Source organism: Oncorhynchus tshawytscha, linkage group LG07 (genome assembly GCF_018296145.1).
Source record: "Oncorhynchus tshawytscha isolate Ot180627B linkage group LG07, Otsh_v2.0, whole genome shotgun sequence".
In the NCBI taxonomy this organism is placed as follows: Eukaryota; Metazoa; Chordata; class Actinopteri; order Salmoniformes; family Salmonidae; genus Oncorhynchus; species Oncorhynchus tshawytscha.
This window is the reverse complement of record NC_056435.1, coordinates 68,507,885-68,579,973: the sequence shown is the minus strand read 5'-3', so window position 1 is coordinate 68,579,973 and position 72,089 is coordinate 68,507,885.

Sequence of the window (72,089 nt, the reverse complement as noted above, 5' to 3'; positions counted from 1 at the left end):
CACCTACAGCACCTGATGTCACAGGAAGGCCAAAAAGATCATCAAGGACATCGACCACCCGAACCACGGCCAGTTCACCCCGCTATCATCCAGAAGGCGAGATCAGTACAGGTGCATCAAAGCTGGGGCCGAGAGACTGAAAAAAGCTTTGATTTTAAGGCCATAAAACTGTTCAATAGCCATCATTAGCCGGCTACCACCCTGCTGCTCAACCCTGAACCTTAAAGGCTGCTGCCCTGTATACATAGAAAAGGAATCACTGGTCACTTTAACCTCTCTTGGGTAGGGGGCAGTATATTGAATTTTGGATGAAGGTGGTGCCCAATGTAAACTGCCTGTTACTCAGGCCCAGAAGCTAGGATATGCATATTGGTATATTTGGATAGAAAACACCCTAAAGTTTCAAAAACTGTTAAAATAATGTCTGTGAGTATAACAGAACTGATATGGCAGGTGAAAACCTGAGGAAAATCCATCCAGGGTTCTTTTGAATTGAGTGTTTTTCCATTGAAAGCCTATCCACCATATAAACGGATGGGGCCTAGATTGCAGTTCCTATGGCTTCCACTAGATGTCAACAGTCTTTAGATATTGTTTCAGGCTTTTATTCTGAAAAATTTGGAATAATGACAACATTTTCTGAGTGGTCGGCCGAATAAACCAGAGCTTTTTGCGCGCATGACTGGGAGCGCACCCTCCATTCTTTTTCCTTTGTATTGAATACGCTATTGAAATATTTTTGATTATAAAGACAATAGACAACCTTAGGATTAATAAAAAACATTGTTTGACATGTTTCGACGTACTTTACCGGTACTGTTTGGCTGTATTCGTCTGCCTGTCATGACCGCATTTGAGCCAGTGGATTACTGAACAAAACGCGCCAACAAAACAGACGTTTTTGGATATAAAGAGGGACTTTATCAAACAAAACAAACAATCAAAGGTAAGTGATTAATTTTATCACTATTTATGACTTTTGTAATTCCTTTACTTGTTTATATGCTTTTGTAAGCGGGGCGCTGTCCTAAAGATTTTCGCATGGTCTGCTTTCGCCGTAAAGCCTTTCTGAAATCTGGCACTGTGGCTGGATTAACAAGAAGTTAACTTCACTAGGGTAGGGGGCAGCATTCGGAATTTTGGATGAAAAGTGTGCCCATATTAAACTGCCTGCTACTCAGGCCCAGAAGCTAGGACATGCATATAATTGGTAGATTTTGATAGAAAACACTAAAGTTTCCAAAACTAAAGTTTCCAAAACTGGCAGGCGAAAACCTGAGGAAAATCCATCCAGGAAGTGGGAAATCTGAGGTTTGTAGTTTTTCAAGTGATTGCCTATCCAATATATTGTGTCTATGGGGTCAGATTGCACTTCCTAAGGCTTGTTTCAGGCTTCTACTGTGAAGGGGGAGAGAATAAGGGCTGTTTGAACCAGTGGTCTGGTTGAAAGCCTTTAGTTTAGTCACACGCGTGGCCATGAGCACGAGCTCAGATCCCTTTCATTTCCAATGACAAAGGAATTGTCCGGTTGGGCATATTTTTGAAGATTTATGATAAAAACATCCTAAAGATGGATTCTATACATCGTTTGACATGTTTCTACAAACTGTAATGGAACTATTTTGACTTTTCGTCGGGACTTAGTGCCCGCTCATTGTGCATTTGGATTACAGGAATAAACTCGCGAACAAAAAGGAGGTATTCGGACGTAAAGACAAACTTTATCGAACAAAACAAACATTTGTTGTCTAACATGGACACCTGGGAGTGCCGTCTGATGAAGATCATCAAAGTTTAGTGATTCATTTAATCGCTATTTCTGACTTTTGTGAGCCCTCTCCTTGGCTGGAAAATGGCTGTATGGTTTTCTGTGACTAGGTGCTGACCTAACATAATCGCATGGTGCGCTTTCGCAGTGAAGCCTTTTTGAAATCGGACAATGTGGTTGGATTTACAAGAAGTTTATCATTAAAATGGTGGATAATACTTGTATGTTTGAGGAATTTAAATTATGAGATTTCTGTTGTTTTGAATTTGGCGCCCTGCAATTTCACTGGGTGTTGTCAAGGTGGGACGCTACCGTCCCACTTGTACCAGAGAGGTTCAGCAGTATTTTGATGTATAACACTTCTATTGTTATGAATGTTTCATTTGACTATTTCTGTTTTTGAATTTCGTGCGCTGCAATTACACTGGATGTTGTCAAATCAATCCCGTTTACGGGATCCGAGTGGGAATGGGGGTGAAGGGATCCCTAAGAGGTTAGTAAAAATAAGCTACTTGGTGTTCGCCAAAAGGCATGTGGGAGACTCCCCAAACATATGGAAGAAGGTACTCTGGTAAGATGAGACTAAAATGTAGCTTTTTGACCACCAAGGAAAACTCTATGTCTGACGTAAACCCAATACCTCTCATCACCAAGAGAACACCACCCCCACAGTGAAGCATGGTGGTGGCCGCATCATGCTGTGGGGATTTTCTTCATCGGCAGGGAGTGGGAAACGGGTCAGAATTAAAGGAGTGATGGATGGAGCTAAATACAGGGAAACCTGTTTCAATCTTCCAGAGAATTGAAACTGGGACAGAGTTTCACCTTCCAGCAGGACAATGGCCATAAGCATACTGCCTCAAGCAACACTTGAGTGGTTTAAGAGGGAAACATTTGCATGGCCTAGTCAAAGCTCAGACTTCAATCCAATTTGAGAATCTGTGGTATGACTTAAAAATGCTGTACATCAGCGGAACCCATCCAACTTGAAGCAGCTGGAGCAGTTTTGCCTTGAAGAATGTACAAAAATCCCAGTGGCTAGATGTGCCAAGCTTATAGAGACATACCCCAAGAGACTTACAGCTGTAATTGCTGCAAAAGGTGGCTCTACAAAGTATTTGTCTTTGGGGGGTGAATAGTTATGCATGTTTAAGTTCTCTGTTTTTTGTCTTTATTCTTGTTTGTTTCACAATAAAAAATATTTTGCATCTTCAAAGTGGTAGGCATGTCGTGTAAATCAAACAATACAAACCCCCAAAAAATATACTTTAGTTCCAGGCTGTAAGGAAACAAAATAGAAAAAATGCCAAGGGGGGTGAAGACTTTCACAGTGAACAGCATTCTGACATAAGTATTCCTCTTTTCCAGATGGGATAGGGCAGTGCGCAGTGCGATGGCGATTGCATCGTCTGTGGATCTATTGGCGAGGTAAGCAAATCGAAGTTGGTCTAGGGTGTCAGGTAAGATGGATCTTTATCTAGCCTCTCAAAGCACTTCATGATGACATAAGTGAGTGATACGAGACAAAAATAAATTATTTAATGTACCTTTGCTTTCTTGGGGACAGGAACAATGGTGGACATCTTGAAGCAAGTGGGGACAACAGACTGGGATAGCGAGAGATTGAATATGTCCAGCCAGCTGGTCTGCACATGCTCTAAGGACGCTGCTAGGGCCGGAAGCCTTGCGAGGGTTAAAATGTCTTACTCACGTCAGCCACGGAGAACGAGAGTCCACAGTCCTTGGGAGCGGGCCACGTCGGTACCACTGTGTTATCTTCAAAGCAAGCGAAGAAGGTGTCTAGCTTGTCTGGCTGGATTTCCCTTTGTAATCCGTGATTGTCTGTAGACCTACACATACATCTCACATCTGAGTCATTGAATTGCGACTTCAATTTGTCTCTGTCCTGACGTTTTGCCTGTTTGATTTCCTTACAGAGGGAATAACTGTACCAGGTGTTCCAAACCTTCTTTGACGTGAGATATACTTTTTCATTTGCCAGCATGATGAGATCTACCAGTCTCTAAATCTAAATCAACCAACAAAATGTACGAAATGCAAAACACCAGTTAGTATGGACCTGCTGCTATGATACCTACAGTTGAAGTCGGAAGTTTGCATACACCTTAGCCAAATACATGTAGTTCAGTTTTTCACAATTCCTGACATTTTATCCTAGTAAAAATTCCCTGTCTTAGGTCAGTTAGGATCACCACTTTATTTTAAGAATGTGAAATGTAAGAATAATAGTAGAGAGAATGATTTATTTCAGATTTTATTTCTTTCATCACATCCCCAGTGGGACAGAAGTTTGAAGTTTACATGCACTCAATTAGTATTTGATAGCATTTCCTTTAAATTGTTTAACTTGGGTGAAACGTTTTGGGTAGCCTTCCACAAGCTTCCCACAATAAGTTGGGTGAATTTTGACCCATTCCTCCTAACAGAGCTGATGAAACTGATTCAGGTTTGTAGGCGTCCTTCCTCGCACACACTTGTTCAGTTCTGCCCACATATGTTCTATAGGATTGAGATCAGGGCTTTGTGATGGTCACTCCAATACCTTGACTTTGTTATCCTTAGGCCATTTTGCCACAACTTTGGAAGTATGCTTGGGGTCATTGTCCATTTGGAAGACCCATTTGCGAACAAGCTTTATTAACTGATGTCTTGAGATGTTGCTTCAATATACAGTGCCTTGCGAAAGTATTCGGCCCCCTTGAACTTTGCGACCTTTTGCCACATTTCAGGCTTCAAACATAAAGATATAAAACTGTATTTTTTTGTGAAGAATCAACAACAAGTGGGACACAATCATGAAGTGGAACGACATTTATTGGATATTTCAAACTTTTTTAACAAATCAAAAACTGAAAAATTGGGCGTGCAAAATTATTCAGCCCCTTTACTTTCAGTGCAGCAAACTCTCTCCAGAAGTTCAGTGAGGATCTCTGAATGATCCAATGTTGACCTAAATGACTAATGATGATAAATACAATCCACCTGTGTGGACAAACAACATCCCTTATACACTTCCTGATGAACTCAGTCACCGTGTCCATGACTATTTCATGGGCATATCCCAGCCTGTGTGATCAAAACAGTCTTGAAGCATGGATTTCAATTGGTCAGACCAGTGTTGAGTAGACCTTAGCAGGGGTACATCCTGTTTGAGTTTCTGCCTATAGGAAGGGAGGAGCAAAATGGAGTCGTGATCTGATTTACCGAGGGGAGGGTGGGGGAGGGGCTTGTAAACATCTCAAAAAGGTGAGTAGCAGTGATCTAGTCTTTTTCCTAGGCGAGTGCTACAGTCAATGTGTTGTTAGAACTTTGGTAACATTTTCCTTATATTTTCTTTGTTAAAATCCTCACTTACAATAAATGCAGCCTCGGGATATGTGGTTTCCAGTTTGCATAATGTCCAGTGTAGTTCCTTGAGGGCCGTCGTGATATCGCCTTGAGGGGGAATATACACGGCTTTGACTATAACCGAACAGAGAGGTAATATGGTCGGCATTTGATTGTGCGGTATTCTAGGTCAGGTGAACAAAAGGACTTGAGATTCTGTATGTTATCACAATCACACCATGAGTAACTTCTTGGATATAGGGGGCGCTCTTTTAATTTATGGATAAAAAACGTTCCCGTTTTAAACAAGATATTTTGTCACAAAAAGATGCTCGACTATGCATATAATTGACAGCTTTGGAAAGAAAACACTCTGACATTTCCAAAACTGCAAAGATATTGTCTGTGAGTGCCACAGAACTAATGCTACAGGCAAAACCAAGATTACATTTCATACAGGAAGTGCCCCAGATTTTGAATGCGCTGTGTTCCAATGTCTCCTTATATGGCTGTGTATGGTTCATGAATGAGCTTAGACTTTCTGTCGTTTCCCCAAGGTGTCGACAGCATTGTGACGTATTTGTAGGCAAATCATTGGAAGATTGACCTTAAGAGACTACATCTACCAGGTGGCCACTTGGTGTCCTCCGTTGCAATTATTGCGTAATCTCCAGCTGCGTGTATTTTTCGTTTGCTTCGAGGAGAAACACAGCTGCCGAAGGGCTATATAAATACATTTGATTTGATTTGATAATGTAAGAAATAACACACCCTCAAAAAATTCCGCAAAGTTGCGTAGGAGCTAGAAGCAGAGCTGCCAGGTCTGTCGGGCATCATCTTATTCCGAATTTCTGCGCTGGAACAAGATTCACTGACATCTCTGTAGATGGGATACTCATGCAGTGGTGTTTTAAAGGTGGTCGTATCATGGAGTGATTTCAGATGTAATGTGCTGAGACGGGGGTGTACTGTGCTGCCGACTGTGTCAATGTTCATCACATGCAAATATACAGACGCCTGACTGCTTCACAGAACAGGAAAATATAATAATGAGTCAAGAGGAAATGTATCCGGCAGTGTGTGTGTGTGTGTGTGTGTGTGTGTGTTACAGAGTCAGAGGAGAATCTCCTGTGATAGTCCCTGTCAAAACAAGATCTCAAACAAGCAGGCCAGAAAAGAAGTCGTGAAGGCAGTGAGATACTTCCTTGAGTAAGGAGCAGACCGACAGCAGCCATCCCTCCAAATGTTCCAATAAATCCTTGAATGGCCGACTGATTCCCCATACCTCTGGCCCTCATAAAACAAGTAAGCTGACCAGCCAGACTCTCTCTCTCTCTCTCTCTCTCTCTCTCTCCCTCTCCCTCTCTCTCTCTCTCTCTCTCTCTCTCTCTCTCTCTCTCCATCCCATATCTCCCTCTATCTCTCTCAGGTCAATGGCATCATTTTTATCACTCTTCCAGTGTAGTGTTTAAATTGTAGCATCCAAACGGTTCGGCCTATAAACTAATATGACCCTTCTATGGAAAGGTGGGAGTTTCATAAATAAGTACCTACTATAGGATGCCCAAAAGCCTCAGAGGAGTCATCTGAAGGTAGCCTGGTACCAGTTTAAATAATCAATGGAAGTTTATACAGAAGTATACTGAGCAAAAATATAAATACAACAAGCAACGAAGTTACAGTTCATATATGGAAGTCATTTAATTTAAATAAATAAATGATGCCCTAATTTATGGATTTCACATGACTGGGCAAGGGTGCGGCCATGGGTGGGACTGAGAGGGCATAAGCCCACCCACTTGGGAGCCAGGCCCACCCACTGGGGAGCCAGGCCCACCCACTGGGGAGCCAGGCCCACCCACTGGGGAGCCAGGCCCACCCACTTGGGAGCCAGGTCTAGCCAATCAGAATACATTTTTCACCACAAAACACCACAGACAGAAATACTTCTCAGTTTTATCAGCTGTCCAGGTGGCTGGTCTCAGACTATCTTATCTTATTTTATAGACTACATGAAGTAGCCGGATGTGGAGGACCTGGGCTGGCGTGGTTAAATGTGGTCTGTGGTTGTAAGGCCGGTTGGACATACTGCTGTTCTCTAAAACGATGTTGGAGGCGGCTTATGGTACAGAAATTAACATTCCATTCTCTGTCAACAGTTCTGGTGGACATTCCAGCAGTCAGCATGCCAATTACACGCTCCCTCTAAACTTCAGACATCTGTGGTATTGTGGTGTGTCAAAACAGCATCGTCTTTGTGGCCTTTCATCACCCCAAGTACAAGGTGCACTTGTGTAATGACCATGGTGTTTAATCAGCTTCTTGATATTCCACACCTGTTAGGTGGATGGATTGTCTAGGCGAAGGAGAAATGCTCACTAACAGGGATGTAAACAAATTTGTGCAGAAACATTTGAGAGAAATAAGCTTTTGTGCGTATGGAACATTTCTGTGATATTTTATTTCAGCTCATGAAACATGGGACAAATAATTTACATGTTGTGTTTATATTTTTGTCCATACAGTACCAGTCAAAAGTTTGGACACACCTCCTCAGGGTTTTTCTTTATTTGAGCTATTTTCTACATCAGAACTATGAAATAACACATATCGAAACATAAAGTAACCAAAAAAGTGTTTTATATTTATATTTTGTACAGAATATTGCCCCTACCATCTCTTATGACCAAAAATAACTTCTGGACATCAGGACTGCGATTACTCACCACGGACTGGCAGAATCTTTTTTTTGCTTTAAAACTTGTTTGGGACTTGGTCCCTGTGGCGGGATCAAATCAGCGGAAAGTTTAGAGCGCCACCTATAGTTTTCGATAAAACTCAAACTTTCATTAAAACACACATGCAAGGTACTGAATTAAAGCTACACTTGTTGTGAATCTAGCCACCAAGTCAGATTTGTAAAATGCTTTTCGGCGAAAGCATGAGAAGCTATTATCTGATAGCATGCACCCCCCAGAATACCAGACCGTCAACAAAACAACAGATTTTGCGGTAGCCGGCGCTACCCAAAACGCAGAAATAAAATATAAAACATTCATTACCTTTGACTAGCTTCTTTGTTGGCACTCCTAGATGTCCCATAAACATCACTATTGGGTCTTTTTTTCGATTAAATCGGTCCATATATAGCCTAGATATCGATCTATGAAGACTGTGTGATCAAGGAAAAAACTGTGTTTTATAACGCAACGTCATTTTTTTAAATTAAAAAAGTCGACGATAAACTTTCACAAAACACTTCGAAATACTTTTGTAATGCAACTTTAGGTATTAGTAAACGTTAATAATCTATCAAATTGATCACGGGGCGATGTATATTCAATAGCTTCACGTCTTCAAATCATGTTCAGAAATTTCTACTCCAAAACATCCGGTCGGAGACCGGAAGAAATGGGCTGTCTCTTGTTCGTTTGACCAAGAAACAAAGCCTAGGCAATTGACAAGACTGGTGACATCGTGTTGAAGCTGTAGGAATTGCAATCTCGGCTTCATGTAATTTGGTTTCCCATCAACAATACATTTAACTGGCGCATTGATATATTTTCCAGTTTTCAGTGATCAGATTTTCCTGCGCTTTTCGATGAAACGCACGTTCTGTTATAGTCACAGCCGTGATTTAACCAGTTTAAGAAAAGTCAGAGTGTTTTCTATCCACACATACTAATCATATGCATATACTATATTCCTGGCATGAGTAGCAGGACGCTGAAATGTTGCGCGATTTTTAACAAAAAGCTGCGAAAATGCGCATGATCCATAACAGGTTTTAACGAGTCTGACTAGCCCGACACGAATGATGTACTGCTTTCATGGGAACAGGCCCAGACCCCCGTGATACGCTTGAAGAGGAGGTAGAGAAAAAGGGTCCAGAAGGCTGCCTTCTGAAATTTTGTTGGCGATCTAATTAACCTGAACAACGACAATATCAACATTCAGCTGGCTGGTTATAATTAACCACTTCATTCCATTCCACTAGCTAACATGCAGTATTTGAGAATAAAATAGATGACCTACGCGGAAGATTAAACTACCAACGGGACATTGAAAACTGTAACATCTTATGCTTCAGTCGTGGCTGAACAACCACAATATCAACATACAGCTGGCTGGTTATACGCTGTACGGCAGGATAGAACAGTGGCGGCTGGTAAGACAAGGGGAGGTGGACTATGTATTTTTGTAAATAACAGCTAGTGCACGATATCTAAGGAAGTCTCGAGCTGTTGCTTGTCTGAGGTAGAGTATCTCATGATAAGCTGTAGACCAGACTATCTATCTATCTATCTATCTATCTATCTATCTATCTATCTATCTATCTATCTATCTATCTATCTATCTATCTATCTATCTATCTATCTATCTATCTATCTATCTATCTATCTATCTATCTATCTATCTATCTATCTATCTATCTATCTATCTATCTGTCTGTCTGTCTGTCTGTCTGTCTGTCTGTCTGTCTGTCTGTCTGTCTGTCTGTCTGTCTGTCTGTCTGTCTGTCTGTCTGTCTGTCTGTCTGTCTGTCTGTCTAGAGTTTTCATCTGTTTTTTGCGTAGCTGTTTTCATAACACCACAGTCAGAGGCTGGCACTAAGACAGCATTGAATGAGCTGTATTCCGCCATAAGCAAACAAGAAAATGCTCACCCAGAGGATTTAAGTTTCCCTGCATTATAGTCCCTGGTCCTACTCCTAGTAGCCAGGGACTATAATGCAGGGAAACTTAAATACATTGTACCAAATTTCTATCAGCATGTTAAATGTGCAACCAGAGGGGGAAAAATCTGGACCAACTTTACTCCACACACGGTGCTATCCCTCGCCCTCCATTTGGCAAATCTGGCCATAATTCTATCCTCCTGATTCCTGCTGACAAGCAAAAATTTAAGCAGGAAGCACCAGTGACTATATCAATAAAAAAGTGGTCAGATGAAGCAGATGCTAATCTACAGGACTGTTTTGCTAGCACAGACAAGAATATGTTCCGGGATTCCTCCGATGGCATTGAGCAGTGCACCACATCAGTCATTGGCTTCATCAACAATTGCATCAATCGGAAGCCATGTATTACAGACAACATCCGCACTGCCACTTTCAAGGAGCGGGACTCTAACCCGGAAGCTTATAAGAAATCCCACTATGCCCTCCGAAGAACCATCAAACAGGCAAAGCATCAATACAGGACTAAGATCGAATCGTACTTCACCGACCGTCTCTGACGCTCGTCGGATGTGGCAGGGCTTGCATACCATTACAGACTACAAACGGAAGCACATTTGAGAGCTGCCCAGTAGCACGAGCCTACCAGATGAGCTAAATTACTTCTATGCTCGCTTTGAGGCAAATAACACTGAAACATGCATGAGAGCACCAGCTGTTCCGGAAGACTGTGTGATCACGCTCTTCCCAGCCGATGTGAGTAAGAACTTTAAACACATCAACATTCACAAGGCCGCGGTGCAAGACAGATTACCAGGATGTGTACTCCGAGCATGCGCTGACCAACCGGCAGTTCTCATTTTCACCTGCGACCTGGCCAAGATAAAGCATAGCAGTTCGACACATACAACAACACAGAGTTACACATGGAATGAACAAAACATACAGTCAATAATACAGTAAGAAAAAAGAAAACAAAGTCTATATACAGTGAGTGCAAATAAGGTCAAATAAGGGAGTTAACTTCTTGGATATAGGGGGCGCTCTATTAATTTATGGATAAAAAAACGTTCCCATTTTAAACTAGATATTTTGTCACGAAAAGATGCTCGACTATGCATATAATTGACAGCTTTGGAAAGAAAACACTCTGACGTTTCCAAAACTGCAAAGATATTGTCTGTGAGTGCCACAGAACTAATGCTACAGGCGAAACCAAGATGAAACTTCAAACAGGAAGTGAGCCAGATTTTTGAGGCGCTGTTTTCGAATGTCTCCTTATATGGCTGTGAATGCGCCAGGAACGAGCCTACACTTTCTGTCGTTTCCCCAAGGTGTCTGCAGCATTGTGACGTATTTGTAGGCATATCATTGGAAGATTGACCATAAGAGACTACATTTACCAGGTGTCCGCCTGGTGTCCTCCGTCGAAATTGGTGCGTAATCTCCATCTGCATGTATTTTCCCATGTGATTCAGAGGAGAAACCAAACGGCCACCAATGACTTATCATCGAATAGATATATGAAAAACACCTTTAGGATTGATTCTAAACAACCTTTGCCATGTTTCTGTTGATATTATGGAGTTAATTTGGAAAAAAGTTCGCCGTTTTAATGACTGAATTTTCGGGGGTTTTTCTCAGCCAAACGTGATGAACAAAACGGAGCGATTTCTCCTACACAAATAATATTTTTGGAAAAACTTGCTATCTAACTGAGTCTCCTCATTGAAAACATCCGAAGTTCTTCAAAGGTAAATGATTTTATTTGAATGCTTTTCTTGTTTTTGTGAAAATGTTGCCTGCTGAATGCTAGGCTTAATGCTATGCTAGCTATCAATACTCTTACACAGATGCTTGTTTTGCTATGGTTGAAAAGCATATTTGGAAAATCTGAGATGACAGTGTTGTTAACAAAAGGCTAAGCTTGAGAGGCAATATATTTATTTCATTTCATTTGCGATTTTCATGAATAGTTAACGTTGCGTTATGGTAATGAGCTTGAGGCTATAATTACGATCCCAGATACGGGATTGCTCGTCGCAACAGGCTAAAGCTATAAACAGGCCATAGTGGCAAAGTAATTACAATATGGAAATTAAACACTGGAATGGTAGATGTGCAAAAGATGGATGTGCAAGTAGAGATACTGTGGTGCAAAAGGAGCAAAATAAATAAATACAGTATGGGAATGAGGTAGATAGATGGGCTGTATACAGACGGGCTAAGAACAGGTGCAGTGATCTGTGAGCTGCTCTGACAGCTGGTTCTTAAAGCTAGTGAGGGAGATGGGAATCTCCAGCTTCAGTGATTTTTGCAGTTCGTTCCAGTCAGTGGCAGCAGAGAACTGGATGGAAAGGCGACCAAAGGAGGAATTGGCTTTGGGGGTGACCAGTGAGATATACCTGCTGGAGTGTGTGCTACGAGTGGGTGCTGCTATGGTGACCAGCGAGCTGAGATAGGGCGGGGCTTTACCTAGCAGAGACTTGTAGATAACCTGTTTTACGAGGGTATGTTTGGCAGCATGAGTAAAGGATGCTTTGTTGCGATATAGGAAGCCGATTCTAGATTTAATTTTGGATTTAATTTTGGATTGGAGATGCTTAATGTGAGTCTGGAAGGAGAGTTTACAGTCTAACCAGACACCCAGGTATTTGTAGTTGTCCACGTATTCTAAGTCAGAGCCTATGGGCTATGGATCATTTGATTGAGACTACACAAAATAGCCTATAGGCTATTGGTATTGTGCGCCCAGCAGAGATTCAGAGATGAGGTGTGGCATCGGGCACACATCCATATATAGCCTAATAAGCAACTAATTCTAAAACACAGAAAATGTCACGCCCTGGCCTTAGTATTCTGTGTTTTCGTTAGTATTTTGGTGAGGCCAGGGTGTGACATGGGGATTTATGTGGTTTGTTTTGTCTGGGGTTGTTTGTAGTTATGGGATTGTGGTTAGAGTAGTACTCTAGGTAAGTCTATGGTTGCCTAGAGTGGTTCTCAATCAGAGGCAGGTGTTTATCGTTGTCTCTGATTGGGAACCATATTTAGGCAAGCCATATTCTTTAGGTCTCTTGTGGGTGATTGTTCCTGTCTTTGTGTTTGTGGCACCAGATAGGACTGTTTTGGTTTTTTTCACGTTTCTTGTTTTGTAGATTGTTGTACTTTCATCTTTATTAAAGATGCACAAAACTAACCACGCTGCATCACTTTCCCCAGAAGAAAACTGTTACAGAAAAATATTGAAATGTAATAAATTACAAATAACATGACATTCCCCTGGATTATATTAGATTTTTAAAATTAACCCTCCCTTGACTGAAATTGAAAAAGCATGACCTTCCACCATTTTCTTCCAGATAACCATTCTGTAAATTTCGATCCGTCCATAACATTATGGCTTTAATTGTTGGTCTCTTGGGTAGAACGTTTAAGTCTGGAGCTCTCAAGCTAAATGTTAGCTTGCTTGATAGCTACAGAACTTAAGCTAACAGAACTATAAAATGTTAAAGCATTCTGTCTTGATTTCAATGGCGAATATTAAAAAATATATAATATATTGAGCGTCAATTCTGTCAGGGAATATGCATTATGTAACAAGATAGCTAGCTAGCTAGATGAGAATGACGTCACAGCCCTGAACATAGAATGGATAGAATTCCATTGAGGACAATCTGAACCCATTATGACTGGCTACTGTGGCTCGTACCCACATCCATACCCAAACATGCAGTCTGGCTCGAGCCTTGTGGAAAATGTAGTTTTGAATTACGTCAACAACACCTTTCTCGGATATTCAAATGGACACTTATGATACGTCATCTTCCTTTAGTGTAATTTCTTCTTAAAGATTCTTTACTGGAGAATGCTAAATATCGATCCATCCTTCCAGCAAGAAAACTAGTGAGCAGATCCCGGTGCCATCTGCTGACTATTTAGAGAATTTAATTCTCAACTGGTGTGCCAAATTTCGTGACGTAATATGGAGTATTGACGGAGAAATGAAGAGGGGAAAAACATTGCTGGCTCAAAACCGATTATTGCCATTTGGTTTGACTGTTCGTCTGATGTCTCAGAGCTGGCAAAGGAGACAGTTTCCCAGCCTCTCTCTCTCTCTGTCTGTCTTTTCCTCTCAGTGTCTCTGTCTCTCGCTCTCTCTCGCTTTCTCTTTTACTCTCGCTCTCTCCATCCCTCTCTCATCCCTCTAACCTTCCCTCACCAGCCTCACCCCCAGAAGGAAGGGGAGTGGAGGAGAGGAGTGGAGCGGAGAGGAGAGGAGGGGAGAAGCACACTGGGCCAAGAGGAGCTGAGCAGTGTGTATGTGTCCTGTACCCAGGAACTTCAGCCCTCAGCTCTCTCAGCTCAGCGACTGATTAACTATTTAGAGGCTTAGATTAAGAACACAGTGAATAATTGAAGTGTGAGAGGGGTAAGATACAGAGCAGGAGGTACACTAACGCTTCTGTAGCCAACTGGAACTAGCATATGGAGAACGAAAGGGTGTGAGGGGGTAAGATACAGAGCAGGAGGTACACTAACGCTTCTGTAGCCAACTGGAACTAGCATATGGAGAACGAGAGGGTGTGAGGGGGTGACAGAAAAAGACACCGGAAACAGAGAGAGAGAGAGAGAGAGAGAGAGAGGGAGAGAGTGAGAGAGACAGAGAGAGAAAGATATATATATATATATATATATATAGAGAGAGAGAGAGAGAGAGATAAAGAGAGAGAGAGAGATATAAAGAGAGTGAGAGAGAGAGAGAGATAAAGAGAGAGAGATAAAGAGAGAGATAGATAAAGAGAGAGAGAGAGAGATAAAGAGAGATATAGAGAGAGCGGAAGAGATAAAAACAGATAAAGAAAGAGATATAGAGAGATAAAGAGAGATAGAGACAGAGATATAAAGAGAGATAGAGCCAGAGATATAAAGAGAGAGAGAGCGAGAGAGAGATAAAGAGAGATTGAGAGCTGCACTTCCTAACCTCCTGCTCAATGTATGACCATATTAGAGACACATATTTCCCTCAGATTACACAGATCCACAAAGAATTCAAAAATAAACCCAATTTTGATAAACTCCCATATCTACTGGGTGAAATTCCACAGTGTGCCATCACAGCAACAAGATGTGTGACCTGTTGCCACAAGAAAAGGGCAACCAGTGAAGAACAAACATCATTATAAATACAACCCATATTTATTCTTATTTATTTTCCCTTGTGTACTTTAACCATTTGTACATTGTTACAACATTGTATATGTATATAATATGACATTTGTAATGTCTTTATTGTTTTGAAACTTCTGTATGTGTAATGTTTACTGTTAATTTTTATTGTTTATTTCACTTTTGTATATTATCTACCTCACCTGCTTTGGCAATGTTAACACATGTTTCCCATGCCAATAAAGCCCTTGAATTGAATTGAAATAAATTGAATTGAATTGAAAGAAGAGAGTGACAGAAGGAGAGAGAGAGATAGAGAGAAATAGACAGACAGTTTGAGAGAGAGAGAGAGCGAGAGAGAGAGAGAGAGAAAGAGAGAGAGAGAGAAATAGACAGACAGTGTGAGAGAGCGAGAGAGAGAGAAAGAGAGAGAGAGAGAGAGAGAAATAGACAGACAGTTTGAGAGAGAGAGAGAAATAGACAGAGAGAGAGAGACAGACCGTGAGAGATAGAGATGAGAGAAAAAAAGAGAGAGATTTGTTTCCTGAGGGTTAAATGTGCTAGAAATGCAATCATCATTTCACAATGTGAATATGCAAAGAGTCTTAATATGATAAGGGCTTCCATCCCGTCACTAATAAGACAGAATCTGCTGCCAGACGCTTCGCATTGATTAGGTTACAAAATGAGGAGATTATCCAATCAGGGGATGGCGGCAGATGAGAAAGAGTCACTTCCCTTCCTGAGCGGAAGAGAGACAGTGCTCTTGTCAGCTAATTTCAAACAACAGATGACAGAATACAGCAGATAAGTAGGCCACCCAGCTCCACGAGCTTATCAAAAGTTTTATATAAAAGATAGATAGCCTATACCGAAGCAGGTTCCTCCCCTGTTCAGAAAGCCTATCAAACCTTTAAAAAAGAGCTAGATAGTACCGAAGTAGGTTCACGCCCTCTCCAATAGACAGCCTATCAAACCTTTCAACCAAAATACAGCCTATGAAAGTTGTGTCACCTCCCTGTCTCTGAACCAGGGCTACAGCTGAAGTCAGAAGTTTACATAAACTTAGGTTGGAGTCATTAAAACCCATTTTTCAACCAATCCACAAATGTTTTGTTAACAAATTATAGTTTTGGCAAGTTGGTTAGGACATCTACTTTGTGCATGACACAAGTAATTTTTCCAAAAATTGTATACATACAGATTAATTCACTTATAATTCACTGTGTCATAATTCCAGTTGGTTAGAAGCTAACATACACTAAGTTGACTGTGCCATTAAACAGCTTGGAAAATTCCAGAAAATTATGTCATGGCTTTAGAAGCTTCTAATAGGCTAATTGACATAATTTGAGTCAATTGGAGGTGTACCTGTAGATGTATTTCAAGGCCAACCTTCAAACTCAGTGCCTCTTTGCTTGACATCATGGGAATATCAAAAGAAATCAGCTATGACTTTAGAAAAACAATTGTAGACCTCCACAAGTCTGGTTCATCCTTGGGAGCAATTTCCAAACACCTGAAGGTACCACGTTCATCTGTACAAACAATAGTACGCAAGTATAAACACCATGGGATTACGCAGCCATCATACCGCCAAGGAAGGAGATGCTTTCTGTCTCCTAGAGATGAACGTACAGTGGTGCGAGAAGTGCAAATCAATCCCAGAACAACAGTAAAGGACCTTGTGAAGATGCTGGAGGAAACAGGTACAATAGTATCTGTAGCCACAGCCAAATGAGTCCTATATCAACATTACCTGAAAGGCCGCTCAGCAAGGAAGAAGACACTGCTCTAAAACCAGCATAAAAAAGCCAGACTTTTGCAACTGCACATGGAGACAAAGATCATACATTTTGGAGAAATGTCCTCTGGTCTGATGAAACAAAAATAGAACTGTTTGGTCATAATGACCATCGTTATGTTTGGAGGAAAAAGGGGGAGGCTTGCAAGCCGAAGAACACCCTCCCAACCGTGAAGCACGGGGGAGGCAGCATCATGTTGTGGGGTGCTTTGCTGCAGGAGGGACTGGTGCACTTCACAAAATAGATGACTTCATTTGGAAGGAAAATTATGTGGATATATTGAAGCAACATCTCAAGACATCAGTCAGGAAGCCAAAGCTTGGTCACAAATGGGTCTTCCAAATGGACAATGACCCCAAGCATACTTCCAAAGTTGTGGCAAAAAGGCTAAGGACAACAAAGTCAAGGTATTGGAGTGGCCATCACAAAGCCCTGACCTCAATCCTATAGAAAATTTGTGGGCAGAACTGAAAAAGTGTGTGCGAGCAAGGAGACCTACAGACCTGATTCAGTTACACCAGCTCCGTCAGGAGGAAATGGCCAAAATTCACCCAACTTACAGTGTGAAGTTTGTGGAAGGCTACCCATAACGTTTGACCTAAGTTAAACAATTTAAAGGCAATGCTGCCAAATACTAGTTGAGTGTATGGGAATTTGATGAAAGTAAATCATTCTCTCTACTATTATTCGGACATTTCACATTCTTAAAATAAAGTGGAGATCCTAACTGACCTAAGACAGGGAATTTTTACTAGGATTAAATGTCAGGAATTGTGAAAAACTGAATTTAAATGTAAATTGGCTAAAGTGTATGTAAACTTCCAACTTCAACTGTACATGTGACCCTATATTGTTTCCATGTTAACAGATGGGAGGATAAGAAGTAGTGTCACTGATGTTTGTGGTCACTGAGAGAAATGTACTGCTTTCTCTCCATTCCAAGCAGGAATAAAGTCCAGGCCTTGATTCATGTAATACCCTCTCCATTCCAAAAAGGAGTAAAGTCCAGGCCTTGATTCATGTAATATCCTCTCCATTCCAAACAGGAGTAAAGTCCAGGCCTTGATTCATGTAATACCCTCTCTATTCCAAACAGGAGTAAAGTCCAGGCCTTGATTCATGTAATACCCTCTCTATTCCAAACAGGAGTAAAGTCCAGGCCTTGATTCATGTAATATCCTCTCCATTCCAAACAGGAGTGAAGTCCAGGCCTTGATTCATGTAATACCCTCTCCATTCCAAACAGGAGTAAAGTCCAGGCCTTGATTCATGTAATATCCTCTCCATTCCAAACAGGAGTAAAGTCCAGGCCTTGATTCATGTAATACCCTCTCCATTCCAAGCAGGAATAAAGTCCAGGCCTTGATTCATGTAATACCCTCTCCATTCCAAAAAGGAGTAAAGTCCAGGCCTTGATTCATGTAATATCCTCTCCATTCCAAACAGGAGTAAAGTCCAGGCCTTGATTCATGTAATACCCTCTCTATTCCAAACAGGAGTAAAGTCCAGGCCTTGATTCATGTAATATCCTCTCCATTCCAAACAGGAGTAAAGTCCAGGCCTTGATTCATGTAATATCCTCTCCATTCCAAACAGGAGTAAAGTCCAGGCCTTGATTCATGTAATACCCTCTCTACTCCAAACAGGAGTAAAGTCCAGGCCTTGATTCATATAATACCCTCTCAATTCCAAACAGGAGTAAAGTCTAGGCCTTGATTCTAGTCCACCTGTGGCCAATTCAGTTGTTTGGACACGATTTAAAAAGTAAACACACCTGTCTATATAAGGTCCCACAGTTGACAGGGCATGTCAGAGCAGAACCTATACCCTGAAGTCTAAGGAACTGTCAATAGATCTCAGAGACAGAATTGTGATGAGGCATATATCTGGGGAAGGGTAAAACATATCTGGGGAAGGGTATGAAACAATTTCTAGAATATAAAACGTTTTCAAGAGCACAGTGGTGTAACAGCGTTCGTCTGTAGAAAGAGGAGCGGACCAAAATGCAGCGTGGTGGTTACTCATGTTCTTTAATAAAGAAGAACAAACGAACAATACAAAACAACAAACGTAACGCGAAAACCTATACAGCCTATCTTGTGACAACTAACACAGAGACAGGAACAATCACCCACGAAACACTCAAAGAATATGGCTGCCTAAATATGGTTCCCAATCAGAGACAACGAGAATCACCTGCCTCTGATTGAGAACCACCTCAGGTAACCATAGACTTTGCTAGAAAACCCCACTAAGCCACAATCCCAAAACCTACGAAAAACCCCCATACATAAACACAACACAAAATAAACCCATGTCACACCCTGGCCTGACCAAATAAATATAGAAAACACAAAATACTAAGACCAGGGCATGACAAGTGGTCTCCATCATTCTTGGGAAATGGAAAAATATGGAACTATCCAGACTCTGCCCAGAGCTGGCCTTCTGAACAAACTGAGCAACCGGGCATCCTTGATGAGAATCTTCTTCAGATTGCAAACGACCTTAGACTAGGGCGAAGATTTACTTTCCAACAGGACAATGACCCCAAGCATAAAGCCAGAACAAGAATTTGAAAGTCCTTGAGTAGCCCAGCCAAAGTAGTGCACCAAACTACAATCCCAATGCAAATCTGTGGAAAGATTTGAAGATTTCTGTTCACCGCCGATGCCCATCTAACTTAAAAGCTGCCATGAAGAATATGAGAAAATCCCCAAAGCTTTGCAAAGCTGATGCAGATATACCCCAGACGAATTAAAGCTGATACAGATATACCCCAGATGACTCAAAGCTGATACAGACATACCCAAGACGACTCAAAGCTGATACAGACATACCCAAGACGACTCAAAGCTGATACAGACATACCCAACACGACTCAAAGCTGATACAGACATACCCAAGACGACTCAAAGCTGATACAGACATACCCAAGACGACTCAAAGCTGATACAGACATACCCAAGACGACTCAAAGCTGATACAGACATACCCAACACGACTCAAAGCTGTAATTGCTGCCAAAGGTGCTTCTACAAAGTATTGACTCAGGGGTGTGAATAGTTATGCAAATTTGATATTTCTGTATTTCAGATTCAATACATCTTAAAACATGTCTAAAAGTATGTTTTGACTTTGTCATTATGGGGTATTGTGTATTGGAGATGGGTGAGATAATAAATACATTTACCTCATTTTGAATTCAGGCTGTAACAAACAAAATGTGGAATAGGTCAAGGGGTATGAATACTTTCTGAAGGCACTGTATGTGTTATTGCCCTGAGTGTGTGTACTGTGTGTGTTATTGCCCTGAGTGTGTGTACTGTGTGTGTTATTGCCCTGAGTGTGTGTACTGTGTGTGTTATTGCCCTGAGTGTGTGTACTGTGTGTGTTATTGCCCTGAGTGTGTGTACTGTATGTGTTATTGCCCTGAGTGTGTGTACTGTGTGTGTTATTGCCCTGAGTGTGTGCACTGTATGTGTTATTGCCCTGAGTGTGTGTACTGTGTGTGTTATTGCCCTGAGTGTGTGTACTGTGTGTGTTATTGCCCTGAGTGTGTGTACTGTATGTGTTATTGCCCTGAGTGTGTGTACTGTGTGTGTTATTGCCCTGAGTGTGTGTACTGTATGTGTTATTGCCCTGAGTGTGTGCACTGTATGTGTTATTGCCCTGAGTGTGTGTACTGTATGTGTTATTGCCCTGAGTGTGTGTACTGTATGTGTTATTGCCCTGAGTGTGTGTACTGTGTGTGTTATTGCCCTGAGTGTGTGCACTGTATGTGTTATTGCCCTGAGTGTGTGTACTGTGTGTGTTATTGCCCTGAGTGTGTGTACTGTGTGTGTTATTGCCCTGAGTGTGTGTACTGTATGTGTTATTGCCCTGAGTGTGTGTACTGTGTGTGTTATTGCCCTGAGTGTGTGTACTGTATGTGTTATTGCCCTGAGTGTGTGCACTGTATGTGTTATTGCCCTGAGTGTGTGTACTGTATGTGTTATTGCCCTGAGTGTGTGTACTGTGTGTGTTATTGCCCTGAGTGTGTGCACTGTATGTGTTATTGCCCTGAGTGTGTGTACTGTATGTGTTATTGCCCTGAGTGTGTGTACTGTATGTGTTATTGCCCTGAGTGTGTGTACTGTGTGTGTTATTGCCCTGAGTGTGTGTACTGTATGTGTTATTGCCCTGAGTGTGTGTACTGTATGTGTTATTGCCCTGAGTGTGTGTACTGTATGTGTTATTGCCCTGAGTGTGTGTACTGTATATGTTATTGCCTTGTAATTGTTAATGCCCTGACACAAATTAACCGTAACATCCCCGCATTGTGAGTGACCGGCTATCAGACCATGTCACCGGCTGTGTCCCAATTGGCTCACTATTCCCCCTCTGGGCCCTGGTCAAAAGTAGTGCACTATAAAAGGAATAGGGTAGCATTTGGGAAACCTGTGTCTCTAGTGAGCTGTGGAAAGCAACACTGAAAACTCTAACAATGAACAGATGCTACTGACCTCACACTGATACAGCAGACAGAATTAGGTCACACACCTACACACACACACCTACAAACACACACACACACCTACACACAAACACACACACACACACACAAACACACACACATACACACACATACACACACACACACACACACACACACACACACACACACACACAAACACACACACGGCTGGTGGTGGTGGTGGAAAAATACAACAACTGCAGTCAGAAGAAGTAATCTTCCCAGGTACCCCCTGTAGATAGGCCAGGTACCCCCTGTAGATAGGCCAGGTACCCCCTGTAGATAGGCCAGGTACCCCCTGTAGATATGCCAGGTACCCCCTGTGGATAGGCCAGGTACCCCCTGTGGATAGGCCAGGTACCCCCTGTGGATAGGCCAGGTACCCCCTGCGGATAGGATAGAGGAGCAACAATCTAATGCTGAACTCTCAACAGAGGAGTAACATTCTAATGTTGAACTCTCAACAGAGGAGCAGCATTCTAATGAGGAAATCTCAACAGAGGAGCAACATTCTAATGCTGAACTCTCAACAGAGGAGCAGCATTCTAATGAGGAAATCTCAACAGAGGAGCAACATTCTAATGCTGAACTCTCACAGAAGAGCAACATTCTAATGCGGAACTCTCAACAGAGGAGCAACATTCTAATGCGGAACTCTCAACAGAGGAGCAACATTCTAATGCGGAACTCTCAACAGAGGAGCAACATTCTAATGCGGAACTCTCAACAGAGGAGCAACATTCTAATGCGGAACTCTCAACAGAGGAGCAACATTCTAATGCTGAACTCTCAACAGAGGAGCAACATTCTAATGCTGAACTCTCAACAGAGGAGCAACATTCGAATGCTGAACTCTCAACAGAGGAGCAACATTATAATTCAAGCGCTTGTGTTCTGTCCCTTTTGAGAAATGCTGTCAGTGATGCAGTGTGAATGGTTAGTCACTTAATGCTGTTCATCCATCCCCCTGTCAGATAATGTGAAGTCCAACTGAGATTCTGTAGACCTGGGCTGCCTAACAATGATCTACCCTGCTCCCTGAAGTGACCACTTGTTCATTCCCCCTCAGTGGGCTGGCGTAGGCATGGGCTGGATAGAGTTTCCACCATGTATTCTACCCCAGTCAATTCCTTTCAAATCCATGAGGAGGCTGTCAATGCTTTGATTCCCTGATTCCCTAGATGGCTCAGCCAGCTGGCAATACAACAGTATGCTAGCACCTTTGACTTGCTCAAATACCTGTCTTGCTAAAAACCAATCCGCCACACTGCATTGATAGAATGGCATGAAATCTCATCAACAAAAAACACATTTTGAGTGTACGCTGGCCAGCTACTCATTTCTCTGTCACAAGAGACTACATGTTATGTGATGAGTCCTTGTAGATTCTATTAAAGCATGGCTACACTTCATCCATGACTCTGAACATACAGTATGCTCCCTATTCAAAGCCATCCAGGCAAGACAATGTATAATCCACAGTCACTCCAGCCAAGTCTCTATTCAATGTGTGAGGAAGAGAGGAGGAGAGGAAGAGAGGAAGAGAGGAAGAGAGGTGGAGAGGAGGAGACGAAGTGAGGAGGAGAGGAGGAGAGGTGGAGATAAAGTGAGGAGGAGATGAAGAGAGGTGGAGAGGAAGAGAGGAAGTGAGGAGGACAGAAAGTGAGGAGGAGAGGAAGAGAGGAAGTGAGAAAGAGAGGAAGTGAGGAGGAGAGGAAGAGAGGAAGTGAGAAAGAGAGGAAGTGAGGAGGAGAGGAAGAGTGGAAGTGAGGAGGAGTGGAAGTGAGGAGGAGAGGAAGTTAGGATGGGAGGAAGTTAGGAGGGGAGGAAGAGAGGAAGAGAGGAGGAGAGGAAGTGGGGAGGATAGGAAGTGAGGAAGAGAGGTGGAGAAGAGAAGAGGAGGAGAGAAAGAGAGGAAAAGAGGTGGAGAGGAAGAGAGGAAGTGAGGAGGAGAGGAAGTGAGGAGGAGAGGAAGAGAGGAAGTGAGAAAGAGAGGAAGTGAGGAGGAGAGGAAGAGTGGAAGTGAGGAGGAGTGGAAGTGAGGAGGAGAGGAAGTTAGGAGGGGAGGAAGAGAGGAAGAGAGGAGGAGAGGAAGTGGGGAGGAGAGGAAGGTAGGAGGAGAAGAAGAGAGGAAGTGAGGAAGAGAGGAGGAGAAGAAGAGAGGAGGAGAGGAAGAGAGGTGGAGAGGAGGAGAGGAAGAGAGGAAGGGAGGAGGAGAGGAAGTGAGGAAGGGAGGAAGTGAGGAGGAGAGTAAGAGAGGAGGAGAGGAAGTGAGGAGGATAGGAAGAGAGGAGGAGAGGAAGTGAGGAGGAGAGGAAGAGAGGAAGTGAGGAAGAGAGTAAGAGAGGAGGAGAGGAAGTGAGGAGGATAGGAAGAGAGGAGGAGAGGAAGTGAGGAGGAGAGGAAGAGAGGAAGTGAGGAAGAGAGGAGAGGAGGAGAGGAAGAGAAGAGGAGAGGAAGTCTGACCAGATGGACCATCATATCCTCCCTATACAAACCCATTCAAGTAAGACAATATGAACCACTCCAGCTCACAGTCTCCCTCGTTACTGTATAGAGAAGAGAAGCCGGGAGTCTCCAGTGTGAATAGAACAGAGAGAGAGAGACCACTACACCAGTCTCCAGTGTGAATAGAACAGAGAGACCACTGCACCAGTCTCCAGTGTGAATAGAACAGAGAGAGAGGGACCACTACACCAGTCTCCAGTGTGAATAGAACAGAGAGAGACCACTACACCAGTCTCCAGTGTGAATAGAACAGAGAGAGAGAGACCACTGCACCAGTCTCCAGTGTGAATAGAACAGAGAGAGACCACTACACCAGTCTCCAGTGTGAAGAGAACAGAGAGAGACCACTACACCAGTCTCCAGTGTGAATAGAACAGAGAGAGAGAGACCACTACACCAGTCTCCAGTGTGAATAGAACAGAGAGAGACCACTACACCAGTCTCCAGTGTGAATAGAACAGAGAGAGAGAGACCACTACACCAGTCTCCAGTGTGAATAGAACAGAGAGAGAGAGACCACTACACCAGTCTCCAGTGTGAATAGAACAGAGAGAGAGACCACTACACCAGTCCCCAGTGTGAATAGAACAGAGAGTGACCACTACACCAGTCTCCAGTGTGAATAGAACAGAGAGAGACCACCACACCAGTCTCCAGTGTGAATACAACAGAGAGAGACCACTACACCAGTCTCCAGTGTGAATAGAACAGAGAGAGACCACTGCACCAGTCTCCAGTGTGAATAGAACAGAGAGAGACCACTGCACCAGTCTCCAGTGTGAATAGAACAGAGAGAGACCACTACACCAGTCTCCAGTGTGAATAGAACAGAGAGAGAGACCACTGCACCAGTCTCCAGTGTGAATAGAACAGAGAGACCACTACACCAGTCTCCAGTGTGAATAGAACAGAGAGAGAGAGACCACCACACCAGTCTCCAGTGTGAATAGAACAGAGAGAGACCACTACACCAGTCTCCAGTGTAGAACACTAAAACTATATATAATGAAAACAATAGTGGTCCTAAAATGGAGACATAAGGAACCCCCGAAATGCACAGTTGATTAGTCAGAGGACAAACCATCCAATGGGATTTTCACACTCACTAGAGATCTTCTTTGTTTCCCCCCACCGCTTCAGCCTTTCTGCGCTGGCAATGTGCTGTATGTGAGACATTGATGATAATAACGAGACTGAGTGTGTGTGTGTGTAACAGACTCTCTCTCTCTGTGTGTGTGTGTGTGTTTGTGTAACAGACTCTCTCTCTCTGTGTGTGTGTGTGTGTGTGTGCGTGCATGCGTGTATGCGTGTGTGTGTGTGTATGTAACAGACTCTCTCTCTCTCTCTCTCTCTCTCTGTGTGTGTGTGTGTGTGTGTGTGTGTGTGTGTGTGTGTGTGTGTATGTGCGTTCGTGAAGTTTGTTTGTATGGAATGCACACGTTATACACCGTCCAACCAAATGCTTACGTTCAGAACAATGCAACAACAATAAGAAGTAATACAAGATAAGACACACTCTAGTTTGTGCATGTGTTTTTATGTTAACATCGTGTTATATCACACCATGTAAACAAAGCAGTCAGTCAGATAGATCAACCTACTCAGATAACGACAGTCAGTCAGATAACGACAGTCAGTCAGATAGAGACAGTCAGTCAGATAACGACAGTCAGTCAGATAGATCAACCTACTCAGATAACGACAGTCAGTCAGATAGAGACAGTCAGTCAGATAGATCAACCTACTCAGATAACGACAGTCAGTCAGATAGAGACAGTCAGTCAGATAACGACAGTCAGTCAGATAGAGACAGTCAGTCAGATAGATCAACCTACTCAGATAACGACAGTCAGTCAGATAACGGCAGTCAGTCAAATAACGACAGCCAGTCAGATAGATCAACCTACTCAGATAACGACAGTCAGTCAGATAACGACAGTCAGTCAGATAGATCAACCTACTCAGATAACGACAGTCAGTCAGATAACGACAGTCAGTCAGATATATCAACCTACTCAGATAACGACAGTCAGTCAGATAGAGACAGTCAGTCAGATAGATCAACCTACTCAGATAACGACAGTCAGTCAGATAACGACAGTCAGTCAGATAGATCAAGCTACTCAGATAACGACAGTCAGTCAGATAGATCAACCTACTCAGATAACGACAGTCAGTCAGATAGATCAACCTACTCAGATAACGACAGTCAGTCAGATAGATCAACCTACTCAGATAACGACAGTCAGTCAGATAGAGACAGTCAGTCAGATAACGACAGTCAGTCAGATAGAGACAGTCGGTCAGATAGATCAACCTACTCAGATAACGACAGTCAGTCAGATAACGGCAGTCAGTCAGAAAACGACAGTCAGTCAGATAGATCAACCTACTCAGATAACGACAGTCAGTCAGATAACGACAGTCAGTCAGATAGATCAACCTACTCAGATAACGACAGTCAGTCAGATAACCACAGTCAGTCAGATAGATCAACCTACTCAGATAACGACAGTCAGTCAGATAACGACAGTCAGTCAGATAGATCAAACTACTCAGATAACGACAGTCAGTCAGATAGAGACAGTCAGTTAGATAGATCAACCTACTCAGATAACGACAGTCAGTCAGATAACGGCAGTCAGTCAGATAACGACAGTCAGTCAGATAGATCAACCTACTCAGATAACGACAGTCAGTCAGATAGATCAACCTACTCAGATAACGACAGTCAGTCAGATAGATCAACCTACTCAGATAACGACAGTCAGTCAGATAGATCAACCTACTCAGATAACGACAGTCAGTCAGATAGAGACAGTCAGTCAGATAACGACAGTCAGTCAGATAGAGACAGTCAGTCAGATAGATCAACCTACTCAGATAACGACAGTCAGTCAGATAACGGCAGTCAGTCAGATAATGACAGTCAGTCAGATAGATCAACCTACTCAGATAACGACAGTCAGTCAGATAGATCAACCTACTCAGATAACGACAGTCAGTCAGATAGATCAACCTACTCAGATAACGACAGTCAGTCAGATAGATCAACCTACTCAGATAACGACAGTCAGTCAGATAGAGACAGTCAGTCAGATAACGACAGTCAGTCAGATAGAGACAGTCAGTCAGATAGATCAACCTACTCAGATAACGACAGTCAGTCAGATAACGGCAGTCAGTCAAATAACGACAGCCAGTCAGATAGATCAACCTACTCAGATAACGACAGTCAGTAAGATAACGACAGTCAGTCAGATAGATCAACCTACTCAGATAACGACAGTCAGTCAGATAACGACAGTCAGTCAGATAGATCAACCTACTCAGATAACGACAGTCAGTCAGATAGATCAACCTACTCAGATAACGACAGTCAGTCAGATAGAGACAGTCAGTCAGATAACGACAGTCAGTCAGATAGAGACAGTCAGTCAGATAAATCAAACTACTCAGATAACGACAGTTAGTCAGATAATGACAGTCAGTCAGATAGAGACAGTCAGTCAGATAGATCAACCTACTCAGATAACGACAGTCAGTCAGATAACGACAGTCAGTCAGATAGATCAAACTACTCAGATAACGACAGTCAGTCAGATAAAGACAGTCAGTCAGATAGATCAACCTACTCAGATAACGACAGTCAGTCAGATAGAGACAGTCAGTCAGATAGATCAACCTACTCAGATAACGACAGTCAGTCAGATAACGACAGTCAGTCAGATAGATCAAGCTACTCAGATAACGACAGTCAGTCAGATAGATCAACCTACTCAGATAACGACAGTCAGTCAGATAGATCAACCTACTCAGATAACGACAGTCAGTCAGATAGAGACAGTCAGTCAGATAACGACAGTCAGTCAGATAGAGACAGTCAGTCAGATAAATCAAACTACTCAGATAACGACAGTTAGTCAGATAATGACAGTCAGTCAGATAGAGACAGTCATTCAGATAAATCAACCTACTCAGATAACGACAGTCAGTCAGATAGAGACAGTCAGTCAGATAGATCAACCTACTCAGATAACGACAGTCAGTCAGATAACGACAGTCAGTCAGATAGATCAAGCTACTCAGATAACGACAGTCAGTCAGATAACGACAGTCAGTCAGATAGATCAAACTACTCAGATAACGACAGTCAGTCAGATAGAGACAGTCAGTTAGATAGATCAACCTACTCAGATAACGACAGTCAGTCAGATAACGGCAGTCAGTCAGATAACGACAGTCAGTCAGATAGATCAACCTACTCAGATAACGACAGTCAGTCAGATAGATCAACCTCTCAGATAACGACAGTCAGTCAGATAGATCAACCTACTCAGATAACGACAGTCAGTCAGATAGATCAACCTACTCAGATAACGACAGTCAGTCAGATAGAGACAGTCAGTCAGATAACGACAGTCAGTCAGATAGAGACAGTCAGTCAGATAGATCAACCTACTCAGATAACGACAGTCAGTCAGATAACGGCAGTCAGTCAGATAACGACAGTCAGTCAGATAGATCAACCTACTCAGATAACGACAGTCAGTCAGATAGATCAACCTACTCAGATAACGACAGTCAGTCAGATAGATCAACCTACTCAGATAACGACAGTCAGTCAGATAGATCAACCTACTCAGATAACGACAGTCAGTCAGATAGAGACAGTCAGTCAGATAACGACAGTCAGTCAGATAGAGACAGTCAGTCAGATAGATCAACCTACTCAGATAACGACAGTCAGTCAGATAACGGCAGTCAGTCAAATAACGACAGCCAGTCAGATAGATCAACCTACTCAGATAACGACAGTCAGTCAGATAACGACAGTCAGTCAGATAGATCAACCTACTCAGATAACGACAGTCAGTCAGATAACGACAGTCAGTCAGATAGATCAACGTACTCAGATAACGACAGTCAGTCAGATAGAGACAGTCAGTCAGATAGATCAACCTACTCAGATAACGACAGTCAGTCAGATAGAGACAGTCAGTCAGATAACGACAGTCAGTCAGATAGAGACAGTCAGTCAGATAGATCAACCTACTCAGATAACGACAGTCAGTCAGATAACGGCAGTCAGTCAAATAACGACAGCCAGTCAGATAGATCAACCTACTCAGATAACGACAGTCAGTCAGATAACGACAGTCAGTCAGATAGATCAACCTACTCAGATAACGACAGTCAGTCAGATAACGACAGTCAGTCAGATAGATCAACCTACTCAGATAACGACATTCAGTCAGATAGAGACAGTCAGTCAGATAGATCAACCTACTCAGATAACGACAGTCAGTCAGATAACGACAGTCAGTCAGATAGATCAACCTACTCAGATAACAACAGTCAGTCAGATAGATCAACCTACTCAGATAACGACAGTCAGTCAGATAGATCAACCTAATCAGATAACGACAGTCAGTCAGATAGATCAACCTACTCAGATAACGACAGTCAGTCAGATAGAGACAGTCAGTCAGATAACGACAGTCAGTCAGATAGAGACAGTCAGTCAGATAGATCAACCTACTCAGATAACGACAGTCAGTCAGATAACGGCAGTCAGTCAGATAACGACAGTCAGTCAGATAGATCAACCTACTCAGATAACGACAGTCAGTCAGATAACGACAGTCAGTCAGATAGATCAACCTACTCAGATAACGACAGTCAGTCAGATAACCACAGTCAGTCAGATAGATCAACCTACTCAGATAACGACAGTCAGTCAGATAACGACAGTCAGTCAGATAGATCAAACTACTCAGATAACGACAGTCAGTCAGATAGAGACAGTCAGTTAGATAGATCAACCTACTCAGATAACGACAGTCAGTCAGATAACGGCAGTCAGTCAGATAACGACAGTCAGTCAGATAGATCAACCTACTCAGATAACGACAGTCAGTCAGATAGATCAACCTACTCAGATAACGACAGTCAGTCAGATAGATCAACCTACTCAGATAACGACAGTCAGTCAGATAGATCAACCTACTCAGATAACGACAGTCAGTCAGATAGAGACAGTCAGTCAGATAACGACAGTCAGTCAGATAGAGACAGTCAGTCAGATAGATCAACCTACTCAGATAACGACAGTCAGTCAGATAACGGCAGTCAGTCAGATAACGACAGTCAGTCAGATAGATCAACCTACTCAGATAACGACAGTCAGTCAGATAGATCAACCTACTCAGATAACGACAGTCAGTCAGATAGATCAACCTACTCAGATAACGACAGTCAGTCAGATAGATCAACCTACTCAGATAACGACAGTCAGTCAGATAGAGACAGTCAGTCAGATAACGACAGTCAGTCAGATAGAGACAGTCAGTCAGATAGATCAACCTACTCAGATAACGACAGTCAGTCAGATAACGGCAGTCAGTCAGATAGATCAACCTACTCAGATAACGACAGTCAGTCAGATAACGACAGTCAGTCAGATAGATCAACCTACTCAGATAACGACAGTCAGTCAGATAGAGACAGTCAGTCAGATAGATCAACCTACTCAGATAACGACAGTCAGTCAGATAACGACAGTCAGTCAGATAGATCAACCTACTCAGATAACGACAGTCAGTCAGATAGATCAACCTAATCAGATAACGACAGTCAGTCAGATAGATCAACCTACTCAGATAACGACAGTCAGTCAGATAGAGACAGTCAGTCAGATAACGACAGTCAGTCAGATAGAGACAGTCAGTCAGATAGATCAACCTACTCAGATAACGACAGTCAGTCAGATAACGGCAGTCAGTCAGATAACGACAGTCAGTCAGATAGATCAACCTACTCAGATAACGACAGTCAGTCAGATAACGACAGTCAGTCAGATAGATCAACCTACTCAGATAACGACAGTCAGTCAGATAACGACAGTCAGTCAGATAGATCAACCTACTCAGATAACGACAGTCAGTCAGATAGAGACAGTCAGTTAGATAACGACAGTCACTCAGATAACGACAGTCACTCAGATAGAGATGGTCAGTCAGATAGAGACGGTCAGTCAGATAGAGACAGTCAGTCAGATAGATCAACCTACTCAGATAACGACAGTCAGTCAGATAACGACAGTCAGTCAGATAGAGACAGTCAGTCAGATAGAGACAGTCAGTCAGATAAATCAACCTACTCAGATAACGACAGTCAGTCAGATAATGACAGTCAGTCAGATAGAGACATTCATTCAGATAGATCAACATACTCAGATAACAACAGTCAGTCAGATAGAGACAGTCAGTCAGATAACGACAGTCACTCAGATAATGACAGTCACTCAGATAGAGACGGTCAGTCAGATAGAGACGGTCAATCAGATAGATCAACCTACTCAGATAACGACAGTCAGTCAGATAACGACAGTCAGTCAGATAACGACAGTCAGTCAGATAGAGACAGTCAGTCAGATAACGACAGTCAGTCAGATAGATCAACCTACTCAGATAACGACAGTCAGTCAGATAGAGACAGTCAGTCAGATAGATCAACCTACTCAGATAACGACAGTCAGTCAGATAACGGCAGTCAGTCAGATAGATCAACCTACTCAGATAACGACAGTCAGTCAGATAACGACAGTCAGTCAGATAGATCAACCTACTCAGATAACGACAGTCAGTCAGATAACGACAGTCAGTCAGATAGATCAACCTACTCAGATAACGACAGTCAGTCAGATAACGACAGTCAGTCAGATAGATCAACCTACTCAGATAACGACAGTCACTCAGATAGAGACAGTCACTCAGATAGAGACGGTCAGTCAGATAGAGACAGTCAGTCAGATAGATCAACCTACTCAGATAAAGACAGTCAGTCAGATAACGACAGTCAGTCAGATAGAGACAGTCAGTCAGATAACGACAGTCAGTCAGATAGATCAACCTACTCAGATAACGACAGTCAGTCAGTCAGATAACGACAGTCAGTCAGATAATGACAGTCAGTCAGATAGAGACAGTCAGTCAGATAACGACAGTCAGTCAGATAGAGACAGTCAGTCAGATAAATCAACCTACTCAGATAACGACAGTTAGTCAGATAATGACAGTCAGTCAGATAGAGACAGTCATTCAGATAAATCAACCTACTCAGATAATGACAGTCAGTCAGATAGAGACGGTCAGTCAGATAGAGACAGTCAGTCAGATAGAGACAGTCAGTCAGGTAACAACAGTCAGTCAGATAGAGACAGTCAGTCAGATAGAGACAGTCAGTCAGGTAACGACTGTCATTCAGATAGAGACAGTCAGTCAGATAAAGCCACTCATTCAGATAGTGACAGTCAGTCAAATAGAGACAGTCAGTCAGGTAACGACAGTCAGACAGATGAAGGCAATCAGTCAGATAAAGACAGTCAGTCAGGTAACAACAGTCAGTCAGATAGAGACAGTCAGTCAGAGACAGTCAGTCAGATAAAGCCACTCATTCAGATAATGACAGTGAGACAGATAAAGACAATCAGTCAGATAGAGACAGTCAGTCAGAGACAGTCAGTCAGATAGAGACAGTCAGTCAGATAATGACAGTCAGACAGATAAAGACAATCAGTCAGATAGAGACAGTCAGTCAGATAGAGACAGTCAGTCAGATAAAGCCACTCTATCAGATGATGACAGTCAGACAGATAAAGACAATCAGTCAGATAGAGACAGTCAGTCAGATAGAGACAGTCAGTCAGATAAAGCCACTCATTCAGATCATGACAGTCAGTCATGACAGTCAGACAGATAAAGACAATCAGTCAGATAGAGACAGTCAGTCAGATAAAGCCACTCATTCAGATGATGACAGTCAGACAGATAAAGACAATCAGTCAGATAGAGACAGTCAGTCAGATAGAGACAGTCAGTCAGATGATGTCATGCACTAGGCCTTCCACCTTAGGTCTTGTTCCCTACATTACAGTATAGACATGGGTTGAGTACCAAATGACACTCTATACCCTGTACAGTACATTTCTCCTTACCCGGGTCCATAGGGCTCTGGTCCAAACTAGTGCAGTATTGGAGTGTGAATGTTTAAATGTTAAAACATTTCAAACTAAACTCGGATGTTATGATTAAGAACTAAATGCCTAAACGTTACAATGCTGTAATGTTAGTAAGAGATATGAATCTTTAAAATAATTTGCTGTTGGATATAAAGTCCTCTGCAACGTCACCGTCGTTAACATCTGGGAAAAGGACAGGTAAAAGGCAAGGGACAGAACAGCCGACTCTCTGCCCCGAGTCAGTAAACATTTGATTGAGATCAAGTGTTTCATTGATGAGAAGATGTGAAGAATGTCGGCCCACTTCCGTCTCGCTCCATCTTCTCCCACTGCCGGCCACAGGGCTTGCTCTCACCACCACATAGGTGAATCGTCTCGCTCCATCTTCTCCCACTGCCGGCCACAGGGCTTGCTCTCACCACTACTGCAGGTGAATCGTCTCGCTCCATCTTCTCCCACTGCCAGCCACAGGGCTTGCTCTCACCACCACATAGGTGAATCGTCTCGCTCCATCTTCTCCCACTGCCGGCCACAGGGCTTGCTCTCACCACCACATAGGTGAATCGTCTCGCTCCATCTTCTCCCACTGCCGGCCACAGGGCTTGCTCTCACCACCACATAGGTGAATCGTCTCGCTCCATCTTCTCCCACTGCCGGCCACAGGGCTTGCTCTCACCACCACTGCAGGTGAATCGTCTCGCTCCATCTTCTCCCACTGCCGGCCACAGGGCTTGCTCTCACCACCACATAGGTGAATCGTCTCGCTCCATCTTCTCCCACTGCCGGCCACAGGGCTTGCTCTCACCACCACATAGGTGAATCGTCTCGCTCCATCTTCTCCCAATGCCGGCCACAGGGCTTGCTCTCACCACCACATAGGTGAATCGTCTCGCTCCATCTTCTCCCACTGCCGGCCACAGGGCTTGCTCTCACCACCACATAGGTGAATCGTCTCGCTCCATCTTCTCCCACTGCCGGCCACAGGGCTTGCTCTCACCACCACATAGGTGAATCGTCTCGCTCCATCTTCTCCCACTGCCGGCCACAGGGCTTGCTCTCACCACCACATAGGTGAATCGTCTCGCTCCATCTTCTCCCAATGCCGGCCACAGGGCTTGCTCTCACCACCACATAGGTGAATCGTCTCGCTCCATCTTCTCCCACTGCCGGCCACAGGGCTTGCTCTCACCACCACTGCAGGTGAATCGGAATGGGCTGCAATTTGGTACGCAGTCCGTATGGTTTATTAACAATCCAGGAATGTCTCTCAGCAACGTGTACAGACTGTACATAGGACTGAATACACAGGATGTAGTGATAGATATTCAGAACTAGGAATATGACTGAATATATTGTATATTACATATTCAGAACTAGGAATATGACTGAATATATTGTATATTACATATTCAGAACTAGGAATATAACTGAATATATTGTATACTACATATTCAGAACTAGGAATATGACTGAATATATTGTATACTACATATTCAGAACTAGGAATATAACTGAATATATTGTATACTACATATCCAGAACTGTGAATAATGTTGAGGAATTCACTACAGAGTTACTTTAGCTGTAATAAAACTATACCAGCCATGCTGGCTGTGTGACAGCCTGTCTCAAACAGTCGATCACCAGGCCCCCACTGGGACATTTCAGAAATAGCTTTTTATCAGCAGTGTCACATTTAGTTTTCATTAAGGCTGAAAGATATATATATATATTTTTTTCACCTTCATTTAACCTTTTATATACATTGTAACAGACAGACAGTCACCCGGGACCATATTCTCAGCGTCTCAGAGTATGAATTCTGATCTAGGATCAGTTTAGAGCATAATTAATAAGCACACTGTCGATACGGGCGCCCAGGTCCTCCTAGTCTTACTACTTGTACCTAAAAATGAAAAACTGATCCTAGATCAGCTATCCTACTCTGAGACTCAATGAAAATATGGGCTCAGAATCAGAATTTACTGTCTCTACTGTTGAAAATGTCTGATGGCAGGAAGCTAGTGATCTGGTCGTTACGGCTGCAGGGCTGGGACACAGGCACTTACATTTACAGTCATTCAACTGACACTTATCCAGGGCCACTTCCAGGTCATTTTAAGATAGCTTGGTGAGAAAACCACATATCACAGTCATTGTAAGTACATTTTCCCTCAATAAAGTAAATGCTATCAGCAAAGTCAGAGCTACTGTAGTAAGAAAAGACAAGACTCTGGGAGCAGTCAGACCTGCTGGGTAGAAGATACTCCTCTCCCTCAATCACTCCCAGCAGGTGTGCTCCTTGGAGCACTCAGACCTGCTGGGTAGAAGATACTCCCCTCCCTCCCTCAATCCCTCCCAGCAGGCGTGCTCCTGGGAGCAGTCAGACCTGCTGGGTAGAAGATACTCCTCTCCCTCCCTCAATCCCTCCCAGCAGGCGTGCTCCTGGGAGCAGTCAGACCTGCTGGGTAGAAGATACTCCCCTCCCTCCCTCAATCCCTCCCAGCAGGCGTGCTCCTCGGAGCAGTCAGACCTGCTGGGTAGAAGATACTCCTCTCCCTCCCTCAATCCCTCCCAGCAGGCGTGCTCCTGGGAGCAGTCAGACCTGCTGGGTAGAAGATACTCCTCTCCCTCCCTCAATCCCTCCCAGCAGGCGTGCTCCTGGGAGCAGTCAGACCTGCTGGGTAGAAGATACTCCCCTCCCTCCCTCAATCCCTCCCAGCAGGCGCGTTCCTGGGAGCGGTCAAACCTGCTGGGTAGAAGATACTCCTCTCCCTCCCTCCTTCAATCCCTCCACACGTCTCCATGCCCATTTAAGAAACCCTTCTGAGCCTGATGCTGCACCCCATACCTGCAGTGCCAATGAGATGATTAAATCACCACCAGGAGGGGACGTTTTAGGCGACACTAGTACAAGCTACGCTCCCTGCACTCCTCTGTACCTCTCATGCAAACCTCCAACCCACACTGGCACTAATGGTGTGATTCAATCAGCTACAGTAGAGGACGTTTCAGAGGAAAGAATTAAAGGGATCGTTCACCAAATTACAGATTGGTTTTCTTACCATGTAGGATTGCTGTAGAATTGCTGTCATACTTTGTCCATAGACTGCTTACAGGATAAAGAAACCAATGTGTCATGTTGTAATTTGGGTAACCTAACCCTTTAAATCTCTAGACACAGGTAGATAACCTCCTTGCAAACCTCTAACTGTCCCTCTGAACTTCATGCTCCGTACCTGCAGTGATGGAATGGCAGCTCCCTGCACCCGTCTGTACCGCTCTGAGCCCCTCTCTCACCCTCCGCTCCAATCCTGCAGTGCTCCAACGGTGTGATTAAAAAAATACAAATAAAAAAAGCTTGTGTAGGGGACGATTTGGGGGCCATCCCTCTAACTGGGACCGTCTTGCATCCTCCATTCTGTACATTGAGTTCTCTAATGGCCTGTGATAAGCAAAGATGGCAGCTTCGCTTGTAGTCCTTACGAAACTGTCCAGAATTTAGTTTTTTTTTATGTATTATTTGTTACATTGTTAGCCCAGTAAACCTTCAGTGTTATTACATACAGCCGGGAAGAACTATTGGATATCAGAGATACGTCAACTTACCAGCACAACCAGCACTACACCCAGGAATATGACTTTCCCAAAGCAGAACCTTTGTCTGCACCTCCCAGGGCATTTAAACTGATTCCAGAGGCTGACCCAAAACAACACCGCCTGAGGAGAGGGTGCCGGAGCGGTCTTCTAGTGAGGCTAGACTACTACCCACCACTTCTGAGTATATTACTCGCTAATGTCCAGTCCCTAGTTAACGAAGTCGACGAAATCAGGGCAAGAGTTGCTTTCCAAAGAGATATCCGGGATTGTAACAGAAACATGGCTTGGGCAGTACAGCCAACGGGATTTTCAGTGCATCGAGACGACAAGAATAAACATCTCCCCAGGTAAGAAGAAGGGCGGGGGTGTATGTTAATAGGTTAATGACTCATGGTGCAATTATAACAACATACACGAACTCAAGACCTTTTGTTCACCTGACCTAGAATTCCTCACAATCAAACGCCGACCGTATTATCTCCCAATAGAACTCTCCTCAGTTATCGTCACAGCAGTGTATATCCCCCCACAAGCACATACTAAGACGGCCATCAAGGAACTTCGCTGCATTTATTGTAGCTGGGGATTTTAACAAAGCTAATTTGCGCAGACCAACTGACTGGTGTGTTTACGGACATATTCAATCAATCCTTATCCTAGTCTGCTGTTCCCACATGCTTCAAGACGGTCACCATTGTTTCTGATCTTAAGAAGGCAAAGATAACTGAACTACATGGCTATCACCCCGTAGCACTCACTTCTGTCATCATGAAGTGCTTTGAGAGAATAGTCAAGGACCATATCGCAAGGCTGCAGGGTTAACACGTTTAAATGTTTTACTCACGTCGGCTGCAGTGAAGGAGAGCCCGCAGGTTTTGGTAGCGGGCCATGTCAGTGGCACTGTATTGTCCTCAAAGCGAGCAAAAAAGTTATTTAGTCTGTCTGGGAGCAAGACAACCTGGTCCGCGACGGGGCTGGTTTTCTTTTTGTAACCCGTGATTGACTGTAGACCCTGCCACATACCTCTTATCTCTGAGCCGTTGAATTGCGACACTACTTTGTCTCTATACTTACACTTGGCTTGTTTGACTGTTTGATTGCTTTGCGGAGGGAATAACTATAGCATCTCCACCCTAGACCCAATTCAATTAGCTTACCGCTCCAATAGGTCCACAGACGACGCAATCGTAACCACACTGCACACTGCCCTAACCCATCTGGACAAGAGGAACACCTATGTGAGAATGCTGTTCATTGACTACAGCTCAGCATTCAACACCATAGTACTCTCCAAACTCATTATTAAACTTGAGTCCCTGGGTCTTGACCCCACCCTGTTCAACTGAGTCACGGAGTTCCTGATGGACCGCCCCAAGTGGTGAAGGTAGGAAAGAACATCTCCACCCCCGCTGATCCTCAACACTGGGGCCCCACAAGGGTACGTTCTCAGGCCCCTCCTGTACTCCCTGTTCACCCACGACTGTGTGGCCATGTACGCCTCCAACTCAATCATCAAGTTTGCAGATGACACAACAGGAGTATGCTTGATTACCAACAACAACGAGACAGCCTACACAGAGTAGGTGAGGGCCCTCTGAGTGTGGTGTCAGGAACATAACCTCTCACTCAATGTCAGCAAAACAAAAGAGATGATATTGGACTTCAGGAAACAGCAGAGGGAACAACCCCCTATCCACATCGATGAGACAGCAGTGGAGAAGGTGGAAAGTTCCTGAGTGTACATATCACCGACAAACTAAAATGTTCCACACACACAGACAGTGTGGTGAAGAAGGCGCAGCAGCGCCTCTTCAACCTCAGGAGGCTGAAAAAATGTGGCTTGTCACCTAAAACCCTCACTAACTTTTACAGATGCACAATCAAGAGAATCCTGTCAGGCTGGATCACCGCCTGGTACGGTAACTGCACCGCCCACAACCGCAGGGCTCTCCAGAGGGTGGTTCGGTCTGCAAAACGCATCACCGGGGTCAAACTACCTGCCCTCCAGGACACCTACAACACCCGATGTCACAGGCAGGCAAAAAAGATAATCAAGGACAATAACCACCCGAGCCACTGCCTGTTCACCCCGCTATCATCCAGAAGGCGAGGTCAGTACAGATGCATCAAAGCTGGGACAGAGAGATTGAAATAGAGCTTCTGTCTCAAGGCCATCAGATTGTTAAACAGCCATCACTAGCACAGAGAGGTGGCTCTCTACCTTATACAAAACATTATATCATTGGCCCCTTTATTAAATGGAACACTAGTCACTTTAATATTGCCACTTTAAGAATGTTTACAGATCTCGCGTTACTTATCTCATATGTACTGTATATTGTATCCCACACTATCTATTGCATCTTAGCTGCTCTGTCGCTGCTTATCCATTTATTTTTTATTTATATATTCTTATCCCATTCCTTTACTAGATTGTGTGTATTAGGTTTTGTTGTGGAATAGTTAGATATTACCTGTTAGATACTGCTGCACTGTCAGATCTAGAAGCACAAGCATTTCGCGACACTCGCAATAACATCTGCTAACCATGTGTATGTGACCAAAACAATTTAATTTGATTTGATCAATGGGCCACACAACCACAGCACCATACAGCACCCCACCGTACCATACGCCTGCCGTATGGTGGCCCTCTACACTGGTTGGTACACTCCAACCCCCCTGTACCCCTCCAACCCCCCCTGTACCCCTCTGCTCCCCTCCTTTCTCCATCTGTTCCTCACCTGCAGTGCTCTAATGGCCTGTGATGAGCAGGGATCACCGGGTTCCACCGCCACCCACAGCACCATACAGCACCCCGCCTTGCACCTGCAGGCTCTACAACTCTAATATGCCTCTCTCTGCACTGCTACCTTTCTGTCCCTGTCCCCAGCTCCCTACCTCTCGCTAGCTGCCTCCTTGAATAGACTTACATTACAGCGTGTCCCAAACTGAGAAGAGAGCTGAGAACAGGCTCATTTACAGCTCAACCATGACTCCTCTTACTTCAGAAGAACAGAGGTATCCATAAATACATTAACCGATACTCTTCTCTCATGCGTACAGTATTCAAATGTGTGACAGAGTTAACTTTCTTTCCCTTTCTCTGGAAGAGATGAAGCCCCCTCTCTGTATACATAAATATATATATATATATATATATATATATATATATATATATATATATATAATGTATGTGACATGCAGCAATTTCAAAGATTTTACTTAGTTAAGTTTATAGAAGTAAATCTTTATTCCCAGTCATATGAAATCCATAGATTAGGGCCTATCAAAATTATTTAAATTGACTGATTTCCATATACAGCGCATTCGGAAAGTATTCAGACCCTATGACCTTTTTCCACATTTTGTTACGTTACAGCCTGTCACGCCCTGGTCTAAGTATTTTGTGTTTTTCTTCATGTATTGGGTCAGGCCAGGGTGTGGCATGGGGTTTTTGTATTGTGGTGTGTTTTGTCTTGGGGTTTTGGTGTGTATGTATTGGGATTGTAGCTAGTGGGGTTATCTAGCAAGGTCTATGGCTGTCTGGAGTGGTTCTCAATCAGAGGCAGGTGTTTATCGTTGTCTCTGATTGGGAACCATATTTAGGCAGCCATATTCTTTGAGTTTGTCGTGGGTGATTGTCCTTAGTGTCCTTGTTCCTGTCTATGTGTTAGGTTTCACAAGTATAGGCTGTTTCAGTTTTCGTTACGTTTATTGTTTTTGTAGTGTTTGTATTTAGATTCGTGTTACGTTTGTTTATTAAATTATGGATCGCAATCTACACGCTGCATTTTGGTCCGACTCTCCTTCACACCTAGAAAACCGTAATAGAATCACCCACCACCAACGGACCAAGCAGCGTGTCAACAGGCAGGAGCAGCCCAAAGAGGAGATGCGCTATAAGGATTTCTGGACATGGGAGGAAATCCTAAACGGAGAAGGACCCTGGGCTCAGCCTGGAGAATATCGCCGCCCCAAAGAAGAACTGGAGGCGGCGAAAGCGGAGAGGCGCCGGTATGAGGAGGCAGCACGGCGATTCGGAAGGAAGCCTGAGAGTCAGCCCCAAAATTTCTTGGGGGGCTCAGGGAGAGTGTGGCAGAGTCAGGAGTCAGACCTGAGCCAACTCTCCCTGTTTATCGTGAGGAGCCAAGGAGGAGACCAGAACCAGAGCCGGTGTTGGAGGTGAGCGAAACAGAGACTGTGAAGGAGTTAATGGGGAAATTGGAGGAGAGAGAAATGAGGGAGTTGCTGTGTTGGTGCTTTTTGCATGGAATTCGCCCGACGGAACGTGTCGGGGATTTGATGGCACCTGGGTTAGCGCTCCATACTCGTCCTGAGGTGCGTGTTAGTCGGCTGGTGAAGTTGGTGCCAGCCTCACGCACCAGGCCTCCTGTGCACATCCCTAGCCTTGCACGTCCTGTGCCAGCACTGCTCTCAAGATCTCCAGTACGCCTTCACGGTCTAGCCCATCCTGTGCCACCTCCACACTCCAGCCCTCCGGTAGCAGCTCCCCGCACCCGTCTTCCTGTGCGGGTTCTCGGTTCAGTAACACCAGTGCCAGCACCACGCATCAGGCCTACAGTGCGCCTCGCCTCTCCAGCGCTGCCGGAGCCTTTCTCCTCTCCTGTGCTGCCGGAGTCTCCCGTCTGTTCAGCGCTGCCGGAGCCTTTCTCCTCTACAGCGCTGCTGGAGTCTCCCGCCTGTTCAGCGCAGCCAGAGCTGCCAGGTAGCATAGAGCAGCCAGAGCTGCCAGCCTGCATGGAGAAGCCAGAGCTGCCAGCTGGCATGGAGCAGCCAGAGCTGTCAGTCTGCATAGAGCAGCCAGAGCTGCCAGCCTGCATGGGGCAGCCAGAGCTGTCAGTCTGCAAGGAGCTGTCAGTCTGCAAGGAGCTGCCAGTCTGCACGGAGCTGTCAGTCTGCAAGGAACTGTCAGTCTGCAAGGAGCTGCCAGTCTGTAAGGAGCTGCCAGTCTGCAAGGAGCTGCCAGTCTGCACAGAGCTGTCAGTCTGCAAGGAGCTGCCAGTCTGCAAGGAGCTGCCAGTCTGCACTTAGCCGCCAGAGCTGCCAGTCTGTAAGAAGCCGCCAGAGCTGTCAGCCTACATGGAGCAGCCAGAGCCGCCAGTCAGCGTGGAGCAGCCAGAGCCGCCAGTCAGCATGGAGCAGCCAGATCTTTCAGTCTGCCAGGATCTGCTAGTCGGCCAGACTCTTCCAGATCCGCCAGTCAGCCAGACTCTTCCAGATCTGCCAGTCAGCCAGACTCTTCCAGATCTGCCAGTCAGCCAAACTCTTCCAGATCTGCCAGTCAGCCAGACTCTTCCAGATCTGCCAGTCAACCAGACTCTTCCAGATCTGCCAGTCAACCAGACTCTTCCAGATCTGCCAGTCAACCAGACTCTTCCAGATCCGCCAGTCAACCAGACTCTTCCAGATCCGCCAGTCAGCCGGGATCTGCCAGAACTGCCAGTCGGCCAGGATCTGCCAGTCGGCCAGGATCCGCCAGTCGGCCAGGATCCACCAGTCGGCCAGGATCCGCCAGTCGGCCAGGATCCGCCAGATCCGCCAGTCAGTCAGGATCTGAGCTTTCTCTCACTCCCGAGCTTTCTCTCACTCCCGAGCTTCCCCTCAGTCCCGAGCTGCCTCAGTCCCGAGCTGTCCTTCAGTCCCGATCTGCTCCTCAGTCCAGTGGGTTTCTGGGTGAGGACTACTAGGCCATGGTCGGCGGCGAGGGTGGACTATCCAGGGACGCGAGGAGAGGGGACTAAGACATTGACTGAGTGGGTTCCACGTCCCGCGCCGGAGCCGCCACCATGGACAGACGCCCACCCGGAACCTCCCTATTGTTTTGAGGTGCGTTCAGGAGTCCGCACCTTAGGGGGGGGTTCTGTCACGCCCTGGTCTAAGTATTTTGTGTTTTTCTTCATGTATTGGGTCAGGCCAGGGTGTGGCATGGGGTTTTTGTATTGTGGTGTGTTTTGTCTTGGGGTTTTGGTGTGTATGTATTGGGATTGTAGCTAGTGGGGTTATCTAGCAAAGTCTATGGCTGTCTGGAGTGGTTCTCAATCAGAGGCAGGTGTTTATCGTTGTCTCTGATTGGGAACCATATTTAGGCAGCCATATTCTTTGAGTTTGTCGTGGGTGATTGTCCTTAGTGTCCTTGTTCCTGTCTATGTGTTAGGTTTCACAAGTATAGGCTGTTTCGGTTTTCGTTACGTTTATTGTTTTTGTAGTGTTTGTATTTAGATTCGTGTTACGTTTGTTTAGTAAATTATGGATCGCAATTAAATGACATGTTTTTCTCATCGATTTACACACAAAAAAAACAATTTAATCCATTTTAGAATAAGGCTGTAACGTGACAATGTGCAAAAAGTCAAGGGGACTGAATACTTTTTGAATGCACTGTATAGTACGACCACTATTTATCTCTCTCTCTTTCTTTCTCTCTCTCTCTTTCCTTCTCTTTCTCTCAAACTTGAATGAAAAGAAAAGATTGATGAACTTGATGTGTTGGTTTAGTTAAAACCTGTTTGGGATAGGGGGCAGCATTTTCACGTTTGGATGAAAAGCGTGCCCAGAGTAAACTTCCTGCTACTCAGGCCCAGAAGCTAATATATGCATATTATTAGTAGTATTGGATAGAAAACACTCTGAAGTTTCTAAAATTGTTTGAATGAAGTCTGTGAGTATAACAGAACTCAGGTAAAAACCTGAGAAAAATCCAACCAGGAAGTGGGAAATCTGAAGTTTGTAGTTTTTCAACTCATTGCCTATTGAATATACAGTGTCTATGGGGTCATATTGCACTCCCTAAGGCTTCCACTAGATGTCAACAGACTTTAGAACCTAGTTTGAGGCGTCTACTGTGAAGTGGGGGCGAATAAGAGCTGTTTGGAGCTCTGGCCTGCCAGAGTGACATGAGCTGATCACGCTCGCTCACATGAGAGTTAGCTTGCGTTTCATTGCAATTCTAAAGACAAAGGAATTCTCCGGTTGGAACATTATTGAAAATTTATGTTAAAAACATCCTAAAGATTGATTCTATACATCATTTGACATGTTTCTACGAACTGTAATATAACTTTTTGAACTTTTCATCTGAACTTCAGACTGGACCTGCCCGCGCTTCATGAGTTTGGATTTGTTTACCAAATGCGCTAACAAAAGGAGGTATTTGGACATAAATGATGGACTTTATCCAACAAAACAAACATTTATTGTGGAACTGGGATTCCTGGTAGTGCATTCTGATGAAGATCATCAAAGGTAAGTGAATATTTATAACGCTATTTTTTACTTTTACTGACTCCACAACATGGCGGATATCTGCATGGCTTTTTTTGTGTCTGAGCACTGTATTCAGATTATTGCATGGTTTCCTTTTCCGTAAAGCTTTTTTGAAATCTGACAAAGCGGTTTCATTAAGGGGAAGTATATCTATAATTCTGTGCATAATAGTTGTATCTTTTATCAAAGTTTATTGTGAGTTATTTCTGTAATTTGATGTGGCTCTCTGAAAATTCACTGGATGTTTTCGAGGCACAACATTACTGACCATAAAGCGCCAATATAAACTGAGATTTTTGGATATAAATATGAACTTTATCGAACAAAACATGAAGATCATCATAGGTTAGTGATTAATTTGATCTCTATTTCTGCTTTTTTGTGTGTTTTGTGACTAGGATCTGACCTAACATAATCTAATGGTGTGCTTTCGCTGTAAAGCCTTTTTGAAATCGGACATGATGGGTAGATAACAAGAAGTTTATCTTTAATTTGGTGTATTGCACTTGTGAATGTATGAAACGTTACATATTTCTAAAAAATATTTTAGAATTTCTCACTCTGCCTTTTCAGCGGAATGTTGTCGAGGAGTTCAGCTAGCCATATTAACTGAACTTAGTAAGTAATTGAGATCTAAATTGTCATTGACAATAACTGTCACGTGTGCTCTCCTCTCCATCCTCTAGGTCACCAGGCTGCTCGATATGGCGCACACCTGTCACCAGTGTTACGCGCATACTGACACTCACCTGGACTCCTTCACCTCCTTGATTACCTGCCCTTTATAAGTCACTCCCTTCGGTTTCTTCCCCAGTCGTCATTGTTCCTGCTTCATGTCGGTGCGGCTGTTTGTGTTTCTTGTTTTGTTCATTTATTTATTAAATGTATTCACTCCCTGATCATGCTTCCCGACTCTCAGCACAATTCGTTACAATAACAACCTGGTTATCGTCAACTTTTCAACTTGTCAACTACTCATGACAAACACAAGCTTCAACAGTCACAAGAACACAGAACATTTAAATTCAGCAGCAAGAGCCCTCATCGATTTACGTTGTTGTCTGCATACAGTCAGTACAGCCCTTTATGGAGTCACAGCATGTCCCAAATTCCGCCCTTTTCGGCTGTAATTCTCTACCTAGGGAATAGGGTGCCGTTTGAGACGCAGTTCCTGAATCTAAAACAAGAAGCTCCCACGCTGAGGTCTGTCCAACGCTGGTCCGACCAAGCTGACTCCACACTCCAAGACTGCTTCCATCACGTGGACTGGGAGATGTTTCGGATTGCGTCAGACAACAACATTGACGAATACGCTGATACGGTGTGCGAGTTCATTAGAACGTGCATTGAAGATGTCGTTCCCATAGCAACGATTAAAACATTCCCTAACCAGAAACCGTGGATTGATGGCAGCATTCGTGTGAAACTGAAGGCACGAACCACTGCTTTTAATCAGGGCAAGGTGTCTGGTAACATGGCTGAATACAAACAGTGCAGCTATTCCCTCCGCAAGGCTATCAAACAAGCTAAGCGCCAGTACAGAGACAAAGTAGAATCTCAATTCAACGGCTCAGACACAAGAGGTATGTGGCAGGGTCTACAGTCAATCACGGACTACAGGAAGAAACCCAGCCCAGTCACGGACCAGGATGTCTTGCTCCCAGGCAGACTAAATAACTTTTTGCCCGCTTTGAGGACAATACAGTGCCACTGACACGGCCTGCAACGGAAACATGCGGTCTCTCCTTCACTGCAGCCGAAGTGAGTAAGACATTTAAACGTGTTAACCCTCGCAAGGCTGCAGGCCCAGACGGCATCCCCAGCCGCGCCCTCAGAGCATGCGCAGACCAGCTGGCCGGTGTGTTTACGGACATATTCAATCAATCCCTATACCAGTCTGCTGTTCCCACATGCTTCAAGAGGGCCACCATTGTTCCTGTTCCCAAGAAAGCTAAGGTAACTGAGCTAAACGACTACCGTGAAGTAGCACTCACATCCGTCATCATGAAATGCTTTGAGAGACTAGTCAAGGACCATATCACCTCCACCCTACCTGACACCCTTGACCCACTCCAATTTGCTTACCGCCCAAATAGGTCCACAGACGATGCAATCTCAACCACACTGCACACTGCCCTAACCCATCTGGACAAGAGGAATACCTATGTGAGAATGCTGTTCATCGACTACAGCTCGGCATTCAACACCATAGTACCCTCCAAGCTCGTCATCAAGCTCGAGACCCTGGGTCTCGACCCCGCCCTGTGCAACTGGGTACTGGACTTCCTGACGGGCCGCCCCCAGGTGGTGAGGGTAGGCAACAACATCTCCTCCCCGCTGATCCTCAACACTGGGGCCCCACAAGGGTGCGTTCTGAGCCCTCTCCTGTACTCCCTGTTCACCCACGACTGCGTGGCCATGCACGCCTCCAACTCAATCATCAAGTTTGCGGACGACACAACAGTGGTAGGCTTGATTACCAACTGAGACGGCCTACAGGGAGGAGGTGAGGGCCCTCGGAGTGTGGTGTCAGGAAAATAACCTCACACTCAACGTCAACAAAACTAAGGAGATGATTGTGGACTTCAGGAAACAGCAGAGGGAACACCCCCATCCACATCGATGGAACAGTAGTGGAGAGGGTAGCAAGTTTTAAGTTCCTCGGCATACACATCACAGACAAACTGAATTGGTCCACTCACACAGACAGCATCGTGAGGAAGGCGCAGCAGCGCCTCTTCAACCTCAGGAGGCTGAAGAAATTCGGCTTGTCACCAAAAGCACTCACAAACTTCTACAGATGCACAATCGAGAGCATCCTGGCGGGCTGTATCACCGCCTGGTATGGCAACTGCACCGCCCTCAACCGTAAGGCTCTCCAGAGGGTAGTGAGGTCTGCACAACGCATCACCGGGGCAAACTACCTGCCCTCCAGGACACCTACACCACCCGATGCTACAGGAAGGCCATAAAGATCATCAAGGACATCAACCACCCGAGCCACTGCCTGTTCACCCCGCTGCCATCCAGAAGGCGAGGTCAGTACAGGTGCATCAAAGCTGGGACCGAGAGACTGAAAAACAGCTTCTATCTCAAGGCCATCAGACTGTTAAACAGCCACCACTAACATTGAGTGGCTACTGCCAACACACTGTCAATGTCACTGACTCTACTCCAGCCACTTTAATCATGGGAATCGATGGGAAATGATGTAAATATATCACTAGCCACTTTAAACAATGCTACCTTATATAATGTTACTTACCCTACATTGTTCATCTCATATGCATACGTTGATACTGTACTCTATATCATCGACTGCATCCTTATGTAATACATGTTCACTAGCCACTTTAACTATGCCACTTGGTTTACATACTTATCTCATATGTATATACTGTACCCGATATCATCTACTGTATCTTGCCTATGCTGCTCTGTACCATCACTCATTCATATATCCTTATGTACATATTCTTTATCCCCTTACACTGTGTATGACAGTAGTTTTTTTTTTTTTTGGAATTGTTAGTTAGATTACTTGCTCGTTATTACTGCATTGTCGGAACTAGAAGCACAAGCATTTCGCTACACTCGCATTAACATCTGCTAACCATGTGTATGTGACAAATAAAATTTGATTTGATTTGATTTGAATCGTCACAGAGAGAAAAACAGTGAGTGCTGCGGGCTACTCCACTCCAGCGTTATTAGTAAGGACTTATACGAGTGTCCTCATCCAAAACATGATGAACCCTCCTCACACAGTGTGTGCACCTCAAATAGCACCCTATTCCCTATATAGTGCACTACTTCTGACCAGGGGCTGTTTTGACCAGGGCCCTATATAGTGCACCAGATAGGAAATAAGGTGCCACTTGGGAGGTAGACACGGTGTGCAGCCTGTTGGTCTCAGTCTCAGTCCAGCCCACAGCCAAACACACAATATCTTGCCTGGCTGACTGACTGGGCCTGGGTGAGCTCCAATTCCCCACCAGGGTGTTCTGCTTATATTGCATCAGGGAAGTTAGCTGCTTGTAAACGTATGGCACTTGGGCTGTGTTCCAAAGAGCACCCTATCCTGTGTATAGTACAACTACTTTTGATAGAGGGGGGATAGGGGGTCATTTGAGACACATCCTAAGTCTGTCACAGTAGGGGGTTGTTTGAAAGGGAAGATTTCAAATGGCAAATTGAAATCCCACGAGTAAAAGTGTTTTTTTTTTCTCTACTTTTTAAACAGATTTAATTTCATATTATCCCTGTTATTATGAGTCAAAGGGAGAAATGTGTGTGTGTTTACCTGAGTGTGTGTGGGTGTCTGTGTATGCCTGTGTGTATTTGAAAGGAAAGCCCGAGCTGACTTCTAATCACTCACCAGATCACATCACAGTAACCTTCTAAATCCACGAAATGCTCAAAGAAAGAAGAACAGTTGTGTTTTACGCACACACACACACACACACACACACACACACACACACACACACGCACACGCACACGCACACGCACACGCACACGCACACGCACACGCACACGCACACGCACACACACACACACACACACACACACGCACACGCACGCGCACGCGCACACACACACACACACACACACACACACGCACACGCACACGCACACGCACACGCACATGCACATGCACACACGCACACGCACACACACACGCACACACAGGCATGCACACACACACACGCACACGCACACACACACACACATGCACACACACACGCACACACACACACACACACACGCACACGCACACGCACACACAGGCATGCACACACACGCACACACACACGCACACACACACACGCACACGCACACACGCACACGCACACACACGCACACACACACGCACACGCACACGCACACACAGGCATGCACACACACAGGCATGCACACACACACACGCACACACAGGCATGCACACGCACACACGCACACGCACACGCACACACATGCACACACACATGCACACACACACGCACACACACACGCACACACACACACACACGCACACACACACGCACACACACACACACACACGCACACGCACACACGCACACACACACACGCACACACAGGCATGCACACACACAGGCATGCACACACACACACGCACACGCACACACAGGCATGCACACACAGGCATGCACACACACAGGCACACGCACACGCACACACAGGCATGCACACACACACACACACAAACACACACACACACTCACACACACACACAGGCAAGCACAACCACACACATGCATTATTTGAATCAAGTAAAACTAACTCTTTGATTGCTGTATAACGTGAACAAACACACACTTAAACTTGATAAGAGTATATATATCTATCTATATATATATACACATAGTAAGTCCCTCTCCATTGACACCTCTATTGTTTTTAACTGACTTTGTCAGGAAAGAATTTGAACAGGAAAATGTCTATGGAATGTTAATGCTGGATCTGCATAAGGCGTTTGACACGGTTGATCATAACCTCATGCTCTACAAGTTAAAACAACTTGGTTGACTGGGTTTAGATCCGATTTAACAGGTGGAGACCCAACGGTGGATGTTAATGATATAGTTAGCGATATAACTACATTATAAATATATTAATGATATAACTACACTATAAATATATTAATGATATAACTACATTACATTAGCGATATAACTACATTATAAATATATTAATGATATAACTACATTATAAATATATTAATGATATAACTACATTGTAAACATATTAATGACATAACTACATTACATTAGCGATATAACTACATTATAAATATATTAATGATATAACTACATTATAAATATATTAATGACATAACTACATTACATTAGTGATATAACTACATTATAAATATATTAATGATATAACTACATTATAAATATATTAATGATATAACTACATTATAAATATATTAATGATATAACTACATTATAAATATATTAATGATATAACTACATTATAAATATATTGATGATATAACTACATTATAAATATATTAATTATATAACTACATTACATTAGCGATATAACTACATTATAAATATATTAATGATATAACTACATTATAAATATATTAATGATATAACTACATTATAAATATATTGATGATATAACTACATTATAAATACATGAATTATATAACTACATTACATTAGCGATATAACTACATTATAAATTCATTAGCGATAAAACAACATAAATATATTAAAAATATAACTACATTATAAATATATTAATGACATAACTACATTACATTAGCGATATAACTACATTACATTAGCAATATAACTACATTATAAATATATTAGCGATATAACTACATTATAAATACATTAATGACATAACTACGTTATAAATACATTAGCGATATAACTTCTGTCCTAATTACTTGTTGTATGCGTATGACTCTGCTCTACTGGTGTCCCATAAGAACAAAGCCTCAGTAGAAGAGATCCTTAGTGCAGAGTTATCCAATATCACTAAATGGCTTTCAGGTCAACTGTGGAGCCTAGGAGGCGGGGTCAACTGTGTAGTCTAGGAGGCGGGGTCAACTGTGTAGTCTAGGAGGCGGGGTCAACTGTGGAGTCTAGGAGACAGGGTCAACTGTGGAGCCTAGGAGGCGGGGTCTACTGTGGAGCCTAGGAGGCGGGGTCAACTGCGGAGCCTAGGAGGCGGGGTCTACTCTGGAGTCTAGGAGACGGGGTCTACTCTGGAGTCTAGGAGGCGGGGTCTACTGCGGAGCCTAGGAGGTGGGGTCTACTGTGGAGCCTAGGAGGCGGGGTCAACTGCGGAGCCTAGGAGGCGGGGTCAACTCTGGAGCCTAGGATACGGGGTCTACTCTGGAGTCTAGGAGACAGGGTCTACTGTGGAGTCTAGGAGACGGGGTCTACTGTGGAGTCTAGGAGACAGGGTCTACTGTCTGTGGAGTCTAGGAGACGGGGTCTACTGTGGAGTCTAGGAGACAGGGTCTACTGTGGAGCCTTGGAGGCGGGGTCAACTCTGGAGCCTAGGAGACGGGGTCTACTCTGGAGTCTAGGAGACGGGGTCTACAGTGGAGCCTAGGAGGCGGGGTCTACTCTGGACTAGGAGACGGGGTCTACTGTGGAGTCTAGGAGACGGGGTCTACTCTGGAGTCTAGGAGGCGTGGTCTACTGTGGAGCCTGGGAGACGGGGTCTACTGTGGAGCCTAGGAGGCGGGGTCTACTCTGGAGCCTAGGAAACGGGGTCTACTGCGGAGCCTAGGAGGCGGGGTCTACTCTGGACTCTAGGAGACAGGGTCTACTGTGGAGTCTAGGAGACGGGGTCTACTCTGGAGTCTAGGAGGCGTGGTCTACTGTGGAGCCTGGGAGACGGGGTCTACTGTGGAGCCTAGGAGGCGGGGTCTACTCTGGAGCCTAGGAGACGGGGTCTACTGCGGAGCCTAGGAGGCGGGGTCTAAACTGGAGTCTAGGAGACGGGGTCTACTGTGGAGCCTAGGAGGCGGGGTCTACTCTGGAGTCTAGGAGACGGGGTCTGCTGTGGAGTCTAGGAGGTGGGGTCTACTGTGGAGTCTAGGAGACGGGGTCTACTTGTGGAGTCTAGGAGACGGGGTCTACTGTGGAGCCTGGGAGGCGGGGTCTACTCTGGAGTCTAGGAGGCGGGGTCTACTCTGGAGTCTAGGAGGCGGGGTCTACTCTGGAGCCTAGGAGACGGGGTCTACCGCGGAAGCCTAGGAGGCGGGGTCTACTTTGGAGCCTAGCAGGAGTTTTTTTTTTGTCATCCTCGATGACTGTAAATGCATTATCCACATGTGTGGTTGTATTGTGTTTTAAATTGTCAAATTGTGTTTTAAAGTGTCAAATCTATCGATATAACAGGTATTTAATCAAACGCCATTCTTGTCATCTTCAATGTTTTTTTTTTATAGAACATCAGTTTTTTTATTCATTTTTAAAAATCCTCATCTTCAAATGAAGGATAGAGGTTCAGCTGGATTGATTCTTTGTGAGTGTGGAGAAGGGATACATCTGTCAATGCCATTTAATTTCCATTGAGGTAAAAATGTGCTCTTAGATGTGGCTGGAGAAACATCTGTATTGTTTGGTAAAGGGTGTCCTCTGCTGTTGCTTTTCTGTACTACAGTCCAGGCAGACAAGCCAATCGCACGTGTACTTAACCAGGGTTTCTCCAAACTCGGTCCTGGCCCCCTCCATCTGACAACCAGCTGTGTGTGTGTGTGTGTGTGTGTGTGTGTGTGTGTGTGTGTGTGTGTGTGTGTGTGTGTGTGTGTGTGTGTGTGTGTGTGTGTGTGTGTGTGTGTGTGTGTGTGTGTGTGTGTGTGTGTGCGTGGAAAAAGAGAGGGAGAGGATTGAGAGAGAGATATATAGAGGGAATGAGAGAGAGAGAGGCGGTAGAGAGAAAGCGAGAGAAGGGGAGAGAGGGAGGGAGTGAGAAGGAGATATAGAGAGAGGAAGGAAGGTCAAAACTGACCTTAAACCCTTTGACGTTTGCAATAACTTTTATTTTTGATGTTTGGGAAATATAGATGAACGTCTCATTCTGAGGCGAGACTGTGAGAGCTAGTTGCTTTCCTTACAAGACAAGCTTCTTCCCTTTGCCCTAAATGACAAACAATCCACTATCATACAAAACGTTAAATCTTAAAACAAGACAATCTGAAACATAACTGTTTTCTCCTACATGACAATGTCCTTCGATACATCGATGATGTTGCTCTTGCTGCTGGTGATTCTCTGATCCACCTCTACGGAGACGATACCATTCGGTATACTTCTGGCCCTTCTTTGGACACTGTGTTAACTAACCTCCAGACGTGCTTCAATTCCATACAACACTCCTTCCGTGGCCTCCAACTGCTCTTAAACGCAAGTAAAACTAAATGCATGCTTTTCAATCGATCACTGCCTGCACCTGCTCACCCATCCAGCATCACTACTCTGGACGGCTCTGACTTAGAATACGTGGACAACTACATGGGTGTCTGGTTAGACTGTAAACTCTCCTTCCAGACTCACATTAAGCATCTCCAATCCAAAATTGAATCTAGAATTGGCTTCCTATATCGCAACAAAGCATCCTTCACTCATGCTGCCAACCATACCCTCATAAAACTGACCCCATCCTACCGATCCTCGGCTTCGGTGATGTCATCTATAAAATAGCCTCCAACACTCTACTCAGCAAACTGGATGCAGTCTATCACAGTGCCATCCGTTTTGTCACCAAAGCCCCATACACTACTCACCATTGCGACCTGTACACTCTCTTTGGTTGGCTGTCGCTTCATACTCGTCGCCAAACCCACTGGCTACAGGTTATCTACAAGTCTCTGCTAGGTAAAGCCCCGCCTTATCTCAGCTCGCTGTTCACCATAGCAGCACCCACTCGTAGCACACGCTCCAGCAGGTATATCTCACTGGTCATCCCCAAAATCAATTCCTCGTTTGGCCGCCTTTCCTTCCAGTTCTCTGCTGCCAATGACTGTAACGAACAAAAAAACATCTCTGAAGCTGGAGACTCATATCTCCCTCAATAGCTTTAAGCACCAGCTGTCAGAGCAGCTCACAGATCACTGCACCTGTCTGTTTATAGCCCATCTGTAAACAGCCCATATATCTACCTACCTAATCCCCATACAGTATTTATTTCTTTATCTTGCTCCTTTGCACCCCAGTATCAATACTTGCACATTCATCTTCTGCACATCTACCATTCCAATGTTTAATTGCTATATTGTAATTACTTCACCACCATGGCCTATTTACTGCCTTAACTCCCTTATCTTACCTCATTTGCACTCACTGTATATAGACTTTTTGTTTTCTTTTGTTCTACTGTATTATTGACTGTATGTTTTGTTTATTCCATGTGTAACTCTGTGTTGTTGTATGTGTCGAATTGCTACGCTTTATCTTGGCCAGGTCACAGTTGTAAATTGGAACTTGTTCTCAACTGGCCTACCTGGTTAAATAAAGGTGTTCTCAACTGGCCTACCTGGTTAAATAAAGGTGTTCTCAACTGGCCTACCTGGTTAAATAAAGGTGTTCTCAACTGGCCTACCTGGTTAAATAAAGGTGTTCTCAACTGGCCTACCTGGTTAAATAAAGGTGTTCTCAACTGGCCTACCTGGTTAAATAAAGGTGAGGTGATATTTGTTTTTAATATCTCAGTACTGGTGCAGCCTTGTAACACAATACCCCCTGCGCTGTGCCAATAGATGCCTACGCAACTGGTGTCAGGGATTCAAGCTCGGTTATCTCCTTGCAGCCCGTTGTCAACATAGTTATATTAGGAGTGACCATAAGCACTGATGAACTGAGACACCTGTCTACAATGCCTCACAGGCTAAACCCCAACACCCGTTGATCTATTATGTTGAGGAGGAATAGCTCAGGATGACTGAGAGGGAAGGGGCCAGGGCCTGTGCGTGTGTGTGTGTGTGTGTGTGTGTGTGTGTGTGTGTGTGTGTGTGTGTGTGTGTGTGTGTGTGTGTGTGTGTGTGTGTGTGTGTGTGTGTGTGTGTGTGTGTGTGTGTGTGTGTGTGTGTGTGTGTGTGTGTGTGTGTGTGTGTGTGTGTGTGTGTGTGTGTGTGTGTGTGTGTGTGTGTGTGTGTGTGTGTGTGCGTGCGTGCGTGCATGTGTCTGTGTGTGTGTGTGTGTGTGTGTGTGTGTGTGTGTGTCTGATAAGAGTTCCCTTTAGCACACTTGATTGTTAATCCTTTCCTGGGGCAGAAACAGTTCTGTAAGTCAGTCTGGGAGCAGACACACACACACACACAGAGTCACACGCCAGGAGCTGTCCCCTCTTCTCCCCTCCTCTCACTCTGACACAACAGCCTGTCCCCTCTTCTCACCTCTTCTCACTCTGATACAACAGCCTGTCCTCTCTTCTCACTCTGATACAACATCCTGCCCCCTCTTCTCCCCTCTTCTCACTCTGATACAACAGCCTGTCCTCTCTTCTCCCCTCCTCTCACTCTGACACAACAGCCTGTCCCCTCTTCTCACCTCTTCTCACTCTGACACAACAGCCTGTCCCCTCTTCTCACCTCTTCTCACTCTGACACAACAGCATGTCCCCTCTTCTCCCCTCTTCTCACTCTTCTCATACAGCCTGTCCCCTCTTCTCACTCTGACACAATAGCCTGCTCCCTCTTCTCACTCTGATACAACAGCCTGTCCCCTCTTCTCACTCTGATACAACAGCCTGTCCCCTCTTCTCACTCTGATACAACAGCCTGTCCCCTCTTCTCACTCTGATACAACAGCCTGTCCTCTCTTCTCCCCTCTTCTCACTCTGATACAACAGCCTGTCCCCTCTTCTCACTCTGATACAACAGCCTGTTCCCTCTTCTCACTGGCCGTGGGTGGTGTGGCCATGGGTGGAGGGACCGTGGGTGGGGAGGCCGCGGCATGTAACCTCCCGCTGGGCACAGACGTCAGTTAAACGTCCAGTTTTGATTTTCCTTTGGTTGAGTCATATAACATGGAAATCAACGGGAAATCATTCAGAAATGTCACCATGTCATTGGATTCGGACTAAATTCCCTGACGTTGATGACTTCTCCCTAATCCAAACGGTTTTCCACGTTGATTCAACATTATCTTTTGGTTGAAATTATGTGGAAACAACATTGATGTATCACTGTTTTTTCCAAGTGGATTACTTCAGTAGGAAAACTTATGAGTAGCCCTTGGGAGTTTTCCCTTATTTTCAAATATCAACGTGTTATCATTCAAATGGATGATTTTCATAACTTGGACATATTGTAGCGATCCTCGCTATATGCGGCACGTTACAGTTCCCACCAAGTTGGTTAACCCTATTGGCGTAATGCATACGCTGTTTGCCTTTCAGGTCCGGAGACTGGTTCACTTCACGCTCCCTCTGTTCCGTCTAGTATCTCACACCATCAATAACCAATGGGACCTACAGACAAAACAGTATTTTTCCTGGGCAGGCTATTAAGGAAATAGGAAACAGTAAGGAAATAGGAAACCTACCTGTACATGACCATCTGATCATTTATCACTCCAGTGTTAATCTGCAAAATTGTAATTATTCGTCTACCTCCTCATGCCTTTTGCACACAATGTATATAGACTCTCTTTTTTTTCTACTGTGTTATTGACTTGTTAATTGTTTACTCCATGTGTAACTCTGTGTTGTCTGTTCACACTGCTATGCTTTATCTTGGCCAGGTCGCAGTTGTAAATGAGAACTTGTTCTCAACTAGCCTACCTGGTTAAATAAAGGTGTTCTCAACTAGCCTACCTGGTTAAATAAAGGTGTTCTCAACTAGCCTACCTGGTTAAATAAAGGTGTTCTCAACTAGCCTACCTGGTTAAATAAAGGTGTAGCCTACCTGGTTAAATAAAGGTGTTCTCAACTGGCCTACCTGGTTAAATAACTGGCCTACCTGGTTAAATAAAGGTGTTCTCAACTAGCCTACCTGGTTAAATAAAGGTGTTCTCAACTGGCCTACCTGGTTAAATAAAGGTGTTCTCAACTAGCCTACCTGGTTAAATAAAGGTGTTCTCAACTAGCCTACCTGGTTAAATAAAGGTGTTCTCAACTGGCCTACCTGGTTAAATAAAGGTGTTCTCAACTAGCCTACCTGGTTAAATAAAGGTGTTCTCAACTAGCCTTCCTGGTTAAATAAAGGTGTTCTCAACTGACCTACCTGGTTAAATAAAGGTGTTCTCAACTAGCCTACCTGGTTAAATAAAGGTGAAATCAAATGAAATAAAAAAGGAAATAGGCCCCTCCTGGTCCTACAGTACGTAGTCCTGAACAACAGGAGGCTGCTGAGGAGATGACGGTTCATGGATGGAAACCAGATGTTTGATGTGTTCGATTCTCTTCCATTTAATTCGTTCCAGCCATTAATATGAGCCTGTTTAAAGTGCCACCGACCTCCTGTGTCCTAAATGTGACTATGCTTTCCATTGCCTGTACAGCAAAGCCACACATAACAACATGGGGGAGCAAAAATCTACTTCTGTCACGAATGTTTAATATCATTATATATTCATTTACTGTGCCGGTTGTCCGTGGGGTTGGTTCTTAATCGAGTCGAAATGAGACTAAATATCCATAGGAGAATATGATTCATCCGACTTCAAAACAAAAATCTGTTGTTCTGCCCCTGAACAGGCAGTTAACCCACTGTTCCTAGGCCGTCATTGAAAATAAGAATTTGTTCTTAACTGACTTGCCTAGTAAAAAATTTAAAAATACTTAGTTTCAGGCTGTGTAACCAGAAACCTGGGTGTATGTTACAGATAGAAATGCTATGAATAGAGATGAAATTATACTTTGGCATAGAGGCATTTGTTCTACATAGCATATTTCTAGCTGAACGTAAACAAAACGTTGCGTCCCGTCTGGAATCACAGTGTGATCTATCACTGTGTCAGTCCGGAATATTCCAACCTGTTTCAACCAGAGATCGGAAACGGGTGCATTGACTATGAGATGTACATTTAACAAGAGCCGTTCGTTTATTAACATTACTAGAGGCGAAAGTCAAAGAAATATCAAACATCAAGCCAACTCCACCACTATTTCTATTTAGGTGGGGGGGGACGGGGGACGGGGGACGGGGACTCGGTTTGTTTGTGGCTTCACTTGTTGGCCGATTCTTTTCATGCATTTGTTTACAACAACAAAAAGTTACCACTACAAAATGCACGTTATCTAATGAGATTGCTATTTCTATATTAAGAAGTGTTGTCAACTTAGCTTTGATTCCTCTAAATGAGGAGGTGAAATGGTTGTTTCTTCTGCTGTGATCACGTACAGGCTAGTGGCACAGCCTCCATTTTGTTTCTTCTGCTGTGATCAGGTATAGGCTAGTGGCACGGCCTCCATTTTGTTTCTTCTGCTGTGATCAGGTATAGGTTAGTGGCACGGCCTCTATTTTGTTTCTTCTGCTGTGATCAGGTATAGGTTAGTGGCACGGCCTCCATTTTGTTTCTTCTGCTGTGATCAGGTATAGGTTAGTGGCACGGCCTCCATTTTGTTTCTTCTGCTGTGATCAGGTATAGGTTAGTGGCACGGCCTCCATTTTGTTTCTTCTGCTGTGATCAGGTATAGGTTAGTGGCACGGCCTCCATTTTGTTTTTTTAATAACGTTACCCTCTAATGTCTCCCATTTACGAAATAGATGGCTGCGTAAAGCTATTATATACGCACAGACAAGCAGCATCAAGACATCTTAATGCATCTTTTATATATAGACCTGTAAACACAGAGATACAAAAGGCAGAAATAGAAATATATTTATGATGAATGTAAGCTTTACTTTTTTGGTAGCTGATTAATAGACAACTTTCCAAGTAAAATGTGGTCTCATTCAGTGCTGCATGGTCTTGCTTGACAAAAACATAAATAAGGCTCAGCGCAAGAGATGAGAAGTGGGTACAGGGAGAAAACCATTTAATACAGATGGACATAGAACAGGAACATTAACATTGTCTGGACATAAACACAACAAACAATAGGACTACAGGGAACAACACAGAGGGGTAGACATACAGGGAACAGGACAGAGGAGCAGACATACAGGGAACAGGTCAGACATACAGGGAACAGGACAGAGGAACAGACATACAGGGAACAACACAAAGGAACAGACATACAGGGAACAGGTCAGAGGATCAGACATACAGGGAACAACACAGAGGAACAGACATACAGGGAACAGGACAGAGGATCAGACATACAGGGAACAGGACAGAGGAAGAGACATACAGGGAACAACACAGAGGATCAGACATACAGGGAACAGGACAGACATACAGGGAACAGGACAGAGGAACAGACATACAGGGAACAGGACAGAGGACAGACATACAGGGAACAGGACAGAGGACAGACATACAGGGAACAGGACAGACATACAGGGAACAACACAGAGGAACAGACATAGAGGGAACAGGACAGAGGAACAGACATATATGCAGGGGCAATCAACAAAAGGAAGGAGTCCAGGTGAGTCCAACCATAATGATGGTAACAGGTGCGTATGATAATGGGAAGCCTGGCGCCCTTGAGCACCAGAGAGGGGTAGCGGGAGCAAGCATGACAGTACCCCCGCCCCCCTCTAGGGGCGCCACCCGACGTCCCACCCCGGCTGAGGAGTGACAGCCTGACGATCCCGCTGCAGCGTAGAAGCCCAAAGGGCCGGCTGAAGCATGAAGTGGAATGGGAAACTGCCGAGCCAACCGAGGCAAGGAAACCTCTCGAGACAGCTAGGGCGTGGCAGCCCGATGAGCCAGCTAGGGCGTGACAGCCCGATGAGCCAGCTAGGGCGTGACAGCCCGATGAGCCAGCTAGGGCGTGACAGCCCGATGAGCCAGCTAGGGCGTGACAGCCCGATGAGCCAGCTAGGATGTGACAGCCCGACGAGCCAGCTAGGATGTGACAGCCCCGCCATAGGATGTGCCAGCCCGATGAGCCAGCTAGGGCGTGACAGCCCGATGAGCCAGCTAGGGCGTGACAGCCCGATGAGCCAGCTAGGGCGTGACAGCCCGACGAGCCAGCTAGGGCGTGACAGCCCGATGAGCCAGCTAGGATGTGACAGCCCGATGAGCCAGCTAGGATGTGACAGCCCGACGAGCCAGCTAGGATGTGACAGCCCGATGAGCCAGCTAGGATGTGACAGCCCGATGAGCCAGCAGGGCGTGACAGCCCGATGAGCCAGCTAGGGCGTGACAGCCCGATGAGCCAGCTAGGATGTGACAGCCCGATGAGCCAGCTAGGATGTGACAGCCCGATGAGCCAGCTAGGATGTGACAGCCCGATGAGCCAGCTAGGATGTGACAGCCCGACGAGCCAGCTAGGATGTGACAGCCCGATGAGCCAGCTAGGGCGTGACAGCCCGACGAGCCAGCTAGGATGTGACAGCCCGATGAGCCAGCTAGGATGTGACAGCCTGACGAGCCAGCTAGGGCGTGACAGCCCGGCGAGCCAGCTAGGGCGTGACAGCCCGACGAGCCAGCTAGGGCGTGACAGCCCGACGAGCCAGCTAGGGCGTGACAGCCCGACGAGCCAGCTAGGATGTGACAGCCCGATGAGCCAACTAGGATGTGACAGCCCGACGAGCCAGCTAGGGCGTGGCAGCCCGACGTCACCAACAAAACAAACAAACTCATGGGCCATCTGAGGCATAGGAGCCCAATTAGCTGGCTGAAGCGTGAGCAGGCGTGACACAGTTGTTGTTGTTGTGGCTATTGTAATCGGCTCTAAGGAAAACAAGTGGGTTTAGACATTGAAATTACATTTTTTGGGGTCCAAGGATCCTTGAAGGATTTTCTATCGCTTGCGCCTACTCTTGTAATTTAGTCAGGGGGCCACCACAGATTATCTTTCAGGCCATCCTGGATTTTGCCTCAAATCCAAAATGGCATCCAAAATCCAAAATGGCTGCCATAGGTTAAATCAGTTGAATATTTAAATGTTATAGATGAGAGGCATTTTTAAAGAATAATGTACAACTCATGCCCATCAAGACTGGTTTGGTATAAATACATTTGATTCTGTATCCAATATAGCCACATAATTACACTAAGACACCTTCGCCTGCATAAAAATTGCCTTTGTTCATTTAGTATTGTGTTATTATGTCTTTAAAAGGGTTGTAATATGTCTCTTGGTTTAACTAGGACTATGAGTTGCACTGCCATGCCTCTGTTATGTTTGAATGGCTGAATACCTGAAGCCAACTAGCGTTTTAATGTATGTTCATGTTTTTCACGACCATAAGCACATAGACTGTGGTTCACAGGAGGTTGGTGGCACCTTAATTGGGGAGGACGGGCTCGTGGTAATGGCTAGTGCAGAATAGGTGGAATGGTATGAAATACTTGGTTTCCATGGTTCCAAATACATGGTTTCCATGGTTCCAAATACATGGTTTCCATGGTTCCAAATACATGGTTTCCATGGTTCCAAATACATGGTTTCCATGGTTCCAAATACATGGTTTCCATGCGTTTCATGTCATTCCATTTGCTTTTGACTAATCAGCTCTGTAAAAGATCTCATGTGAAAAAGTCTGATGCGATTGGTCAATCAAGTAGTGGAAAAAACTATTAGTGGGAAAAAAAAGATTGCCTGTGTAAAAGCAGCCATAGTAGTATAAGCAAGTTACAGGAAAACACCCTGTAACACAACGGCCAGCAGCTCTAACATGTCGCCTCTTTTCCCATCAAAAACTAAGTGGACAAGGTTGATTCCAAGTTTTGAGATATTTTAGGTAAGTCAGTTAAGAACACATTTTTATTTTCAATGATGGCCTAGGAACAGTGGGTTAATTGCCTGTTCAGGGGCAGAACAACAGATTTGTCCCTTAAGGGATTTGAACTAGCAACCTTTCGGTTGCTAGTCCAACTCTCTAACCACTAGGCTACCCTGCCGCCCCAGGACATGACTGTGTCCTAACAGGATAAGGAGACAAAGCAGCCAGTAGTGGTTGTAGTTCTGAGGCCTGACCAGGTTACACAGCTAACAGTAGTGTTTGTAGTTCTGGGGCCTGACCAGGTTACACAGATAACAGTAGTGCTTGTAGTTCTGGGGCCTGACCAGGTTGAACAGCTAACAGTAGTGGTTGTAGTTCTGGGGCCTGACCAGGTTACACAGCTAACAGTAGTGGTTGTAGTTCTGGGGCCTGACCAGGTTACACAGCTAACAGTAGTGGTTGTAGTTCTGGGGCCTGACCAGGTTGAACAGCTAACAGTAGTGGTTGTAGTTCTGGGGCCTGACCAGGTTGAACAGCTAACAGTAGTTCTGGGGACCCTGACCAGGTTGAACAGCTAACAGTAGTGGTTGGGGCCTGACCAGGTTGAACAGTTTAACAGTAGTGTTTGTAGTTCTGGAGCCTGACCAGGTTGAACAGCAAACAGTAGTGGTTGGGGCCTGACCAGGGTTGTAGTTCTGGGGCCTGACCAGGTTAACAGCTAACAGTAGTGGTTGTAGTTCTGGGGCCTGACCAGGTTACACAGCTAACAGTAGTAGTTTGTGACCAGTTCTGGGGCCTGACCAGGTTACACAGCTAACAGTAGTTCTGGGGGGACCTGACAGCTAACAGGTTTAGTTCTGGGGCCTGACCAGGGAACAGCTAACAGTAGTGGTTGTAGTTCTGGGTTCTGCCAGGTTACACAGCTAACAGTAGTTCTGGGGCCTGACCACAGCTAACAGTAGTGGTTGTAGTTCTGGGGCCTGACCAGGTTACACAGCTAACAGTAGTGGTTCTGCCTGACCAGTTAACAGTAGTGTTTGGGGCCTGACCAGGTTACACAGCTAACAGTAGTGGTTGTAGTTCTGGGGCCTGACCAGGTTACACAGCTAACAGTAGTGGTTGTAGTTCTGGGGCCTGACCAGGTTACACAGCTAACAGTAGCTCTGGGGCCTGACCAGGTTACACAGCTAACAGTAGTGGTTGTAGTTCTGGGGCCTGACCAGGTTACACAGCTAACAGTAGCTCTGGGGCCTGACCAGGTTACACAGCTAACAGTAGTGGTTGTAGTTCTGGGGCCTGACCAGGTTGAACAGATAACAGTAGTTCTGGGGCCTGACCAGGTTACACAGATAACAGTAGTGGTTGGGGCCTGACCAGGTTACACAGCTAAAATCAAATCAAATCAAATTTTATTTGTCACATACACATGGTTAGCAGATGTTAATGCGAGTGTAGCGAAATGCTTGTGCTTCTAGTTCCGACAATGCAGTAATAACCAACAAGTAATCTAACTAACAATTCCAAAACTACTGTCTTATACACAGTGTAAGGGGATAAAGAATATGTACATAAGGATATATGAATGAGTGATGGTACAGAGCAGCATAGGCAAGATACAGTAGATGGCATCGAGTACAGTATATACATATGAGATGAGTATGTAAACAAAGTGGCATAGTTAAAGTGGCTAGTGATACATGTATTACATAAGGATGCAGTCGATGATATAGAGTACAGTATATACGTATGCATATAAGATGAATAATGTAGGGTAAGTAACATTATATAAGGTAGCATTGTTTAAAGTGGCTAGTGATATATTTACATTTCCCATCGATTCCCATTATTAAAGTGGCTGGAGTTGAGTGTCAGTGTCAGTGTGTTGGCAGCAGCCACTCAATGTTAGTGGTGGCTGTTTAACAGTCTGATGGCCTTGAGATAGAAGCTGTTTTTCAGTCTCTCGGTCCCAACTTTGATGCACCTGTACTGACCTCGCCTTCTGGATGATAGCGGGGTGAACAGGCAGTGGCTCGGGTGGTTGATGTCCTTGATGATCTTTATGGCCTTCCTGTAACATCGGGTGGTGTAGGTGTCCTGGAGGGCAGGTAGTTTGCCCCCGGTGATGCGTTGTGCAGACCTCACTACCCTCTGGAGAGCCTTACGGTTGTGGGCGGAGCAGTTGCCGTACCAGGCGGTGATACAGCCCGCCAGGATGCTCTCGATTGTGCATCTGTAGAAGTTTGTGAGTGCTTTTGGTGACAAGCCGAATTTCTTCAGCCTCCTGAGGTTGAAGAGGCGCTGCTGCGCCTTCTTCACGATGCTGTCTGTGTGGGTGGACCAATTCAGTTTGTCTGTGATGTGTATGCCGAGGAACTTAAAACTTGCTACCCTCTCCACTACTGTTCCATCGATGTGGATAGGGGGGTGTTCCCTCTGCTGTTTCCTGAAGTCCACCATCATCTCCTTAGTTTTGTTGACGTTGAGTGTGAGGTTATTTTCCTGACACCACACTCCGAGGGCCCTCACCTCCTCCCTGTAGGCCGTCTCGTCGTTGTTGGTAATCAAGCCTACCACTGTTGTGTCGTACGCAAACTTGATGATTGAGTTGGAGGCGTGCGTGGCCACGCAGTCGTGGGTGAACAGGGAGTACAGGAGAGGGCTCAGAATGCACGCTTGTGGGGCCCCAGTGTTGAGGATCAGCGGGGTGGAGATGTTGTTGCCTACCCTCACCACCTGGGGGCGGCCCGTCAGGAAGTCCAGTACCCAGTTGCACAGGGCGGGGTCGAGACCCAGGGTCTCGAGCTTGATGACGAGCTTGGAGGGTACTATGGTGTTGAATGCCGAGCTGTAGTCGATGAACAGCATTCTCACATAGGTATTCCTCTTGTCCAGATGGGTTAGGGCAGTGTGCAGTGTGGTTGAGATTGCATCGTCTGTGGACCTATTTGGGCGGTAAGCAAATTGGAGTGGGTCTAGGGTGTCAGGTAGGGTGGAGGTGATATGGTCCTTGACTAGTCTCTCAAAGCACTTCATGATGACGGAAGTGAGTGCTACGGGGCGGTAGTCGTTTAGCTCAGTTACCTTAGCTTTCTTGGGAACAGGAACAATGGTGGCCCTCTTGAAGCATGACAGACGGGTATAGGGATTGATTGAATATGTCCGTAAACACACCGGCCAGCTGGTCTGCGCATGCTCTGAGGGCGCGGCTGGGGATGCCGTCTGGGCCTGCAGCCTTGCGAGGGTTAACACGTTTAAATGTCTTACTCACCTCGGCTGCAGTGAAGGAGAGTCCTCATGTTTTCGTTGCAGGCCGTGTCAGTGGCACTGTATTGTCCTCAAAGCGGGCAAAAAAGTTATTTAGTCTGCCTGGGAGCAAGACATCCTGGTCCGTGACTGGGCTGGATTTCTTCTTGTAGTCTGTGATTGACTGTAGACCCTGCCACATGCCTCTTGTGTCTGAGCCGTTGAATTGAGATTCTACTTTGTCTCTGTACTGATGCTTAGCTTGTTTGATAGCCTTGCGGAGGGAATAGCTGCACTGTTTGTATTCGGTCATGTTACCAGTCACCTTGCCCTGATTAAAAGCAGTGGTTCGCGCTTTCAGTTTCACGCGAATGCTGCCATCAATCCACGGTTTCTGGTTAGGGAATGTTTTAATCGTTGCTATGGGAACGACATCTTCAACGCACGTTCTAATGAACTCGCGAATCAGCGTATTCGTCAATATTGTTAACTGACGCAATACGAAACATATCCCAGTCCACGTGATGGAAGCAGTCTTGGAGTGTGGAGTCAGCTTGGTCGGACCAGCGTTGGACAGACCTCAGCGTGGGAGCCTCTTGTTTTAGTTTCTGTTTGTAGGCAGGGATCAACAAAATGGAGTCGTGGTCAGCTTTTCCGAAAGGAGGGCGGGGCAAGGCCTTATATGCGTCGCGGAAGTTAGAGTAACAATGATCCAAGGTTTTTCCACCCCTGGTTGCGCAATCGATATGCTGATAAAATTTAGGGAGTCTTGTTTTCAGATTAGCCTTGTTAAAATCCCCAGCGACAATGAATGCAGCCTCCGGATAAATGGATTCCAGTTTGCAAAGAGTCAAATAAAGTTTGTTCAGAGCCATCGATGTGTCTGCTTGGGGGATATATACGGCTGTGATTATAATCGAAGAGAATTCTCTTGGTAGAAAATGCGGTCTACATTTGATTGTGAGGAATTTTAAATCAGGTGAACAGAAGGATTTGAGTTCCTGTATGTTTCTTTCGTCACACCATGTCTCGTTAGCCATAAGGCATACGCCCCGCCCCTCTTCTTACCAGAAAGATGTTTGTTTCTGTCGGCGCAATGCGTGGAGAAACCCGCTGGCTGCACCGCCTCGGATAGCGTCCCTCCAGTGAGCCATGTTTCCGTGAAGCAAAGAACGTTACAGTCTCTGATGTCCCTCTGGAATGCTACCCTTGCTCGGATTTCATCAACCTTGTTGTCAAGAGACTGGACATTGGCGAGAAGAATGCTAGGGAGTGGTGCACGATGTGCCCGTCTCCGGAGTCTGACCAGAAGACCGCCTCGTTTCCCTCTTTTTCGGAGTCGTTTTTTTGGGTCGCCGCATAGGATCCATTCTGTTGTCCCGGTTGAAAGGCAGAACACAGGATCCGCGTCGCGAAAAACATATTCTTGGTCGTACTGATGGTGAGTTGACGCTGATCTTATATTTAGTAGTTCTTCTCGACTGTATGTAATGAAACCTAAGATGACCTGGGGTACTAATGTAAGAAATAACACGTAAAAAAACAAAACACTGCATAGTTTCCTAGGAACGCGAAGCGAGGCGGCCATCTCTGTCGGCGCCGGAAGGAAGTAGTGGTTGTAGTTCTGGGGCCTGACCAGGTTGAACAGCTTACTGTTTATTCTGGGCAAGGTGCAGTATCCTTCCTGTATCACTGGCAGGATATTCAGGGCTGTGTGGTGATCAGTTTCCATTTCTACAACAGTTGTGTGTAGGCACTCAGCAGCTGCAGATTGCATGCCAATGAGACCCAATCACTAACTGGAATGTTATCTCAACCTGAATGATGCTGGGGATACTTCAGTAGTGGAATGGTCTGGTTGTCTGGTTGTGAATGAGAGTCTGTGAAAGGGCTGTCACAAACAAACCTGCCCTTAGATCTTTCCAACACCTAATTAACCTGTTGTTGGAATTGTTTATATTGAATGTGGCTGAAAGTCCTGCAGGTCACTTCCTAAATATTCCTTTGGAATACATTAGTGTTATTTAACACAGTAAATTATAGGAATTAGTGGAAAATGACTCAGGCAAAAGTGAAAATCACCCAGTAAAATACTACTTGAGTAAAAATATAAAAGTAAGTTTTAAATGACTGTACGCTTTTCTTGTTTTTTTTTATAAACAAATACTTTGTGTTTAGTGAGTCTGCCAGACCAGAGGCAGTAGGGATGACCAGGGATGTTCACTTGATAAGTGCGTGAATTGGACCATTTTCCTGTCCTGCTAAATATTGAAAATGTAACTAGTACTTTTGCTTGTCAGGGAAAATGTATGGAGTAAAAAGTACATCATTTTCTTTAGGAATGTAGTAAAGTACAGATGGCCCCACCAAAAAACGACTTAATAAGTACTTTAAAGTATTTTTCTTATGTACTTTACACAACTGCTGTTTGGGTCTTTCGATAAATAATGGGGCCAAAGTGTGACATTGAGATCAATTTTTCTAAACCGTTTGATTTTAAAAATGTGTGCAGTTCCACATGTGTACTTAGTGCAATACATTCACAATGGCCCATAACTCCACCTATACACTCGGTCTTGTCATGCCATTGTAATGCACATTGTCAAGCTGCCCTCTATCAGAGGCACCATAGTGGTCCCCTAAAGTGGTGTTAAGCCCAGTCATTCTGGATGGAGGCTAACTACTGTTTAGTCTAAATTACACTATAGTGCCTGTAAATATGAGGACATTGTTAAAGTGGTAAAATATTTCATAGGAAACAACTTCCAGCATTATCATGTCATCAAATTTACTTTAGACAGATTGGAATGTTATCATTAGATAGCAAAGTTTGTAAAAAATAGCTGTCAATGCTATTGTTAGCTAGTGAAAATCCAGTGGCCTCCCCTTAATCTTAGCTAGCTAGCTAACATTATAATGGCATCTAAAGTCAATCTGGTGGCATCAAAATGATGAAAAGGTTTTCCTTTCCTACAATTTTTTTTGCCTCCTTTTTAATGTCATTGTATTTCCAAGCCACTGTTATGCCCTTTTGGTAAAATCCTCATCAGCGCTCATTGACGAGGCGTTGAGTAGAACGCCTGGGTCGATCATCAGTCCAAAACAAACGTTCAAAACAATATTGTGAGGAAACATGCAACCCATGAAACCAACAACATAGGCCTAGGACTATACACCAGTTGGCAAATCAAATGCAAGGACTTTCAGGGACTTTTTCAAGCACTTCATTCTAATTTTCAAGAACCTCAATGTTATACAATTGTACAATGGCTCTAGGCACACAAATGAAAATGACAGATAATTATAAGGGAGCAGGAGAACTAATTAATTGACTATAATAATTACAAGGACTTTTCAAGCAACAAATTGGGTTAGGCCTATTCCAGGACTTGAATTTCTGAGCTCCAAATTCAATTTGGGTCCTTCAAGCCCCTTTGTATTGTTTAAAATGTCAGGTGTAACATGGAAACCAAAACGTTATTTCATTACCAGATCATATTGAGAAGCCAATGTAAAGCTACGTAATTTGTTGTCATTTTATCCAGAATAATTCATTAGTAAGAATAGCGTTGGGTGTTGCACAATAGTCTATTCTGCACAATTGCGCACAGTAGACTAAGTGTCCAATCCAAAGCACATTAACTCATTACCTGTAATGCTTTCTCTGTTAAATCTAACAAGCCCCTGCTGTAAATAAAGCAGAAAACAACAGATGATCGACATCAATTCACTAGGGATGTTAGAGCCAACATGGATCCAGGCACAATTAACTGTCTTCACTGGCACAAGTAATGAGACAACACAATACTATGGACGTTCCTCATTAACAGGACCGGTTCCAGTGGTCGCTAGTAATTTAGGAATTCAGTCAGGGTCTCAACTTACTATTGAGAGTTAGAATATTACAATAGACCAGGAGCCATTTTGAAATGTGGTTGTGCATCAGCTGTTTTTCTCTTGTTACTTACTGTATGTCAGTCACTCAATTAGCCATGTCAGCTAACACTTTTTAGATTGGTAGTTAGTCTAGCCAGCGATCTAAAACTTTTTAGATTGCTAGTTAGTCTAGCCAGCGATCTAAAACTTGTAGGAATCATGACCAAATATCGACTGAGCTCGCAGGGCACATTCCCAGGGGTCCTGACCTTCAGGGGTCCCCCATTCATTTTGTTAGTCCTTCTCAATTAGATATCATATTAACATGGTGTATGTGATTATAAAATGGGTAGAATTGCAGGACATTAGCTTTAAAGTTGCAACATTTCTCTCCACCACATGGCAAAATGGGTAGAATTGCAAGAAATTAGGTTTAAAATTAATGCATTTCTCTCCACCACGTGGCAAAATGGGTAGAATTGCAAGAAATTAGGTTTAAAATTGCTACATTTCTCTCCAACACATGGCAAAATGTGTAGAATTGCAAGAAATTAGGTTTAAAATTGCTACATTTCTCTCCACCACATGGCAAAATGGGTAGAATTGCAAGAAATTAGGTTTAAAATTGCAACATTTCTCTCCATCACATGGCAAATGGGTAGAATTGCAAGAAATTAGGTTTAAAATTGCAACATTTCTCTCCACCCCTTGGCAAAATGGGTAGAATTGCAGAAAATGGGCTATCAAACTGCTAAAGTCTTCTTTCTGCCCCATTGACAATTGTGTATAATTGCTGGAAAGTATCTTTAAAATTGCAAAGTTCTCTCCGTCCAACAATGTAGAGCATGTGAGTTGAGTTGAGCTGTGGGAAATCCCGCACATTGCTCATGGACCGTCCACCTCTAGGAGCTCCACATCCTTTCCACCGTGCTTCTACACCTGCATTGCTTGCTGTTTGGGGTTTTAGGCTGGGTTTCTGTACAGCACTTTGAGATATCAGCTGATGTACGAAGGGCTATATAAATACATTTGATTTGATTTGATTTCCAACTGCTCTGCTTAAAACCACTCCGAACTCACACGAAAAAAATAAATAAAATGCTGCTCCAAATTCGCTTTATTCATTAAAATCACAATTTATCCAACACCTATCTATTTTTGTGACTAGCCTGAACCTACCAATTGGTTTTTGAAGTATTGAACCTAAACCATATGGATTTGAATGAAAAGTATTTGAATAAACATGAAAAAGGTGAAGAAGTGCTCATCATTTCAAATAGGCTTCATGTCGAATTAAACAGCATATAAACACTCTAAATAGGTCAGGAGCCAGACAGGGAGACTAAGGAGGAAGAAAAATGTATTATTTAAGCTACATTATTTCAAGGCTGTAGCATATAAAGAAATACACTGTGAATAATTTGCCAATGCAACACAATAGGCTGGCAGCGACATAAAGTGCTCAGCATTTAAACAACATTGTATTGTATTAAATCATTAAATTCTATAACTTGCGTATATAGACTGTGACTAATACAAATTAATACAAATTAAACAAAAAAATGACTTATTAATGACTTTGAATTCATTTTTAGAAACAGGAGTTTTGCCAGCCTGTGGCTTCAGGCTCATGTGGTGGTGCCTGGAGAGCCGGTCAGCAGAGGTGAACATCCTCTCATAACTTCAAGAGCCACTGGGGATGCTAAACACCCTTTTGGCTGCTCTTGCCAGGCTGGGCAGAGATGTAGAGTCTATAGGTAGGCCTAAAGATCTTTAGGCAAAATAAACCAAACAATACTGAAAGCTCCTTTTACTTGGGAATATTCCAGGCCCATTGTATAGATAATTGAACAACAATGAATGGAACATTTAAGAGACCTGATTTTTAGTTTATAAATACTTTGCTACAATGACACGCTTAGCTAGCTACCCACTTCCTTAATTTCTGCATGTACAGGTAGTAAGTACATCATACTGCTTTCAGGATACGTGTCTTTTCAGAATCCACAATGATTCTTTAGTTGTGGACAATACAACACCGCAAATATTTAGCGAAATATATGACAGTAGCTAAAGCAAGGGGCTATAGCAGCACACAAGTAGACTACAGATGCATGCTGGGCCGGGCGTGTTTTGGGCTCGCGAATTGAGCGCTACTGGAGCAGGTGAAAAGGCCTTTGAGAATCTTGCTCTGCACTTCAATCAAATCGGGAACGCTCTAACCAAACCAAATCTCACTCAGGGCCCCCAAAAGCCAGCCCTGCTTGTGACCACCGTTTTGCCACCACGTGGGCTGTTGCATGACAACTTGACTATCATTCAGAAAATTCCTTCCTGAAACTATCACAGTGTAATTAAACAGCTTGACACCAAATGAGTATCCAGCAACTATTATGCATAGTTGTTGAAGAACCACATTAATGACAGTATTCATTTAGGTTTTTAAGTATCAAGGTAAGGTGACTCTTTCGGTTAGAAGCATTCGAATTTTGCAACAGCGTACAGTTTAGGGGATTTGTGTGCCCATGAAAACTGCATTCACCCTGTGACATAAGGAAACAGGAAATGTTAAGTAGTTGCACTGCATTTCTGAGATCTCTTTAAAAGAAATAGTCAGACAGCTTTTCTAAACAAAAATATAAATGTTACATGGAACAATTTCAGCAATTTTGCTGAGTTACAGTTCATATAAGGAAATCAGTCAATTGAAATAAAATCATTTGTCCCTAATCTATGGATTTCACAAGACTAGCAAGGGCGCAGCCATGGGTGGGCCTGGCAGGGCATAGGTCCACCCACTTGGGAGCCAGGCCCACCCACTGGGGAGCTAGGCCCAGCCAATCAGAATTAGTTTCCCCCACAAAAGAGCTTTATTACAGACGGCTAGTGGTAGAGAAATTAATATTAAATTATCTGGTAACAGCTCTGGTGGACATTCCTGCAGTCAGCCTGCCAATTGCACGCTCCCTCAAAACTACAGACATGAGGCATTGTGTTGTGTGACAAAACTGCACATTTTAGAGTGGCCTTTTGTTGTCCCCTGCACAAGGTTCAGTTTAACTAAACTTGTGAATTTTTGATCCCCCCCTCCCCCCCTTATATGTTAATGTAATGACATGATAAAAAATTGGCAGATTATTATCAATGACTTGTCAACAGCTCTAACAAGTTGTCCAGTGTAGGACATTTTCACTGGTACCCTAGGTTATAGAAAGACCAGTTTACACCACACAAACACATATACAGTACATTTGAAGATGATCCCTGGGCTTTGATGGACTGTAAAAGAGGTTGCAGAGGAGGTGGAGCTGGTAACGCATGGTGCATCAACACCACTATCTCAGTCAATCTCCAGGCAATCACACAATCACACACAGCATCTTCCTATACATTTGACCATCCTTAAGGGGCCTCTTGTTTGCCATAGGTGTCATTATGTCCTTGTAGGGATGTTGGAATAGAGACATCACGGAATACTGAGCCGTTTCCCAGACCAATGCATGTGTCACCACAGCACGAGAACTCATTCATCACACGGGAGTCCAGTTCAGGTGTCACATGGGCTGGCCAGCCATGGGTGGTAGCAAAATAGGTACATGAGGGCCTATCAAGAACAGTTCTGGGAAATTCAGAGGACTGATGGCTGAGTGAGCCTATCAAGGACAGTTCTGGGAGATTCAGAGGAGGACTGATGGTGGAGTGGGCCTATCAAGAACAGTTTTGGGAGATTCAGAGGAGGACTGATGGTGGAGTGGGCCTATCAAGAACAGTTTTGGGAGATTCCGGATGGCATTAGCATTGGAGAGTTGTGTTGGTTCAATGTGGTGAACGCCTGACCTATGAGCTTGTCGCCATGGTTGTAACCTCCCCATACCCCAAGTCAACATGTATGGCAACTCAATGGCAGACTGGGCGATTCAGGATGGCATTGACTTTGGATAGGCACAATTACTATGACATGTGAAGGCCTACTATTTGATGGCACTTC